Here is a 60,948-nt window from a genome sequence, read left to right as displayed (position 1 = left end):
CTAGACAGTCAGTAATGTCCTTCAAACTTTAAGTCTTTAAACGGGTTTGTTTGTTTGTACCGCTGAGGCTTGAGGGGTATTTTTTGTATTTATTTTTTTTGGGTGGGAGGGTGTGTTAGTCTGTTTCGTGGGTGGGTGTAGATGACATGCTGGGGCATGTAGCATGGCCTTGTTTAGAAATGTTTGTTTGAACAATCAGTTGGTTGTGAAGTTAAGCTTACCGTCACAGATGTTTTAGTGAGTTGTTTGTAATATCTACCGTTATTTTGATAGTTTAAGATGTATATAGATGTTTGTGATTGTATTTTAAAGTGTTTGGGTTGATTGTAAATGACTACATGTGTTCATTTTGTATTCTTTTCTTTTTTATGTTTGTTATTATTATTTTTTTAGATGGTGAAAATGCTCCTGAACCAGGAATCTCCGGGGTCAGACGACATTTAAACTTGGAAGGTTCGTTTAAAAGCTAAATGTTGTTAGTCGTCTATAAACCTGTGTTATGATAATATTAATATTACCGTTTTAAAGAATCGTTTATTATGACTTTATTTATGGTTTGTATTTTATGCAGTTTTTACATGGTTCATACGTTTTATAGCGAGTGTTTATATGTCTATTGTTTGTAAATAATAGCATCAATGTGTTTTGTTTGTTCCTAAGGCTAATTTTCAAAGGTCTAAAATGACCCTAGCATAGCGTTTAAATAATTTGATTTAAATGAAGAGTTTCATCGTCACTCAACCCGCCCTCGATCCTGTATCCAAGATACGGGAGCAGTACCCCGCCTATGCCAGATTACCCTCAAGTTCTTTTGGGTCACCACTCCCGAGTCTACGTTCGACCCCTTCAAATCCCGGACAGTATCCGCCGATGGGTGGAGATCTACTGAACCACCTATAGACCTGCATCGATAGACGAATGCCCGGATATAATCCCACAAGTGGCACGTGAGTTGTTATTGGATATCCTAGATTATCAAAAAATGATTATACATGCACAAAGCCTGGCTATAGAGGGTCAAAACATTATTATTAATACAGTTAATAACGCCATAGATCGAAATTAATATTTTAGTAGCGGTAAAACGACTCGAAAGTGTGGGATGTGGTGTTGTGTAAAATAAATAAATGAATGAATAAACAAAAATGTCTGGACATGGTAAAAGAGTTCACGATCCGAATGATTATGACCGAGTTCAGTCCCCATAAAGACCATCCAGAGAGAATGGACCCGTTCATGTCGAGAACTCAGCCAGCCATCCAATAAACCCGGAACTATTGCAAATGGTAAATGATTTAAATAACAGACCCTTACCCCCGATAGAGTTAAACACCCTGTTCCCTCCTGATTTGGTCGAATTGCCGCTGAATCCCGACCTGTTGCAAATTGTTAATGATATAAATATCCTACCCCTGCCAATGTCTCCTATAGAGCCCCGGCCCCCAATACATCCTGATTTACTAGAAATGGTTGATGCTTTGAATGTGATACCCTGTCCAAATTCTGTCCCTGTTACAAATTAATTGTGCCCATTAGAACACCGGGGTTCTGCTGAAGCAGCCGGTGCTATAGAGCAGGATCTTGACATTAACCGGTTTGATATCTTTGAAGGTCTTTTACAGACTTTAAATGAGACTCGTCAAAATGGTGGCTTTGTGGGTTGTTGGGGTGATGTGGAGGGTTGTGATACTGATAAAGTGGTAGGGGGCAGACTCGGTGAGAACAAGGGTAGTGAGGGTTTTGGGCAAACTGTGGACAATCCTAAGAGGTTCGTTGATCCAGTGATTATAGATAGACCGGCCTATAACAATTTTGAAATTATGCAGCGTTTTAATTTTGCAGAACTTTTCAATTGTGATAATTATGCTGAAATATTCGTCAACATACACGATGCCTTGCAAAGCATGATTGAGCGGGTGGCTGATAGGGTTAGACCTCGAGATGTTGTCCTGTTAGAACTGAGGGGTGATGATTTGTTTAGCAACCTGTCTGTAATGCCTTGTTACAGAGTAACGCATCCATCTTAGCCGATGAAAGTTTGACCCTGGTTCTAAATGTGGTGCGTGACCGTGAGGGAGGGGCTTGTAGAAGACAGTTGTCAAAATGTTTGAAGAATGACATAATCCGGATTAAGATCAGACACTTAGTGGTGAGCTCCGATGGGGACAACAAAATCTGTTGCCTTTTCAGACATCTTCAAGTTTGAGGAGAAATTGTCTTTAAAAATTGTGGTGTGTGTGATAAATGACGTGTTTGTGAAATTTCAGATGCATTCTGACCCCCACGAACAGACGCTGTTTCTCTTCCTTAATGATAGTCATTACATTGGAATAAAGAGTTTGACGGCTTTTTTGGGTTGTTCGTACGTTTGCCCCTTCTGTTATGCGGCATTCAACGATAAGCTTAAACACCGATGCGCCGGTTACTGCAATGTTTGTTTCAGCCCCCAGTGTCGTAAGGGGTTGTCCCCCACCATCCGCTGTAAAGATTGTTTATGGATCTGTCTCTCAGCGTTCTGTTTTTCTGAGCATAAGGTGCCGAGGGTTAACAGCGAGGGTGTTGAACTGAGCGCCTGTGATCAAACAAAATATTGCCCCAAATGTCGTTTCCAATACCGGTTTCATAAGGGCAAGACCCACAAATGTTCGAAACAGCGGTGTCGGCTGTGTAAGGCCGACCTGACCCTAGAGGCCGAACACCAATGTTTTATTCAGTCTGTTAAAAAGGAGCCACTGCATAAACTGTATGTCTTTTTTGATTTTGAATGTTGCCAGGAAAAAGGGATCCATGTGGCTAATTATATACACTGTATAGACATGATGGATCGCGAGTGGTCGGCCAGCGGTGAGGATTGTGTCAGTGCTTTCTTTATAAAATACCGTAGTCTGAAATACCTCAATTACACGTTTATTGCACACAATGATAAGGGTTATGATTCTTACCTTTTGATGAAGTATCTGGTGGAGAACGGGGTGACCCCTAAAATTATTGCTCAGGGGAGCAAGATAATGTGTTTCACCGATGAAACTTTCAACCAAAGGTACATAGATTCGCTGAATTTCCTACCCATGAAATTGAGCGCTTTGCCTAAAGCTCTGGGTTTCGCGTCTCAGAAGAAAGGTTGGTTCTGTCATTTTTTCAACACTCAGGCCACTCAAAATTATCGGGGACCCTATCCGCCCGCCTATTATTATGGGGTTGACACTATGATGTCTCATGAACGGGTAGATTTCTTTAAATGGTACAATGCTGTTAAGGGGGGTATTTTTTACTTCAGAGAGGAGATGGCTGCCTATTGCAAAAATGATGTGGTGATCCTTAAAGAAGCATGTGTACGTTTTCGAGCCAAGGTTATCAAGACCTCTGGGCTTGACCCTTTACAATGTGTGACTATAGCATCTCTCTGTATGAAAATGTATCGAGGCAATTTCTTGCAGAAAAATACTATAGCTGTCACCACTTCGGACAACTATCGGACTAGACAAAAAAAGTTTTGACTGTCTCCATACAGTGGTTGGAATACCTGACTACCCGGGATGACATCATGATCAGTCACGCTTTAAACCGCGGGGAAGTCAAAATGGGTCCCTACCACTACCCCAGGTGGCTGGGGTGCGTACCGCTTACGAGTTTGCCGGTTGTATTTTCCACGGGTGTCCGCAATGTTTTGATCCAAACATCTTTAATCCTGTAACTCAAAAACTCTGTGGTGATGTGCACTATAATTTTCAGCAACGAATTGAAACATTAAAAAAACACCTATGGTTTGAACGTGGTGGTGATTTGGGAACACTAGTGGACCACCCTGAAGCAGCAGGATGAGGGGGTGCGGGTCTTCATGGAAACCTTTGACTTTCCAGAACGTCTCCAACCCCAGGAAGCATTATTTGGGGGTTGGACCAACGCCATCTGTTTACATTATGAGGTAAAGTCAGGGGAGAGAGTAGATTACTATGACTTCACTAGCTTGTACCCGTTTGTCAACAAAACTAAAATGTATCCCTTGGGACATCCAAACATTATTTATCGCGACTTTCTCGACATCAGTCATTACTTTGGCTTGATCAAATTCACCGTATACCCGCCCCGAGGTCTAGTCTTGCCCGTGTTGCCTTACAGGTGCTCGGGAAAATTGATGTTACCTCTGTGTAGAACATGTGTGGAAACAATCGTCTAAATACAACCTTGATTAAAAACCCCGAACAGTTTATAGAATTCATGTTTTCCAAAGAACACGATGTATCCCACTTTCTAATTCATAAATGACCGAGTGGCCCAGGTGCAATGGCGGACCCCGAAAGATTTCCCCACCCACCAGGGTAACGTTAATGTGTTTATTGCAATTTTTTCCACGGCTTACGCCCAGCTTGAACTGTACAACTTAATGGACCAACTACAGGAGCGCACGCTCTATCACGATACTGACTCTGTGATCTTTGTCACCAGGCCGGGGGATTGGGTCCCGCCCCTCGGGGACTACTTTGGGGAGTTAACGAGCGAGCTAGATCCTCAGGACCACATAGTGGATTTTGTTTCAGGGGGCCAAAGACTTACGCATACAGAACAGCTGCTGGTAAGACATATATGAAAGTTAAGGGGATCACTCTGAACCATTGTAACAACAAAATCATTATGATGACCCTGGTCCACAGTTTTGTAACTGAAAAAGACGCGCCTTCTCGTGAGATTATTACTTCCAGAAACTGAATCTATCTGAATTAAAAGGGTTACATGTTGGAAAATAGATCACTAAACAAACGGTTCAGGGTGGGGTACAATAAAAGAGTGTTGATGCCCGACTATAACACTCTACCTTATGAATATTAGCGGTGGTTTTGATAACAGACTTCAACATCCTTTTTCATGTATTATAGCCGGTCCCTCCAACTCGGGTCAGAGCTATCTTATAAAGAATGTCATAGAAAATGTGGAAGCGACCGTGTCCCAAAATCTCGACAACATAGTGTGGTGCTACTCTTGCTGGCAGCCGCTCTACGATGCTTTGGCGGCGAAAATAAAAAATCTGAAATTTGTACAGGGAGTCCCCGACTCGCTGTGTGATGATGAGTTGTCAAAAAGTCTAACTAATCTAGTGGTCCTTGATGACCTGATGGAACTGGCCAGTGACAATAGCGAGGTGGAAAATGCCTTCACAAAGTACACTCATCATCGGAATTTAAGCATTATTTATTTAGTTCAAAATTTATTTTTTCAAGGTAAAAAAAGTCGCACTATTAATTTAAACACTAATTATATAATTATTTTTTTAAATCCCAGAGATAAACTACAGGTTACCGTCTTGGCTTGTCAAATGTACCCCAAACAGACAAAGTTCTTTTTGGAGGCTTTTGAGGACGCTACCAAAAAACCCTACGGGTACTTGCTCGCCGATTTTAAAGCACAAACCCCGGAAGACTTTCGTCTCGGAACAGGTTTGTGCCCTCCAGATTGGCCGGCCGTGTATGTGCTAAAGAAAAGGAAATAAATAAGCATGTCTGTTCGGATTAAAAGAAATCTACCACTTTTGCAGATGTTATTTGAGGGGAACCCGTGCCAGAGGAAAGCTGTGCTGGCCGCGGCCCCTTCGGATTTGATAGAGTCCCTGTGCGAAATAGCTTTAAACATCTTGCGTGGAAACATCCCCCTAACCCCTTCTCAACATTCTAAACTCAAAAAACAAAAAGCTGTTATCAAGATCATCGCTAATAAGAAGTATTCTATTAAAAGAAAAATAAAGAAGATTAATCAAACCGGGGGTTTTATTGAACCACTCTTGAGCATAGCTGTGCCTTTCTTTGCCAGTCTTCTGGCTTCGAGCTCGGTTTAGTAATGGAACATGCTCGGAAAATGTTTTTGGTCCCTCAGGATCAGCTTGAAAAACTGAAAAAAAATGTTGCCGGTCCAGAAACTCTCCAACAAACTGTCGAAAATAACTTGGACTCTGAAATGAAAGCTATATTAGCCAGGGTTGATTTAAATCAGCATTCCAAACCCCAATTGTATAGTGCCACAATACAACAATATACAGTATCTGGTTCGGCAGGGGGAAAAAGATTACAACACTTTAACTTTAAACATGGCCTCTCGAGAAAACGGGATTGCGGATGAGGGGACTGTGGCTGATAAGGGTTTTGATGCTCAGCCCTCTGTGATAGCGGATACCGAGCCTGTTGAGGGTTTTTCCTCCTCACCAGAGGTCGATGTTGTAACTGATGTTTTGAGAAACATGCCTTCCAGAAGCAAAAGAAATGCTGAATATATCCTGCACAAAATGGTTCAGAAACCACGTGTAAGGGCTTGGAATGAACAGGGTGAATTTGTTTTTAAAGGACAATTGATCAAAGGATCACATATGTTTGATCTGTTGAAGAGTGTCACTAGCACTAATAAGATCTCTGCTAGCTGCAGACCTGTAGGCTGGAATTCTTTCCTACATGCGATGGCCTGTCTGAACATCCCACAATCAACAGTGCCTAACCAGGAGACACGCCAAAAAATACACATGTGTAAAGAGGGGGGAGGCTGAATGGGAAGCTAAAACCCCAACTGCTCATTACTTACCCAGTGTTAAGCGAAGGATCTCAGGATCTAGTACACGTTGGTTTGCTTATTAATAGCCTGTTATTATTGTTTGTAAAACAGTGAATGAAGACCGACAACCGATTGTAATTATTTATTTTATGTTTTATTTTTCGAATGTTGTACAGATGTGTTCTTTATAACATGCCCCGTGTCTTCTATAATAAATGTGTTAAATAAATGATTTGCTTCAAAGACTGATTCCTGTTTTTCTCCTTAACATACGTGACATCTTTTAAAATCCTCACAAGAGCAGCCAGTCTGTATACAAGGGTTGTTAGCACCATACGTTACAGGTATATAAGGGTCCGTATACATTGTCCTGACAAACTGTCACTTTTTCATCATTCTGTTCTAAATCATCGCTGTACAGAGTCATAATGTCTGGATATGTTCGACCTTTAGCTCTATGATATAAGAAAAATGCACAATGTTGGCACAAGTGGTGGTCTGTAGACTCTGTACTTGACGCCCGTTTTAAAGGGTTTCTTGACAGTTGTTGAGCAAAAAGTTATGGATACTCCGGGGGAAAGGTCTGAAATCTGGGGGGTGACCGTAGGAATCAAAAAAATTCACCACGTTGATCCTCCCTTAGATAAATAGTGAACCAGTGTTCTCCAGGCATATTTTTAGGGTGAGTATTGATTATGTACATCGCTGGTAAATTCTTGATCTTAAATTTAGGCAGCTGGTCACAGGCATAGACCCCTTGAAACCGTTTGCGGGTACATGAGGTAGCCGTCATGATGGTGTTGAGCTCTATGGTATTCATTTTAATAATAATCATACAGAATGTTTCTTCTCTGATTCACCTCAATAATGTTGTGAAACACAGCGTACACGATCATATTTACAGTGCGGGGTAGAGGCTATTTAAAACGCATCTCCAGACGCATGTTACCCATTTTCACCAGTGAAAAATGTTGTCCACACTCTTCGTCGGGGGTCAGGTTGAATCTGTACAGCGTGTAGCTGCTGCAGTATTCCTGGCGATTGATCATCAGAGGTTGATCCTTGAGATGACGACCCGTAGCCAATACTAGACTGTAATATTCCCGAACAGCATTGCTGTTTTCAAAGTCCGGTTGAAAAGGCTTGGACGGCACCTGCACTCCGTCAACGTACAATGCTATAAATTCTGCGTTTAATGTTTAAAGTTAAAGGGGTTCTTGTTGTATACCATGGTAAAGGCATCATTATCCACTAGACCTATAATAACCTGTTTTGGGAGCTGCCCTAGAAAAAGATTTTCTTGGTTCATCACACGTGTCCCCGCGGGGATACTGTGGACTTTCATATAGACTCTTTCTTTCGGGTACTTGGCGTTTGCCGTCATTAATGCCTGGGCGTGTCCTAGTTTAACCGCTGGGGATACGGACACTTTTCACAAACAATGAGGTCGATAATATATTCAGTTTATATTTTTCAGTATCGGGAGTCATCAGACAGAAAGCATTTTTGCTCGGGATCATTTTAATTTTAATGTCTACCCTGTTGAGCATGAGATTTTATTGAAAAAATATGTCCACATGAATATGCCCTATTAGCTCAAAGGTCCGGCATTCGTCTGAAAAGGCTGCTCTTTTTTGCAAGCCCTCATTGAGTCCATCTGTATCCCTGTCGTCCATAGCTTCTGGGGTGTCTTTGAAGAACAGGCCAGGACTGAACTGCTTGCTTAGAGTCTCCTCACTATAATTAAGGATACACTCCATCATGGCTCTATAGGGGTAGGTATTGCTGCTTTGACTAATGAGTCGATCACCCAGGGTCACGTCCACTTGCAAAAACATGGTGGCCATAGGGTAATTGATGACACCAACGTTGGCTGCCTTCACTGTTGCATCCCCATCCTCCTCATCCACTCTGCAGTTGATTAAAATGACAGTGTTGTTCAAATCAATATAATCTTCCCCATTTCCCGCTATGAAAAACTCCAGAGGGGCCGTTTCTGAATTTGCGGAAAGAGGTAGTATCTCTACATAGATGCTTTTATCTATACTCGTTTGGGTGTACGGGACTGTAAACAGGTCCAGTTCTGATTTAATGCATTCTTCCGATAGGCTATGGAAAAAAGACATGTTTAAAAGATGTAACCTGAAGATCTATTGGGCTTTCTTTGAGACTTTCTTTTTGCAGGTTTTCTCTTCTGTTGCTTCCTTCTCCGAGGGATTCTGTGGTGTGTTGGAGAATGAGCGAGTCTTCGTTTTTTTGTTAGCTGGGGGTCTTCGCTGCCCTGGTGGGTGTCTGCTGCTTCTTCTTTTACCCCCGCCCCTCGACATCACCATGAGTCCCGAACCCTCCTGATGCTCATGGCTAGCTGAGCGGTTCATAACATTGGCGAACACATCACTAACAATGTTTTTAGCCGCTGATTTCAAGTGGGGTCTGGCTATAGCAAAGCCTCTCTTGAGCAGGGGTACGGCCATTCTAAAAAGACCACGAAAGAGTCCACCTAGCCCGGCCCCATACATAGTGGGGGATCCTACAAACCCGGGCAAGCCATTCCCGGCTTGCATTTTGTAATAATCAACATAGGCCAGAGGATCGACATAACCCCTCGAAAATGTAGTTTAACTATAATTTTACCGAAACGGAATGGTACGTTGATATTCTGATCTGATTTTACTTTGATCGTGATGTTGTCAAAGTGTGTCTTTGAGACTGGTATGTAGTGCGGCTTGTCATAAGTAATTGTGATCATGTCATTGCTTTTACCTTTAATAAGTACATTTCTCAAAAGAGGCACATAACTATCACCAACCCTCTGGTGGGCAATGATGTCCGTATAGATGTAAAGAGTGTAAAAACCACTCCTGATATCGGCCGGGAAGGGGGCCACCACGTCTGAGAATGAGTTCTCCGTGTCAGTATAGAAGCCTATTATACGTCCCAGGGCCCCGCTGGTTTGAATACTAAGGCCAGGTTTTGACACAATGTACACTCGGTTTTTAATAGGATTGTAATATAACTTGAGGCAGGGGTTCCCGTCTGAGAACTGCTTATTCATCTCATCTAATATTTTATCCACGCTGTCGTAATAACCCCCTTTGATCGTGAATGACCATTGACCCTTTTTAACATGATCAAAAACTGAGAAGTTGGCATCTTTATCTTGTAAAATAGACCAAGTGTAAGGATACTGTATTTCCGCCAAACCCACTTCCCACGAACCCCTTAGATATATAGATTTTCCAAATTGCACTGTGTAACTGGATATTTCATTTTTAGGATATATATCGAGAGAGGAGTTACTGGGTAGAGTCACGTAGAAGCCACCTAATTCCATCTTGAGAAACTAAAGTAATGCCCCCCACCACACCCGCGGACATCTTGTTATAAGGCTTGAATAACACAAACCTGTTGCTCCGGGACTCAACTATTGAACTTTTCAGGCCAACCTCTCCATTGCACTAACACATATTTTTTCCGGTTTTGGTTTTTTTCCGCTATAATCTTTTCAACTCTGAATACTCTATCTTTACCCACAATATTTTTTTGTAACTTGGCAGCTTAAAACGTCCCTTCTATTTCCTCCCCGTCATAGTCTTTTAACCGGTACACGGGGGGGTCTCTAGCCAACTGTTCGGTAACTGTAAAATATTCATCAGTAAATGTTTGTTTATAACCTTTGGCAAAAGGGTTGCGCAGCTTTGAAACTCTCACCACATCCCTGACATTGAACTTATAAGTAGTTTTTTCTGTCTTAAAAAAGGGACCGTATACATTTTTATATACCTTAAAAGAATTACTCTTGTTAACATCTATAGGCTTCATTTTAATACTGGTGTGATATCCTCGGTTGTAAACTTCGATAAAATCCTGAACTTTATCAACATACTTGAACGTGTTGACAGCTGTAAAATATCTCCACATTATTGTCGTTATGGTGCGGTTAAACCTCTCCACAACCGATGCCTTAAGCTCATTACCGGTGGTGAAATGATGTATATTGTGTCTCTTCAACAGATTCTGAAATTCTCTTTTGAGAAACTCTTTTCCTTTATCAGTCTGCAGTTTTTTAGGACACCGACCCTGGGACAATATATCCTCAAAGGCCCTTGTCACCACACTACCTGTTTTATTGTGCAGAATTCGGATCCATGAATATTTCGATAACACATCGATGCACATCAACATAAATTTGTGACCATTGTTATCTTTTGATAAATTTGACATATCGACTAGATCCATCTGCCATTGTGAGTCTATGTCAGTCACATAGACGCGATTTCTTTTAAAGTTAATTCTGAGCGGTTTATGTAGGGTATAGGCGTCTTGTGCCCTTAGCCATTCTGAAACAACCTCATCCTTAGCCTTAACCCTGGCTTCAGTTAGTCCTCTTTGAAAACCTTTCTTACCAGCCAAACCACCGGCCTTGGCCGGGTTGTAGTACAGATCCTTCATCTGGGGAGCTTGCAGAGTCATTCTGTCAGATCACACGACACAATGAGCAAAGTTTTTTATACATGGTTTTTTTATTCCATTTCAGGCGAACAAACACCTCTTTTTAGACAATTGAGAAAAGTATAACATACACAACAATTTTTTCTACGGTCCAAACAAAAAGAAATCAGATGATTGGTTACTTGTTCTATATCGACAACGACATGTTTTTTTATCACACACATCGATTACATACACAAATAAAACAACAATATGGGCTATTTTAAAAGTAAACAAAGGTTTGTTAAACATGATCAGTAAAAATTCATACAGATGATGATGAAAAGGACTAACATCCTTCTGGGCGCCCTCGACCATCTCACTCCAGTTTTCGTATCCCCCAGTCTCTGTTACGGCGGCCATGAACTTTTCCAGGTTTGAAAGTTGGTCATTATCTACGGTTAAATCTGTAGAGAAAAGGCTCGCATTGGCTACTTTTTTGTCAAGCACATGGTGTAATAGAGCTCTCAGGCTATCCACCGAGCATTGATGGCAGATCCAGTTGCAGAAGCAGTCCAGAACATTTCCCATCTTCCAGGTCCCTCAGTTCTTTATGGAAGAAATACTCTTTTAGCTTCCTGGCGGTTTTTCTACTCGGCTCATCCAGGTCATTGAACAGCTCAGTTTCTCATTTATATACTTCTCATTTTTCAACTCCAGCAAAATCTCATCTATGATTTTCTGGACTTGCCCGGAAGAGGCCCGCAGGTGGGAGTAAGATATCGCCTTGATTAGCGCCAGCTTCAGCCATGGTTTGTTCAGTCTTCTGTAAATCACATCGAAATAGTATCGGAAATAATAGGCATCTGGGTCAAACAGACAGCTGTGCCTCAACTGGCTGGGGTGATTCACTTCACAACCCTGACAGACTGATTTCAGAGTTTGGTCGATGAGAACCGGCAGAATATATACCAGGGTGCTTTTAACAATTCTGCTTACATCGACCCGCACACCGGGCATAAAGCCATCGTCTTCATCACGCCCCTGAGGCGGTTCGCTGCTCATTGGGTCGCTTGGTTGGCTGTGGGTTGTTTCTACAGCCGCTGGAATGCCCCCTTCCTGAGACGAGTCCGCGATAGACAGTGCAGCAAATGCAGAACCGTTCAGGACCTCCTGAGCCTGTACATCCCAGAGACTAGCTTCGATGTCTATCGCAAAGCATCCTGTTTTGTCTTGCGGAATCGGGTGTTGAGGTCCCGGAGGTTGGCCGCAGTCAGAGGTTTCAGGCATGTATACAAAATCGAGTGAATAGAACCAAGGTAGATCCCGGGATTGGAGAGGGGTGTAGAGCCTGTCGACATCCATAGCTTTCGGGTAAGACATTGTCTTTAAACATTGATCGGGGGGTGATGTATACCGTCTCTTCACTACGTCACGATAACCCGCCCTCTTAGAAGAGAGTGGCCCCTGCGGCTCCGTACCCACCACCAAAACCCTGAGCATTCATTTTAATCTCAGACTTCACGTTATGCGTTTCGTGAGAGAGAGAGAGAGAGAGAGAGAGAGAGAGAGAGAGAGAGGGAGAGCGAGAGAGAGCTAAAATAAATTTTAAAAAACTTTCCTCCTAAGCACTTTACTTAGAAGGCTAGAGTAATTTAAGGCGTTCTAAAGATTAAGAATGTAAGAAAATAATGTGGTATATCGTAACATTTGTAAGCCAGGATAAGGGACTGTTAAGAAATTGAACAATATCTTAAGTTTAAATCTTATGAACTTTTAAGACAGTAAGAAGGCCTTTACTAGAAGGTGTTTAACTAAAAAAAGAATGAATTCACTACAAGATAAAGAGAGAGAGATAGATAGATAGATAGATAACTATTACTGAAACAATGGAGCTATTCTAACTTAATAGGGGGGGGGGGGTCACAAACCCCCAGGACCTGAAACATTCACACTCTGAACATTCACACTCTCCGGCAAGAACAAAGGCCAGCAGAACTAAGCAGTGTGGGTGGAGGGAGGGGGGCTAGGGGCGAGAGAAGGACAGTTGGATAAGGGAGGTCATCGGGGTCATCAGGGTCATCGTGGGTGGTTAGGGCGCTATGGGTGTACACTTCCGTCCGGATATGACGTAGGTATAATAAACAAGTGACGTAACATGCCATAAAATATCTGGAAATGCCTATGGTGCCCCCCATTCTACTGATGTGGAATGATTAATGTACATTAAGAAATGAGAAACCAAAGCTAGCTATCTTAAAACATTTGTTAGAGAAAAGAAAGAAAAGACAAAAGCCATAATTCAATCTAACCTAAGCCGAATGCCCCGAAGAGAATTAAAAACAACAAAACATATTTTTTTCAGTATAAATGACAGTCCTCAAGATACTGAAGGAAAATTACTAGATAAGTAATAAATAAGGGTAGTTTGAGACACTGCAGGTCAATATAACATGCCAACCAAAACCATGGTATCTGAATTTACTTTGGATATAAATTAATATATATCTCTTTGTATGTTTGTACGTTTACAGTTTGCGCAAGGTAAATGTCCGTATGTCATGTCATTTTCATTTACTGTATAGTCCAGAATATGACTGAGAGTCATAAGTCACAAATAGTTACAGAATGATAGCTAAAAAACACCAGTTAAATATGTTGTAATAACAGACCTACAAGAAAAGTAAGCATTTAACTGTACACAGAATGCTATTGCAAACAGAAATAATAATACAAAATTAATTTATTTAAATAGGTCTTACGAATACAGAAGTTTAAACTAACATGTTAGAAATGGAATTAGAGCCAATTTTAGAAATGGGAATCCGAGGCAACCGCAAACATTCGGTGAAGGTTTCTTAGGTATTGATAAATAGATAACCAGATACTCCAGGAAATTAAAGACGTGGTAATTTGGTAGCTATGAGTTCCACAATGAAGAGTTTTTAAATCCCTAGAAATAGATCCCAAATACAATGTGTAGGTAAGAAATTAACTATTGATCAGTTCAATCTGGTTCGGGAACAGTTCTTCTGAACCTGTACCGGTGTAGACTGGACTTCAATAGGAGAAAGCTGACACAATAAAGACATGAGCCGCGCAGGCAGACAGTCTTAGTGCCCACGCAGGTTCTTAGTTGGGGAAATAATTTACTGGACACATTTTTTGAAAATGTGTTTTCCTGAAGTACCTGGACATCATTATTGAGATCAATGTAAAGGCTTATTTTCCAAAGATTAAAAGATGTAACATAACTAATTTAATGAAACATAGTCATGGCAAGTTATAAAACTGTTTGGAAATAGTCCTTTCACAAACAGAAATACCCTATCAATTAGGAAGAGGGGGGCAGGGGGCAAGGGCCGTGACACTGTTCCCCCTGTTCGCCTGAGCAGACAAGCAGCCTGAGATGACTGTGAGAGAGAGAGAGAGAGAGAGAGAGAGAGAAGGCAGAGACTGTAAGTACGTGTAAGGGTTCATAACTTACTACAAACAGAGGAAGAGTGTAATGACTGGTAATTTACACTGCTTGTATCAATAATGATAATAATATTGATGTTGATACAGACAAATACGTCACATACTAGATGACAACCGCATAAAACGAATAATAATGAAAATAGGAATAATAGGAGTTGTTCCTAATTAAACTATGTACATAATTTTAAATTATGGTTTATTGGGAAAAAGGTATTGAGAAACAAAGAGTAATAACTGCCATCATTTACACAACTACTATTAACTATGGTGTTGAAGGAACTGCTGTAATAATTATTGTAATGGTCTCAGGTATTTAAGTTAGATAAAAGGACAAAAATAAGCACATTGTTTTGACAACTCCACACAAAAGAGTATCTACACTAGGAAGTAAAGCTGATTCAGTAAACACAGGAGATATGATGCTGCTGACGACAGCTGAGTGCTGTACGTAAATAATTTGATAAATGAGATCAATTGGAATCAAGATTATTATTATTTTGAATTGTCCCTTTACTAGAAACCTTACAGATTGTGCGAATGTCAACTAATGTGATAGAGATGCCTTTTATAAGGAGGATCTCTGATGTTGTGTGACCCACACATTGTGTCTTCAGATGACTGATTTATTCCACATGGCAGATTATGAATCGTGTCCTGAAGGAACCGATGTTTGACCCATAGTGGCAGAGGTGCATATGGAGAAGACGCTGGTTTTCTCATTGAGACACAGTAGGCCGAGGGCCCGGCTTTAAAGACAGCCTTACGGCATCTTGAACAGACCGATGTTGAGGTCCACAACGCTGAAGTGATGGTTGACTGAAATAAGTTCAAATACTGAAATTAAAGGTTTTCCAGATTATAGGAATCTACAATATATTGTGAAACAGCTCAGATGATGTCCGCAGTAGCATATATTCTTGTATTGATATTTTAATTTATAATGTACTATTAGTGGAGATGTCACATTATTCAAATGAATAGAATGAAAGCCATGAAGTCAGAATCAGTCCATTGCCTCTCTTAAGATTTGTACAATGTACAATGTTTATAAATCAAAACGCAACAAATATATGTACAATACAGTTTTTCAAACTGAATTTGTAAAAAATAATGTTTTGCTGACTTTTGTATTCTCTTAGTAGAAACAAAATGTATGTGTTACGTAGGTAGTAACTAGGGTTTGACTTTTATGACCTGGGGCTGGATGAAATATAATTTGAGATGCACTGTAAAAGCTCCAGGAAATTGCAACTGGCCACTGCACCTTCCATAAGAGAGCTCAAACGTTTACTAATTCATTGGTTGCCTCACAGGCACTCTTTCCCTGGTTTGCCCATCTGGCGCATGGTGTTGGCCACACGGGCAAAGGGGGGATGTGTGCATCAGTCTTTTAAATTGGTTTGCCCCAGGTTTTATAGTAACAGCTTAGCAATATTGTAGAACTTGCCACATTTGTCAAGCTCATAATCCTGCAATATGCAAATATATTGTGTTCAAAAGCTTAAATGTTGTGGATATGAATATATACTTGTAATAATGTATAGGTGTTCTAAATGGGTTGAAGCCTATCCCATAGGAAGGCTGAAGTAGTAACAGTAGCAAAAATACTGTTAAGGGATGTTATATGTAGATTTCGCATTCCAGGGAAATTTCCAGCGATAGGAACACTCACTTCACTGGGACGATAGTGCAGGAACTATGCAAAGCCCTGCGAGGTAAACAACATTTTCACTGCCCCATCAGGCTCAGTCAGCTGGAGCCGTGGAGAAACAAAATGGAATGTTAAAGAATAAGCTGGTTAAAATATGCAAACAAACAGGACTCAAATGTCCAGATGCCCTTCCTATAGTCCTAATGACAATGAGATCGTCAGCAAATTGAAAAAAACAGGGCCTTTCTCCGTGTGAGATTATTATGGGATGACTTATGAGACTCTCCATCACTCCTCCATTGTCTATAAGGGAAATGGACATTCACTTGATGGATGATGCTATGTTGTCTTTTTGTATGGGACTAACACGTGCATTCGAAGCTGTCCATTCACAGGTGAAAGCCGCCCAGACTGAACCATCCCAGCAGGATTGCAAGGTGCAAGGTGCAAGGTGACTATGTGTATATTAAAGCACACAAGAGAAAGTCCTCCCAACAGCCCAGGTGGACAGGGCCCTACCAGGTGCTCCTGACCACCCACACAGCTGTGAAGTGCCAAGGAAAGACAACATGGATCCACTCCTCCCACTGCAAACTTGCCAATCGAGGTGATCAGCACAACCCTGGTGGAGAACAGAGGGATGCTCGCCTTCGCCTGGATCCTCTTCCTCATCGCCTGCGGGACCATCATCTGCGCCATAGCAGCCTTGGAAAAGGGCGCCTTCACCTCCAAGCTGACAGGATCATCACTGACTGAGGAAACCCGTCCAGAAGAAGCTGACATCAGCATCACCCTCCAGCTAACGGCACATGGCCAGAGCAGTGGCCCAAAAGGAGCGGCAGGACGCATGAGTCCACAAATACCAGGTGATGTGCTAGTAACCTCTCCCCTTTTGCATATCGACACCACAAACACTAACATATACACTGATAAAATACAACTGAGGATTTGACAGCGACGAGACAGCTACCTGACCAGAGGAAACGCCTACCTCCAACTGTCTTATCAGTTTACAAAAGACTTGAATCTGTCAAGGTGCTGGGTGTGTTCACATGTGCCCCATAACACTGAGGGAGGCATTCCCATGATCCCAGTTCCCTTGACTGTGGAAGATAACTGTGCTATATGGAAACATTATAGAATAGATATGAGTATTTACAATACTGTTAATGCATCTGCCTTTACTAAGTTTACTGAACAGATTAATGATCTTACGGATCACATTTGTAAAGAAGTAACTAAAATCCACCAGACCTCGGAGTGGTCTCTTGGGAGCTGGATAAGTGGCTCCCTCGGAAGTATTGGTGCTATCATAGCCCAAAGTCTGCTTTTTATCCTTGGCATACTCATTCTTCTCTATATTTGTTTTGGACTGATCAAGTGTTGCTGTGCTTGCACTGCTAGAGAAATGCAGAAAAGCCATACTCCTGTTGAAATAAAGGAGTCTGCTAAAATAATGTATGTGGAAATGCTGCAAGAACACAGTGATATAATGGATCTTATGAATATAACCTTATTACACTGAATGATGTCCACTATTCCCCCTGAGGTTAAGGTTTACAACTCCAGGGTCTCATCATAGGACAAAATGGGGGGAGTGTGGAAGGAAAGTTAGAAATTCTTTCTCTAATACCTGTTTATCTCTCTTGTATACTTAAGAAAGATAAGGTCAAGCTAGAAGGTCAGGCCAGAAGGTAGCTTGATTTCTGTTTGTTATTTACAGTGAGAATCTTGGAGACAATGTCAAACAGTATGATTTAAGTGCCTGCTCCCTAATCCATGTGTTGACCTATGAACTCTGTCCTATAATGATATATATTCTGCTTAGCTAACTTTTTAACCAGCTCTTTGTGTATAAAAGCTCTGACTGTTAAAATGAAGGCAGAGCGACATTGGGATCTTCTTGATTCACTGTTCCTCTCCACGCTGCGTGTATTAAAGGCATTGCAACTAACGTTCCAACCTGATTGAAGATGATTGTTCTTCCACACTACTGTGACATACAGTAACTCAATCTCTGTTTTGCAAATCACAATTGTGGATACTCCTCTCCAGATCTGTGAGCTATAAAGCACACATCATGCACATCCTGAGGACCCTGCCTCCTGGCATATTTGCGCCCACCTTGTGACCCACACCCTCCTGGACCATCTCACAACAGACCTTGTGGTCGAGCTCCCGTGCTTCGGCTCATTGGTGGCCATGGTGGTGGCGTAAAGTGAACTCTGGCTGTCCCAGGCCAACAGGGTGCCCAACATGGACATTTTACTGTTGTGCCAGTCTAACCCAGATTCACTTTTGGGCCAACCGTCAACTCTCTGCGGGCCAGAGAGCCCTTGGGCGTGCGTACCTCCTCTAAATACTGGTCACAAATTGACATCAATTCTTAGAGCATACCACAGGAACTATACTTCATTTTTTCTTTTACTTCCAATGAATTTGGAAGATATTCTATTCAACATATGTTGTTGATCAGATAAAAGATGACCACTAAGAGCCCCAAATTAATATGAATCCAGAATAGCTTATTGTTCATAAATCAACTGAATAGCCCATATAACATATAAGTATTAATGAGTGTCTCTTCAGTCTTGCTGGCATAAGATTGAGGAATTGAGATCTTCTCTTCCCTGAAAGTATGTTTAACTCTTCAGATGTTTGTTTTCTGTAGAAACGGAAATATAACACATACATATGTACTTACACAGATCTGTATTTATGCATCTGTACGTGTGTGTCTGTTATGTGCTTCAAATCCTATCTATACAGATACTGCTCTTCTTAAATCGAAGGTTGCGATCCTGCCCTATAGAATGGGAAGAAATACATTTTCCTGGACTGGAGGTGTTTACGTAATAGTTTAAGGTGGATTTAAGTTCTTGAATATCCATTCAATATATTTTGTCTTTGTTTATTGCTGGGAGGAATACTGAAGGATTGAAGTGATGCGTGTCATTATCAGTCTGTCGAGGAGCCTTATAGTTATGTGCATATGTTTAAGAGCTACAAACAAAATCAATACTATAGGCTACATACCAGCACAAGTCTGAAAAGTAATTTTGCTTTGTTTTTCTCACTATAGAAAAGCTATAACTTGAGTGCCTGTTGGGGAGGGACATCTGTCTATCTGCCCCTGGTGACAACTAAATGATATTCTAGCGTTCTCCATCAGGATTTATCTCCAGACACTCTGCCGTTGGTTAAGCCAGGTCTTCAGCGAGCGAGTGAGTGAGTGATTGGTCAGAGGGAAACAGACAGACAGGCCTCAGACAACTTAATCCAGTGATATTTTATTGCAGATTACCAAATGACATTAGTGGGCTATTGCTCAAACATTTTGGAACCTAACTGATTTACAAAAGAATCACTTGGAACATTTCCCATGCTAACCTGTATGTAATATGAAAACGCACAACCTCATGATAGTTTATTAATCAATAAAGTCTTTTAAAACTTGGATTAAGGATTCGGGTGACTGAATTTCCCTCAAGATTCAGATCAAGACTCCACAGAGGATTGTGGTACCAAAGTGGCTATTTTACAGGACATTTTAAGACCAAAGAGCTGAAAACACTCTGTATCTTGTACCTATCAGACATGCACAACTACAACGCAGCCACAAGTCTGGGTTCCCCAGAGAACCCACCATTAGTCAAACATTACAAGCAAAACACATCCAGTTGAATCTATGTGTGATAGGACCATAAGTTTGTGATAATTAGATTTCATATCCTTACCATATTCCACACATACATAACAGGACAAACTGTCAGGAGAGTCAGCCTGGTAGTTTTTAAATCTTTAACTGTGTAACACCTAGAATCACTGTCAAAATATTACCTGTTTAGAACTTATTAATTCAGGCTTAAAAATACTGGTACTCACTATCCACCATGCAATCTAATTACAGGGGAACACTAATTTTGCAAGTGCGAAACAGTATGGTGTACTTATTTAACTCCGCACTTGTGTCTGCATGCGAGTGGAAACATTCACAACATACGAAGCGAGGACTGCCACGCGAGGATCACAAACTACCGTTATCCTACGAGGAATGGATGTTTCTGATTTGGGTTGAATGACATGCATGCACTCTGAGGAAGAATGAAGGGTATTTGAATGACCTGTCTGGTTATAGGTCTTTGATTATACATCCCATTTAGGAAAATGGTAGCTGGCATCTTAATAAGAAAAAAAGTGTGTATATACACTCACCTAAAGGATTATTAGGAACACCATACTAATACTGTGTTTGACCCCCTTTCACCTTCAGAACTGCCTTAATTCTACGTGGCATTGATTCAACAAGGTGCTGAAAGCATTCTTCAGAAATGTTGGCCCATATTGATAGGATAGCATCTTGCAGTTGATGGAGATTTGTGGGATGCACATCCAGGGCACGAAGCTCCCGTTCCACCACATCCCAAAGATGCTCTATTGGGTTGAGATCTGGTGACTGTGGGGGCCAGTTTAGTACAGTGAACTCATTGTCATGTTCAAGAAACCAATTTGAAATGATTCGACCTTTGTGACATGGTGCATTATCCTGCTGGAAGTAGCCATCAGAGGATGGGTACATGGTGGTCATAAAGGGATGGACATGGTCAGAAACAATGCTCAGGTAGGCCGTGGCATTTAAACGATGCCCAATTGGCACTAAGGGGCCTAAAGTGTGCCAAGAAAACATCCCCCACACCATTACACCACCACCACCAGCCTGCACAGTGGTAACAAGGCATGATGGATCCATGTTCTCATTCTGTTTACGCCAAATTCTGACTCTACCATCTGAACGTCTCAACAGAAATCGAGACTCATCAGACCAGGCAACATTTTTCCAGTCTTCAACTGTCCAATTTTGGTGAGCTTGTGCAAATTGTAGCCTCTTTTTCCTATTTGTAGTAGAGATGAGTGGTACCCGGTGGGGTCTTCTGTTGTTGTAGCCCATCCGCCTCAAGGTTGTATGTGTTGTGGCTTCACAAATGCTTTGCTGCATACCTCGGTTGTAATGAGTGGTTATTTCAGTCAAAGTTGCTCTTCTATCAGCTTGAATCAGTCGGCCCATTCTCCTCTGACCTCTAGCATCAACAAGGCATTTTCGCCCACAGGACTGCCGCATACTGGATGTTTTTCCCTTTTCACACCATTCTTTGTAAACCCTAGAAATGGTTGTGCGTGAAAATCCAAGTAACTGAGCAGATTGTGAAATACTCAGAGCGGCCCGTCTGGCACCAACAACCATGCCACGCTCAAAATTGCTTAAATCACCTTTCTTTCCCATTCAGACATTCAGTTTGGAGTTCAGGAGATTGTCTTGACCAGGACCACACCCCTAAATGCATTGAAGCAACTGCCATGTGATTGGTTGGTTAGATAATTGCATTAATGAGAAATTGAACAGGTGTTCCTAATAATCCTTTAGGTGAGTGTATATATGACACACACACTATACAGAGCTGCATCTGAAAGGTACTAACAGAAACTTAAATGTTTAAAGCAAATGTTTTTTCCCTTTTGTGATCAAAGGTGTATATCATGTATTATTATATGGAAATGCACTGCCGTGTTAGTCTTTTGCACAGCAACATATCTATACACTGTGTGTGTGAAATATAATGACAATTTAGCAATGTGATCCATGCTAAAATTGAATTGGGCTGATTGCTGTGTCAGTGATGCATTAATTGTCATTTTCTTTTAGGAGAAAATCCAGAAGTCCTACAGACACACCGGGGCTGAAAGATAGTTACTGAAAGAAGTTAATACAATTATCAACCTTAGTTATATATATTTGTAATATTATGAGGATTTCAATTTTGCCTTTCACATTTAAGCTTTGTCAGTGTTACCTTAATTTTAACCACTGTTGAACCACCTTAACGTTATTTAGACATGACGGTTTTATGTATGTATGTATGTATGTATGTATTTATTTATTTACAGCAATTTAGTATTGTTATTACTCTAACTGATATTTCAAGGTTGGTACTTCTTATTCCTGTAAAAATAATAAAACTTTCTAATATTTGTATTTGTAATTTTTGTGTTAAAATTGTGAAATATGGCCCGTTATAAAAAATACAAATTTAAAGTGCTGTTATACATTAAACATTGTGCACCACTTTAGTTTAGGGGTTGCAAAATGATTTATAAATGGTTAAAGAACAGCTTATTACTTGTTACATTCATTTATAGCATATTTTGATTTAGGAGGGTCTATGCTTACAAAGCTGTTATAGATTAAAAATCTGCACCACTTTAGTTTAGGGGTTGCAAAACGATTTATAAATGATCAACAACAGCTTATCAACAGTTTCTAATTGTAAATGCCTTGTATTTTAGGCATAGGTCTATATAGTGCAGTTAGAATTTAAATGTGTGTTTACTATTATTAATTAAAGTAAGTAATTGCCAGTTGGCACCAGGCATTCTCTTTGAAGAGCTGCAGGTTGCAGGTTGAAGAGTTGAGTTTTCAAGTAGGGTATGTTTTTTAATGACATGGGCCAGAGAAGGTTTAGCTGTGCAGTGTATTCACCACACCCTAAATAGTAAAAAGATGCAGGATGTGATAAAGATCCAACAATGTAAAACATGTTTTGATGACTATAAGCAAGCAATAGCAGTTGTAATGGGTGTCTTTTGTTAAATAATTATGATGGTGACTTACCTGGGTTATGTATTACCTCTCAAAACACAGTGTTGTAGGATGTAGAAGAAACTACACTATTCAATAACAATGTAATTCATGTGGTTATCAAGTATCCACAGGTCTGGATGGAAGGTATGGACATCATCTATTTACTGGAATATGTAATGTCTTTACACTCGCTCCCTGGGCCCCCTCATTGCTTCCCACGGTTTCTCCTACCACTTCTACGCTGATGATGCCCAGATCTTCCTGTCTTTTCCCTCTTCTGACCCTCTCATCCCCTCTTGCATCTCTTCCTGCTTGTCTGCTATTTCCACCTGGATGCACTCGCACCACCTCAAGCTCAACCTCTCCAAATCGGATCTCCTCTTTTTCCGCCACTCTTCCTCACCTTCTGCTGACCTCCCCATCTCGATCCCCTTGGAATCCAACACACTCTCTCCTTCTTCTTCCGCTAAAAATCTAGGAGTCACCCTCGATCCTGCGCTCTCCTACACCCAGCACATCACCACACTGACGCGCACCTGTAGATTCTTCCTGAGCAACATACACCGGATCCGTCCCTTCCTCACCGACTACTCGACTCAGCTACTCGCCCAGTCAATGGTCCTCTCCTGCCTGGACTACTGCAACTCCCTCCTGGCCGGCCTGCCTGCATCCACTACACGCCCACTCCAGTTCATCCAGAACTCTGCGGCTCGTCTCGCATTCAGTTCAAGACTTTGACCCTCACCTACCGCTGTCTTGACCACACTACACAAAGCTACCTTCAGACACTTGTCTCTCCATACATCTGTATATAAGGACAGAAAGATGTCCATACGAACACGCAGAGGCGCGTCGGAACCCTGGTATAATTCCTTGCTCTTGCTGGGGTGACATCAGTTCACACACCTCTTTCTTTCATTCTGTTCCCAAGTCCTTTGTGCAGCCTTCCCACCCTAGGCGGGGGCAGCAAAACCACACAAGGAACCTCCCCGTCGGGGAATCGAACCCCGGTCTCCCGCGTGACAGGCGGGGATACTCACCACTATAAAAACGAGGAGCCGGGCTTGCCACCTCCCACCTTCTCCGCCCCCACATCTTTCACAACGCCACTTTCCGATTCTGAATGTCTCAGGGCAAGGCGATGGGAAGTATCGCTGCCTCCCCTGCCTGCTTTATTCGTAGTCGGCAGGATTGGAACCTGCACGGGGAGACCCCAATGGATTTCTAGTCCATCGCCTTAACCACTCGGCCACGACTACCCCGCCTCAGGTGCACTGGTGGCGCGGTTGGTCTTTGAGACCCTTTTTTTGGCTCACGTGCTGAAAGGACCAGGGAGGGCGCCATCCTTGACCCGTTTCAAACGGGGCAAAAAGGAGCACCCGCTGTTGTAAGAAGTGGGATTCGAACCCACGCCTCCAGGGGAGACTACGACCTGAACGCAGCGCCGCTCGGCCATCCTGACTGCCCGGTGGGGCCCTAGCGCAGCGGGTCGCGGTCCAGGACTGCTTTCCGGAGCCTGAGCTGACCGAAGGACACTAACAAGGTGGAATAAAGCAGGCAGGGGAGGCAGCGATGCTGCCCTCGCCTTGCCCTGAGACATTCAGAATCGGAAAGGGGCGTGGCGAAAGATGTGGGGGCAGAGAAGGTGGGAGGCGGCAAGCTGGGGCCGGGGCTGCTGTGCTGTGCTGTGCTGTGCTGTGCTGTGCTGTGCTGTGCTGTGCTGTGCTGTGCTGTGCTGTGCTGTGCTGTGCTGTTCCCTTACGGCCCCCTCCCCTGAGCCATTAACGATGACTCCATACCTGGTCTGCAGTCATTAGCTCACAATGTGGGCTGCACGACGTGCGTGAACTGCAGATTTCTCCTCTGCACCTGTCTTGAACACGTCACTGGCACTAAGCCTTGGTGGGAAATTTGATACCGAATTGCACCATTATAAAAATCTCTTGTGAGAAATGACAATCGGTCATCTGCACGCCTCCATCCCCCCCAAAAAAAAAAAAAAGAACAAAAACGGCGGAAAAATCCACCGACGCCGGAAGGGGTCGAGAGATCCGCTGCGACGCAGGAGTGCGAGAGGACTCGACGCCACCGAGCACGGGCGCGAGAGGGAGACACCGCCCGCGACGCAAGCACCAGATGCCCGCGAGGCCAAGGGGAACCGGCGCGCTGCGGAGAACCTGACCAAAATATGGAACGCTTCACGAATTTGCGTGTCATCCTTGCGCAGGTACTATTTTTATTGTAATTAGTATTTTCATTATACATAAATAAAAACAATTCAATTTTTAATGCTTATGATTAAAATCATTAAAATATCAATCCTTAAAATCACTTAAAAAAATTTAAAATCTTTGTGATTTTTAACAAGGAACAAAACAATTAACTTCAAAATAAACGTGCCCAAAACAACAAAACAAACGTGATAAAAGCAAAAACTGCTCACCAACATAAAGGTCAAATACATTGAAAATAACTGAAAATGCATTGGACAAAATAAAGAAACAATTCAAAAAGGTAAAAATAAAAAACAAACAAAAAAGGTCCAATGCATTTAAAATTAAATCCAAAACGGTCAATATATTTGACAAAAGAATATAACAAAACTTAAACCAAAAAACCCTAAACAATGTGGTTTAAAAACAAACTAAATCTTTAAAAACAATTAAGATTCATTTTTAAAATCTTTTTTTAAAAACAATCATCCGTAAAATCTTTAAAAGATCTTGGACTCGGGCTCCAGCAGGGGGAACTGACCGTCCCCGGAGGTGGGTCCCATCATGGGATCCTGAGCTCCCCCAGATCTTGTATGTGCCAGTTCTTATAGGCTTCCTCCTTGCCCCTCTGATGGACCTCCAGATTGACATAGTCTCTTACGAACACCATGCCCCTCCGCGCGATGACGATCGGGTCCAGCTCCTGCTTGTTGAACAAACAGATGTTCCGTCCCTCCCACAGTGCCTGCTTCACTGCGCAGACGACACGCCACCAGCACCTCAGGGTGGATGATGATATTCCCCTGGCCGGACCGTACAGGATCTGCTGGGCGGTCACCCGCGCAGGAACGGCAAACCTGTGGAGGAACAGAGAAAACAGGAGACAGACCCTGTGGGCGGAGAGGCACTCACTAAAGATGTGAGCCTCCGTCTCCTTCCCCAGGCAACCCTTATAGGGGCAGGTGTCATAAGGAGCTATGCCCCTTCTGTGCATGAACACTCGGGTGGGGAGACACCGACTCACAGCCATCCAGGAGACATCTTTCTGCGTATTCGTGAGGCAAACGTGCGTAGCGTTAGCCCAGATAAACCGGCAGGTTTCGGGAGGGAAATCTTCTATCCGGCTGGTCTCCTGGGTAGATCTCATCTGGCTACAGATGGTCTTGTAATCCCAGGAGGCCAGCACGACTTTATGGAGGCCTACTTCGAGCGCAAAGGCTCGGAGCGCCCTGTAGAACGGCGGGGGATCCCACGAGTGCGGCCTGGTGTTATCCATGGCACAGAGGCCGAATGGTCTCAGGCTGCTGGCAAAATAAAAGCGGTTCATAAAACTCACCTTCTTGCCAGCAGCCTGGATGTTCTTGACCACATAGGCCAGCCCCTGCGCCTTTATCAGCCGCACAACGTCCGGGACCCCCCTGCCTCCATCCAGGGTACCCTTCACCATCTGCACTCTTTTCAGCCTCTCCATTTTGCTCCCCCAGACAAACCGGAATATAATTCGGGTCACTAATTTTGCGATGACCTTGTCTTGGGGGAAGATCATTCCTACGTAGAGGAGTATCGGGAAGAGGATGGCCTTTACGACCAGCACCTTACCAGCCATCGTCAAGGTCCTTGTGCTCCAGCCGTGGATCTTCCTTTGGACCTTCGCTATAGCCTCCTCCCAGCTCCGGGTGCCCGTGTTGGTCCCGTCGATCGTGATCCCCAGAACCTTGATAGACGGCTTCACAGGGAACACGGTCGGCGGGCCCCGGCCGACAGGCCATGCCCTGGAGAGGTAGACCTCGCTCTTGGCCTTGTTCACAGCGGCCCCCGTTGCCCTGCAGAAGCCGTCCAGCAGTTCCTCGACCCTGGCCACGGACGGAGCGTCCGTGCAAACCACGGCCACGTCGTCCATATAGGCCAGGGCCTTCAGTTGCTCTCCGCCGGAACCCGGGAGATGGAAACCTGTCACCCGGACGTCCCGGCGGATCGCCTGCATGAACGGCTCCAAGCAGAGGACGTACAGCAGGGCCGACAGGGGACAACCCTGCCGGACCCCCGACCTGACCGTAAATGGTTCGGTCAGGTGGCGGTTCACAAGGACCCTGCTGCTTAGGCCGCTGTAGATGATCTTCACCCACTTCCTCAGACCAAGAGCGAGACCCATCCTCTCCATGACGAGCTGCAGGTATTCGTGGCCCACTTTGTCGAAGGCTTTCTCCTGGTCCAAGCTGATTAGGACCAGGGGAAGCCCTCTCTCGTTCGAGTAGGCCACGACATCCCTGAGCAGCATGGCGTTGTCGGCCGCCGATCTCCCCCGGGCACCACAGACCTGGTCGGGACCCACGACTTTAGGGAGTGGCCGCTGCAGCCGGAGCGTCAGTGCTTTGGCCAGTATCTTGTAGTCGGTGCACAGGAGGCTGACTGGCCACCAGTTCCTCAGATCTTTTTGGTCTCCCTTCTTATGAAGAAGGGAGAGGATACTCTTCTTCATAGAAGGGGCCAATCTGCCCTCTCTGTACATCGACCCCAAGACCTGGGCCAGATCTTTTTTAAGCACCTCCCAAAAGATCTTATAGAACTCAGCAGGGATCCCGTCGGGACCCGGTGTCCTTCCAGAGTTAAGACTCTTTATCACCTGGGAGAGTTCAGTGGTGGTGATCTCTGGATCCTCCTCCTCCTCCTCATCCCCCTCATTGCGGGACTCCAACAGGGACAGAAAGTGATGGATCAGATTTTGATCCACCACCTTCTGATCGTACAACTCCCTGTAGAAATCCCGCACCACTGTCTCAACAGCCTCTCTGCCCTCCACCTCTTGCCCCGAGGAGTCGATCATGGAGGACATTGCAGGCCGCCTCTCCTTCGTTTTCTTGAAGAAGAAGCGGCTGCATTTCTCATCGTCCTCCATGATACGGACCCTGGAAAGGACCTTGATCTTCTCTTGCTCCTCCCGATAGAGGGCGGAGAGACTCAGTTTGACCCATGGAGTTTGACCCATGGAGGACGAGATCTATCCTGGAGAAGGAGGAGCCAGAAGAACTCACCCAGGTGAACAAGGGGACCAGGTCCCGACCTGCGTCGCAGAGTTCAAAGTCCTCCACGAACGCAGCGAGGTCCCTGCTGGATCTATCGTTGCGGGGCTTACTCCGGTCTACATCCCTCAGAGCACAGTTGAAATCACCTGAAATGATAACTGGCAAGGTGCCGATCAGGAGCGGGCGTAGCTGAGGGAGAAAGAGGACTCTCTCTCTCTGGCTGGTGGGGGCATAGACATTGACCAGCCTCAATACAGCCCCCTTGTATTTAAAATCGAGGATGGCCAGTCTGCCCGCCTCTATAACCTTAAATGTTTTTGCTGTTATGAAGGGGTTTTTCAGGAGTACGGCAATCCCGTCCGCTCGGGACACATTGGACCCCGACCAGAAGGATTCTCCTAGGGTCCAAGTGTCCCGGAGATCTTTATATTCTTTTTGGAACGGGATGCCGCACTCCTGCAAACAAATAATATCTGCCTTCATTCCAGCCAGAGAGTTTAAAACATCGGTCCTCTTTTTCACCTCAGCAATGCTCCTCACATTTATTGAAATAATAGTTAATGCCATAATGGCTGTGAGGGCAATTACCCGCTCCGTAACAATCATGTAAAGAAACCTTTCTCTTCCCCACTCCTCTCTTCTCCCTCACCTAGCTTAGCGCTAGCACCCATCATTTCAATCATTTGCCTCACCGCTTGATCCTCTAGGAAGACTATGGGGGGGGCTCGGCTCCCGCCACCCGGTAAGGCTGGCGAAACTCCACTGGGCTCAGGGCCCGTGGTGCTGGAGGTTCTCCCTGGTTCCTTTGAGGCCGAGGCCCGACGAACAGATGGCAGGGCAGAGGCTTTATGTACAACTGGGGAGAAAACTGTGTAGACCCCGCTAGTTGTTCTTTTAACTAATGGTGGGGGAGGGGGTGGTCTCTCCCTTCCCGGCTGTCTGCCGCCGCAGGCCTCCTCCCCCAGCGCCAGTGACCTTGCCATTACTTCCCTGATGTCTTTCTGGGAAAGGACACTGGCGCCGACTCTCATCTCCTGAGGACCTGTGGCTCTCCCACTACTGCCGGGAGGGCATACCTGACCCCTCCCCTGGGAGATTCTCAGTTGTGGGGCAGGAGGAATGTTATTTCTAGGGGGCCTCTCATCCACCAGGCTGCCCACTCGGGGCAGTGGAGAAGGCCCACTGCTCTCCTCTCCGGAGTCAGAGTGGGGCGTGTAAAAATTGGAGGGAGAGGTCTCTGCAGCGGGGGAGGAGCCGGCAGGGGGGGGAGAATCTGCAGAATGGATCCTTTTTTTCATCATACCCCCCCTACCCATGCTCCTCTTCTCTGCCCTCCTCCTCTTCCCCGCTACCACTGTCCACTCCCCCTCTGCCTCCACTTCTGACCCAGAGTCAGAGAGGGAGCCTATGAGGCTCCTGAGGATTGTTTCCTCTCTACCCCCATCTTGGGGTATCACCTTTGGAGGAGCCTCCACTTGATTTTCTCTCTCTCCACCACCCCCGAGGGCCCGCGCCCTATTTGCATAGGAGGAGGGACAATTCCTGAAGAGATGCCCTCCCCCACCGCACAGGTTGCAGGCCCTCTCCTGCTTGCAGGCCCTGGTCTGATGTTCTCCGCCGCAGACCTTGCACTTGACAACAGTGCAGGCTGCGGCTAAATGACCCAGGGCCCCGCAGTTCCTGCATAATTTGGGCATGCCATGGTAGAAGACAAGCCCCCTATTTGCTCCTAATACCACGGTGCTCGGCAGATGGCGTACTCCGCCGATGGCGGCCACTTCCACCTGCAGGCGCACCTGCCACCGCCGAGCACCGGTCCAGACCCCATCCTCATCATTAACTCTCCTGCTTTCAGACAGGATCTCGCAGTGTCTCCTCAGCCATACTTCTACGTCATACTCTGCCACTGCTTCATTATAGAACTGAATAGTTACTATTTTGATCTCTCTATCTGTCAGGGCGTCGACCACAAAGTCACTCAGGGGCATACTGTCTTTTTTTTCCCTATACAAAATCCAAAAACTCTCCAGCACTTGAGGGTTCTTAAAGCTCACCTCAAACACGTCCCTAGGTCCAGGCAGTTTAACCACACAGTTCAGCTCAGAAGGGGCAAAGCTCAGGCCCCTCTGCAGCACGGACCTGCTGAACTCCAGCCGGGTGAGGGCCGCGGTCTCGGCTCCAGCCTCACGGCTGAAGCGCACCGCATTATGGCGCCTCACACCGGCGGTTCGCTGGGCCATGCTGCGCTTTCCTACCTGGGAGAAGGGTCGGGAGGCTCTCAATCCGGAGGTCGGGACAAGTCCACCTGGCTGGGGAGCAGCTTCCACCTCCGGGGCTCTTGCAGGGAGCGGGCCTTGCGGGGAGAAGTCCGGGCCCTGGCTGCAGGAGGCCTCCCTCAGGGACGTTGCCGATCGGCCTGGTCGGTCCCTGGAATCCGAGGCCTCTCCTGGATCCTGGCTGGTGACGTCAGCAGGGAGCAGTCCTGGTCAGGCCGGGCTCTGGGTAGATGGTCGGCCGGGCTTCTGGGTGGGACCCACTCCGTGAGGAGTCCGCCGACTCCTCTGGCTAGGTCCCCTGTCGCTCCCGGTCCGTCCCAATCTCCACTCGCCTCGGCCTCCGGACCGCTCCAAGGACCCAGGACTCTGCAGCTCTGTCAACCGGCACCTCCCCGTCTCGTCTGGTCTGGCCTGATGGATCAGCTCCCTGCAAGGAAAAGAAGAAAACTGTCAAATACAGCTCAAAGCCCCCTGCTGGACAAAGGTTTCTCTCACTATTGGAGGGAAACCCGAGTCCACCGACGCCGGAAGGGGTCGAGAGATCCGCTGCGACGCAGGAGTGCGAGAGGACGCGACGCCACCGAGCACAGGCGCGAGAGGGAGACACCGCCCGCGACGCTACCACCAGATGCCCGCGAGGCCAAGGGGAACCGGCGCGCTGCGGAGAACCTGACCAAAATATGGTTTCTCTCACTATTGGAGGGAAACCCGAATCCACCGACGCCGGAAGGGGTCGAGAGATCCGCTGCGACGCAGGAGTGCGAGAGGACTCGACGCCACCGAGCACGGGCGCGAGAGGGAGACACCGCCCACGACGCAAGCACCAGATGCCCGCGAGGCCAAGGGGAACCGGCGCGCTGCGGAGAACCTGACCAAAATATGGTTTCTCTCACTATTGGAGGGAAACCCGAATCCACCGACGCCAGAAGGGGTCGAGAGATCCGCTGCGACGCAGGAGTGCGAGAGGACTCGACGCCACCGAGCACGGGCGAACCAAGGGGAACCGGCGCGCTGCGGAGAACCTGACCAAAATATGGAACGCTTCACGAATTTGCATGTCATCCTTGCGCAGGGGCCATACTAATCTTCTCTGTATCGTTCCAATTTTATTATACGTGTTGCCATAGCGAACACAAGGGCTGGGGTGGAGAGCACCCGCCCTTTGTACCCGGGCGGGAAGGGGGAGCCAGGCGACTCGCGGTTTGGGACCGGGAAGCCTGTCCCACTCCCTGCCCGTTGGTGGTGAGGCTGGGGGCCTCCTCCGGAGAGACTCTAGCGCCTCTCTTACGCCAATCGTCCGTGCCACCATGGCAGACAGGGACACCTCACCCCATCCCCATGCCGGGCAGAGGCATGCTGGGGGAATGTGCAAATCCGGAGCGGTAATCAATCAACCGGAATCCCGAGTGTCATTGGAAAACGGAGCAGAAATCCACTACAATCCCCGAGACGCCGAAGTAGTGGGCAGAGATGCTTCCCCCTGCCAGCCGCCAGGCGGAGCGGCCGGGGCTGCGCTGGTGTGGTGTGCTGTGGTGTGGTGTGGTGTGGTGTATCTTGATGTTCCCTTACGGCCCCCTCCCCTGAGCCATTAACGATGACTCCATACCTGGTCTGCAGTCATTAGCTCACAATGTGGGCTGCAGGACATGCGTGAACTGTAGATTTCTCCTCTGCACCTGTCTTGAACACGTCACCGGCACTAAGCCTTGGTGGGTAATTTGATACCGAATTGCACCATTATAAAAATCTCTTGTGAGAAATGACAATCGGTCGTCTGCACGCCTCCCCCCCCCCCAAAAAAAAAGAACAAAAACGGCGGGAAAATCCGCCGACGCCGAAAGGGGTCGAGAGATCCGCTGCAACACAGGCACACTGTGTGTTTGTCTGTTTATCTGTGGCTGTCTTTGTATCTGTGGCTGTCTGTGTGTCTGTGGCAGTCTGTGCTTGTGGCTGTCTGTGTGTGTGTCTGTGGCTAAACCGATGGGGCTGGTTGGAAACATCATCGACCTGGGTTTCTCTTCATCACAAATACATCTTTCCCTGCCCACATGCCCGAATTGCTTTTCAGCTGGATCACAGCCTCGCCCCAGGTGGGCAAAACCTCCAAAAGTGGTACAAACTCATCCACGTATTGCAGTGTTTCTGGGAAAGCTGGCATAGTGAGTGAGAAAGTCAACCCTGACAGTGTGGCGAGAGACGTGAAGCCACGGAAGTTTTGAGCTCTGTGATGTCATAGATGTCAGCTGTGAGAGAGTTCTGAGATGTCATCGCTGAACTGGCAGTGAAGGGAGAGGGAGAGGAAGGCAAAGCATGTACGTGGCTTCTCTCACTGACTGGGCAAGATTGGATGAATGAGAGAGTGCAGGGATGGGAACGCAGTAAATATACAATGGTATTATGCAAATTCTGAATCGATTTATAATGTATATTCATGATTTCTTGATTGAGAGAGTTCTGTTTCTTAAGGCTAAACTTGTTTGCACATTGAATATTGAATTGCTCTGTGTGTGTGTGTGTGTGTGTGTGTGTGTGTGTGTGTGTGTGTGTGTGTGTGTGTGTGTGTGTGTGTGTGTGTGTGTGTGTGTGTCACTAGAAGTCCAGCACACTATCCATTGTGGCACAGAACCACAAAACTGTACGACGAAGACACTCTTCTGCATGCCTGCAGATGACCGGGCGTCTCAGCGTGATTTGACAAGTAGCATTTACAGCTGTGTTTTTTAAATGCTTGTCTCTCTGATATTGAGACGGATGGAAATGATGGGTTCTTCTATTTGGTAAAAGACTTGAGTCTTCAGCTTGCAAGCAAGTGCAATGGGTATGCTTTCCAGCCCGTCCCAGCAGGGTTAGGCAAGATCTTGCAGGCCCATCCCTCCCGACGAGCGTGGTGTATATTCTGTCCGATTCCACCGTCTTGATTTCTGTTGCAGCCACTTTCCATGCTTTGCTCACTCGAGAGGCAGCCAGGTTAAGCTGGCAATAATGCACAAGTAGCTCTGTCTTGCGAATCTTGGAACTGTCCATTGGACGTACACGGCGTCAGTCGTCAAGAAATGTCAAACAAGGAATGCCCACAACGAAGGTGGGATACTGTTTATTAGGTTAAGTATTTTACATTTACATTAATAAAAACAATTCAATTTTTTTTAATACTTATGATTAAAATCATTTAAAATATCAGTCCTTAAAATCACTTAAAATTTTTAAAATCTGTGATTTAACAAGGAACAAAACAATTAACTTTAAAATAAACGTGCTCAAATCAACAAAACAAACGTGATAAAAGCAAAAACTGCACACCAACAAAAGGGTCAAATACATTGAAAATAACTGAAAATGCATTGAACAAAATAAAGAAACAATTAGAAAGTAAAAATAAAAAACAAACAAAAAAAGTCCAATGCATTTTAACGAAGGTGGGATAGAAAGCCACGTGTGCAAAACACAACGGTTTAGTAGTCCATGGCCTTAAGTACAAGGCCACCTGATCCAGCTGTTCCCGGAGATGCAACTGACACGGAGGGGGACTGGTACAGTGACAGTGGCTAGGAAAAGAAGCAGCGTATGAGGTCTTGAGAGTCAGGCAAGGATTTGGGACAAAGTCAGCATTCCAGAAAAGTAAGAAGTGAAGGTCTCAGCGAGGCACTTGACTGCAAGATACCTCTGGCTGTCATGAGGCAGACTAGCAAGCACTAAGTTTAAGGGAATAAGTACAGACTCTGGTGGGACTTTTCACTATAAGTCCAACACACTATACATTGCACCACAGAGCCACATGAAAACTGGTGATGATGCTCTTCTGCACGCCTACTGATGACGGGGCATCCCAGCGTGCTTGTACAAGTAGCATTTTCAGATGTGTTTTTTAATCCCTGTCTCGCTGATATCGACACAAAAGGAAATGATGTGTTCTTCTTTTAGATAATGCGGCTCATGTTGACTTGACTGTGAGGGGAAGTATTTGTCAAGCACACTGTCTGTGTGTCTGTCTGTCTATCTGTGGCTGTCTGTGTGTGTCTGTGCTTGTGTGTGTGTGTCTCTGTGTGTGATGTGGGACAGTGCCCTTTCTGAGTGCCAAATATATAATATTCCCACCATTGTTGCAGCAAGATTCTGTAACCCACATATGAATTTAAGCTTTGTGTATGGCTCCGGAGAGGACAGGTACAGTAGTTCTGTGCAGGTGATTTTTAGAAAAACATTTTCATCCAAGGACATAGAAAGAACATAATGTAAGACACAGGAGACGTGTGTGTTAAAGTTTGAGGTACCTCATTACCATCATCTAGTTGCCCAGAAACCAAAGGGAGTCCTCTTATATATGATAGCAAGTTCTTTAGAAAAACTTTAGATGTGTCTTGCCCAGTGACCATCTCCGGAGCTTTTCGTTGTAGCTCAATAAACTTTTTTGGTATTATTTCAGTTAAATCAGGTCCTGATTATTCCTTGTCCGCCTGTTTATTGAGGGAGTAAAATTTGTCCCTATCAGTGCGTCTGTGTCTGTGTCTCTGTGTGTGTGTGTCTGTGGAGGGTTGACATTTTTGATATCCGTAACATCAGAGCAGATGAGCTGAACATGTTTCTCATTATGCACACTGGGCATACTATATTGAAAAGCGATAACACTACACACATATGAACACCAAACTATTGCTGAATCTTTAGTTATGCTAACTCTGAAAATGATAAAATGATCATCTGAAACACACAACAATAAAGCAAAAAACATCATTCCACAAAGCAAAGCGAGCACATACAAGGATACTGTAACATTGTAACTGTACGCATACACTTAAACTAGTTCAACTAATGTACAAGCACAATGACCATGAACTCAGACCCAATTCTTGGTGGGGGGGTTTAAGACTAGAAAAGTCACTGGTGCCATCACTGGTATACATTGATTACAGATCGGGCCCTGTGTTCAGTGTGGCCACTGCTACCTACCTACATACCAGAGGAGGCTGGTGCATAGAGGTGCGAGAGAGCAGTTCTGGATCAAACACACCTGCTGCTGCGCTCTGCTCTCCAATGCGCACTGCAGATCATTCTCAGGACCAGACAGTGTGCAGTAAGTTGACTATTGAAATACTCTTGCTGTGCTGGATTTTATTTCTGCTATGACACTGACAATTTGATGAATGGTGATAGCTAGTTTAGGGTTACCATACATCAGAGGAGGCTGGTCCACAGAGGCAGAGGAGGTTGCTCCTCCTCTATCTTTGAGTGTTTAGCTGTTACTGTTTCTTCAGTTATATTTGTACTATATTACCTTGTTATAGTGTTAAAATGTATTTTCATTTAATAGTGTGGTTTTTCAAAGTAAATACTTTTTATATACATTAATCATATTAACTAAAACAAATATGATATTCTTTTTAGTAAAAATAATACTAATCGTTAATGTTATTTATTGTTTGTTATTGATTGTTAAAAAAATATGTTTTAGCTCACAAGTTTTTGTGTTCTTTTCTTGGTAAAGCATTTTAGCACCTTTTTGCCATGTGTTCTTTTCTTGGTAAAGCATTTTAGCACCTTTTTGCCATGTGTTGAACAAATAAGTGCTGTTTTTTATTTGACCTATTTGTATTTATTTGCACAGTATACAATGTTACATAAGGGTCCAGGGATTGAATGTTACACTCATAACTTATTGTTCAGACATTAATACATAGATTTTGTTTTGCATGTAAATACTTGTTTGAGGTCATAACACTTTGTTGTAAAAGGTACTTCTTAACATACAGTGTTAAAGATGCATTCTAGTGATGTTGGGGGGAGTTGTGTACCCATTCTCTCCAGTCAGGCATTTTCTTTATTTTTGCATATTAAGGGGACCCTATTTTGTTCACTAATACCATTCCCTCTTGCACTGAACACATGCTCAAGGAATGTGTCCATATTGAAGCACTTTTGGGGGTGAGGCGGGTGGAAAAGTTGTCTGTATTGTCTTGTGTTCATGGCAAGAAGGCATCACCGTTGTCTATTATGTTCATTTTAAAATACATTTGTCACTAGCAAATGGTAGCAAATATGGTAGTACATTAATGCTGGATTGTTATGAATAGCCCAGCTTATCCTTGTAATTTGCTTCAATCTTGACTTACAAACTGAGTTTTTAAAACCAATTTTAAAAGCATGCCCCCAGACCCCCCTAGCAGACCTCTCTGTAATAATCGTGGCCTCTTTATGGCCCCCGCCCCATTTTAAAAATCCTAGAAATCACCCCTGTTCATCAGTGAAATGATTTTTGTCCTGTTTTTCATGTTGTACAGAATTGATTTCTTATTATCATGGTTGTACAGTAAACTGTCCAATTTATTAATTCGGGAACATTTAGCCTGGAGCTTAGGCTCACTCAAATCTTCCTCTTGAAAGTGGCGACTGCAGACGCTAGTATGAGGGATTATGCTGAACTGCTCACACCAAATATTTTGTATCCACTTTTTGAGAGTATCTTCCATGGTAGGGAAAGTATGAAAAGAAAGCTCAACACGCAGTTGAACTAGAGGAAGCCTCACGCAGCGGGACATCTGATACCCCACTCCCCCGCTGTTATTGTGAAAATGGTGCGGTCGAAACACTTGGCCAGTCAGATGTGCGGAACACACTGATGTGCATTTTGCAGCTCAGCAAAGCGGAAACTGACTAGCGAGTCAAAATGCCTCACCAAAGGCAAAAATCAGGGGACAGAGAGGAAAAGGAATCGAAAGAAGCAGAGAGGCAATGGCCACATTTCTTGCAAAGCATGAACACCAGGTATGATAGGCGAAGCTGAACATGGCAAAAGTGAGGAGCTGGTAGACTCGCAAATAAAACGTCAGCTAGAAAGCTTAACCTTTAAGTAACGTTAGCACATTCACTTCACTAGATAAGAAAGAAAAAAAACACTGCTTCATTGGCCATGAGAAGGGCTGTGTACCAACCCGGTATTAAACGGGCCCCGGTGCTAAATGATTAAAGACTGTAGTATTGATGAGCTCCGACGTTACGGTTCTGACACACACACACACACACACACACACACACTATGGCAGGGATGGCGAACCCGTAATGCAACTTCTGAATTTCAGTGTGAATACATACACAATAAAATAGCACCCTTCCCAGTAGCTAGAAATACCACGCATTAGGCTGCTATGGGTTAGATCATGGGTTTTCAAACCGGTCCTGGAGTACCCGCTGCCCTGCTGGTTTTTGTTCCAATTTAGGTTTTAATTACTTAATTGAATGGCATATTGCTTTGTTAGGTCAATTAAGGATTTAATTAAGCAATTTAAGACCTCAGTTGCAGTGAACATTTTGTCAGGGTTCACATCGTAATAAGTGAGACAAATTCACCTCCATTTGCGATGTATTTTCTTCATCGATTCGCTGATTCTGCGATGCATTAAAATACGTTTTTCCGACCCAAATCAAGCATCGAAAATGCGTATAAGCAATGCTGAGGTACCTCCCCTTTAAGAAACGCGTATTTTTTTTTTTTATTGTGACGCCCGAGAGGCCACCCGCAGTCCGTGCCCTGTTACCCGAATCCCGTCCCTCATTGGCCAGCGGGTCTGTCACTCATACAGGGCAGGGCTGTAGCTTTCCAATTACACCAGACACGCCCATATCCGAGTACTTGGCTGCGCTGCGTGTTTGTGTGAGAGGCACAGAGCGCACATGGGGAAGACGGGGCGCACACATAATATAGGCGATTCACAGACAGCAGAAAGACGCCATACAGCACGAAAAAACAAATACAAAGTAGAAAAAATGCAATCTGACAAAATAAATAAAACAAATCAGCTTTCAGAAACAAATCATACATGCGGAGTCTGTTAACAGCACTATGAAAGCCACTGACAGTGTGTTGTTTGCAAGAATAAAACGCCAGGGCGGCGTGGTAGCTGGGATGAGTTACTGCATCAACATAGATAGGAGCTCTTGTAAAGAATAGCCTGTGTCTATGTAAGGCCTGAAGTGACAATATTCAAAAGCCAGATGTTTGGAATTCTGTTTCCCTGTTTAGCATTCTTATGTACTTGTATATAGTTATTCCGGCTGGTGGTAGTCTAATATAAATGGCTGTAATTTCTGTTCTGGAGGTCAGATTTGAGTAGTTATTTTTACACAAGTTCATAAGACTTCGAAGTTTCACTGTCCAGTGTCAAAAGTCTACCTGGAGTACTAAAAAAGTGTTATATTTACAATAAATTCATTTTTTCTTATAAGCGCTTTTGATTTTCTTCACTTTTGTGAGTTCTGTATTAACTCTGGTGGGGCAAACACAATTATTTGTTATTTTCCAAATTTCCATTTTGTGCTGAGATATAAGATACTTGCCTCTAGCCCTTGTAGTTACAGAGTTATATGACAACAGTAAATTCAGGCAAAAATGGGGGGCCTCAGTGGGTTAAATAAAGAAGTTGTATTGAAAGTCAAGTGCATAACTGTATTAGTCAAGACAGATATTATGATCTGCATTCAGTCTGATGCTGAATGTTATGCATCTATAGAGTTTCAAACTTGTATTAGCACACCAGTTCCTCTCCTATGCAATGGTGAATGCAGGCATTATTTAATAAGTAGACAATGCAGTCAGAGTCTGTGAGCAGAGATGGATAGTACTGTGCAGGATTCTGGAAAGGCTTGACTACATACTACAGGAGAAGCATGGAAGTCTTGGTGGTATAACTTGGGTACAGGGATGAGCATAGGGCAGGATATTATCTACAGTCACACACCTGCAACATGCAATCATTAAACAACAATGCAAATATCTGTAAAATGCATTTCACAATCTAAAATGCATGCAAAGTAATGTAGATAAGAATGCACATATCATATGTCATGAGAACAAATAATCACCACTTTTGATAATTGGTAGACCAATTTAAGTTGCTAATCAAGCAACTCGTGTTGCTAAGCAAAATTATATTTGATTAGCATAACTGCTATGCAAATTTGAGACAACAAAATGTACACTGCAGTTGGAACAAAAACCAGCAGGGCAGGGGGTACTCCAGGACCGGTTTGAAAACCACTGGGTTAGACGATTGCACTGACTCCTTTTTTCACACGCAAAATTACATCGAGAGCAACAGACATGGACGGTCACAACTACTGAGTTCAGGCAATAATTACTATGCATAATATTTAAAGTCGTTCACATTGTCTGGCAAACCCAGCGGATTGTACATCACGCGTCACACTCCCCTCACACACACGCACACAAAGTAAGAGATAGAGAGACACAGAGAGAGACAGATAGAGAGAGAAAGCGCTACAGTAATTAACGGAGCACAAGAGGTGGCCGCCGAGGCCACACAAATCACGACAAAGTCAGCACAGTTTCCAAATCGACCCTATTATGTAAAAAATATTCAAACTCGACACTTACGTTTTCAAAGGAGCACAATCTGCCGGTTGTCGTGGTTGGATCGATCCATAATAATGCTAACAATGTTCCAATTTCCCAACTTACATAGCTAGCTAGCGTTAACTAATTTGACTCAGATCAGTGTAATGTGTGATGCGCTGCATCACTACACTGCATGCTAACGCCCGCAGTTTCACGCAGCAATGACGCAGTGACGCAAATGGAACTGGCTGGCACTTATTCTGCTCGGTGATATTCTTGGTTGTTCCATGGTGGTGCTAAGGTGGGGCTGTAGCCTAACCAAGCCATACCCCGCCGCCGCCCCTGACGCTGTGCAAGATTTCTATGAGGGCAATTATTGCTGTGAGTGACCTAGAGAGATGTCATCATGGGCAGACTCTCTCTATATATTTTTTTTTTCACAATAATGCATATTGTCTTGTGCATCATAATAATTGTAACCAGGTGGCTGATGTGTATAGTCTACACTTGGCTAAATTACTGACCATGCCACTCGTTTCGCCCAAATAGTTTTAGATATAATGCGCACAACTCAGGTTTCCCCCTACAAGATCTTTTTAATCAAATAAAAGTAAGCAGAGACTGGAATAAATTGTACAAAATGTTTAACAGTTTATTACAGTCAAAAATCCAAGAATAAAAGCAGGATATGCAATAAACGATTCAATAATTATTCATCTTAAATGCCACAGGCGAACTGGGGTTAGTAAAGTAAAATAAACAAATAAACCACACTACAAATCAAACTCTAAATGTGAAAACAAATCGTGATCATTGTAACAACTCAACTCCAAAAAAGAAACCATTCAAATAAGAAACCCCAACTACCCGTTCACCAAGTGGCAATTAGACAGATGACTCTTAAAACTATTGTACGTTACAAATTATAATAAAACAGTAGTTTATAGATGGATTAAAACAAAGCAAAAAATACATAAAATCCATTGTCAGCATGATTAAACAAAAGTTACCTAAAATGCAGTTTAAATCCAGTTACCTCGGGGAGGACAGGTATGCAGAGCAGCTTCCTTCATCCAAATCCTGTCACAGACAGTTAGATGAGTTGGGAGCTGTGAACACAGGTGGGACTTGATAGGGGTGGGACACTTTCCTGGTTTTCTTCTATTTTTACCCCTGTCAGAGGTCCCAGTTTAATACTAATGTCTAATCAGATTAATCTGTGTCCCAGTCTCCCTCTTTCATATGATATGCAAGTATTACTGATGTAACAAATATCATTTTATTTTCTAGAAAGGGGTGAGGTGACACATTAGCTGACTAAAGTAGGTAGAAACTTTTTTTTTTTAATCTGTGTACTATTTGTCAATAGTGAAGTCATGCTGGATTCCAAGACGTGTCTCAGGCAGCCCTCTGACAGAGAAGGAGCTTATTAAGGGCATGTGTTGTGTGCAGGGTATTGTTATTGTTGTATTGCTATGACCAGCAGTACATATTGTGATATTGTGGAGCAGTGTAGCACTCAGAGATGGCTCACACTCTGGGCCCTCATTCACCACAGCCCAACACTATAATGGGGATCCCAGACTGACGGGTAGTGACAAAATAAATCAGTTTTCTGTTGGTCTCAGTATAGGATGTTGTTAATATACACTGCACTGCTGGGTTTACAGGTCACAGTGAGTGTCTCTCCTGGCTGAACAGATTTCACTGATGGAGTCTGAGTCACAGTATACTGTCCGCTGGATTCTGGAAACGAAGAATAAAAATAATGCTTACATATATATGTAATATACATGAAAACAATCTGATTTGGTCTATGAGTTTGATGTGTGCCTGTTTAGATATTACAAAGAAATACATACAAAATGGAAATAATAAAATCAAAATAATTCCCACCCTGAGTGCAGAGTGTCCAGATGAACATGGTGATGAAAGTCATTGTTGATGTGTATTGTGTTGGCATGAAGGGCAGCTGTCGGTCATGAAGTGTTAAACTCACAGGCTATAAACACTCCCAGAGCACTGAAGCATGTGCTGCCGGTGCCAAGTGTCTCGTTGTCGGACCTGCTGCATGGATTCCCCAGATCACCGTTTGCTGTCACCCCTGTCTCAAGTTTTGTGGTTTCCCTTCTAATAATTTCATTATCAACTTCACCTGTCTACTGTCTCCCTGCCCTACTGAGAAAATCAGCTCAGACCAGCTTCAATTCCAAGATGGTCTAAGGTGGTTCATGATGGGCAATGCTGGTCTATTGTTGGTCCAAGTTGGTTTAGCTGGTTTGATGCTGGTAAAGCTGGTAAATGACAATATGATGCTGGGAGATGGTCATTTGAAAGACCAACTTGGTCAAGCTGGTTGGTTGACCATGTAACCTGGCTATGCTGGTAAAGTGACCAGCTAAACTGGCAATGAGATGATCTTTCTTTCAGCCTTGATCAAGATCTAAAGCAATGTATGCTCAAGGTGGTTATTAGTGATCAATTATGAAGTTGCATGCAGTTATCAATAATACACGAGAGTCAGGTTTATAATCCCAATTATTTTATAATCTGCTATTATTGTTCTCCACAATCTTAAATAGCCTTAATTCCCTGTGTTATAGCTCATGTTTTCTTGTGTATTTCATATGCAAATTCCCATAAATCTCCAGCATTGTTATTTAAAAATAATAATAAAATATATAAATACAAAATGTTATGTTTTTTAATTAAATTCCTTTATTGAGAGTTGAACACAGAAGAGTAAAACAGCACTCCTTGCTCTAAGCCTCTCCCAGCATGCATGGAGAGTAGCCTTTTCTACCCTGAGTCTACACTCTGAAATGTGCTGGGTAATAATTTGAACCCAATCATTGGGTTGTGTGTTGAGTCAAGTTTCTTACTGCTCTGAGATCTCAACCCAGCGTGTGGGTTATTTCTCTTAACTACTCGCCGTCACCTGCAGGTAACCTGCACGCGTTACAATAAAGAGTGTTTCAAATCTCTAAGAAGCAGGTAACGTTTCTGTAACGTACCGTGGGGCACAGGAACACGGGAACCAGTTGCAGTGCGTGGTAGAAGTGGTCAGACAGTCGTGGGTCAGATACGATCAGAACAGGGCAATCAAGGGCAAGGCAAAGACGTGGTCGTGGTCACAGGCAAGAGTCAGGCGATCAGGCAAACGGGAAGAGCAAGGTCGTGGTCGGGAAGTCAAGGAAGCAAGGCTGAGACAAGGCTAAACAAGAAAGAATGCTTGGAATTGTAGAAAGAGCTGACAGAACTTCACAATGTGTGAGAGACAGTGAGGGGTTTATAAGTGGAACAGAAAACCAGGTTGGGAGGTGCAAGGTGAATGGCAGCACAGGGGCATTGTGGAAGTGCACATGGGTTTCAGGAATGTGATTGAATGATTGAATGAAGGGAGCTGGGAGAGGTGACTGGGAATGGGTGAGTAGTACAGGTAAGTCATATTTTTATTTTATTTTTAAATGTAGGCTATTATATTTAAATATTATAGAATTAAATGATTATATAGGTTATAGGTTATAAGTTGCTGACTAGTGCTAATGTTTTTATATTTAACGTGTGTGTGTGTATATATATATATATATATATATATATATACACACACAAACACACACACACATATATATACACTGTATACAGTGGCTCTCAAAAGTATTCACTCCCCTTGGACTTTTCCACATTTCCTTGTGTTACAACAGGAAATCAATTTTTGTAGATTTTGCCACTGATCAACACAGAAAATGTCCATAATGTCAAAGTGAAAACTGCAAATTGTTCTAAATGAATTACAAATACAAAACAGAAAATAATTGAATGCATAAGTAATCACCCACTTCAGTCAATATTTGGTAGAGGCACCTTTGGCAGCAATTACAGCCATGAGTCTATGTGAATAAGTCTCTACCAGCTTTGCACATCTGGAAACAGCAATGTTTGCCCATTGTTTGTAAAATTGCTGAAGCTCCATCAAGTTGGATGGGGACCTTTGGTGAACAGCAATGTTCAAATCTTTCCACATATTCTCAATTGGATTGAGGCCCTGGCTTTGACTGGGCCACTCCAGGACATTCACCTTTTTGTTTTTAAGTCACTCCAGTGTGGCTTTGACTGTATGTTTGGGGTCATTGTCCTGCTGGAAGGTGAATCTTCTCCCAAGTCCCAGGTCTCTTGCAGACTCCAGCAGGTTTTCTTCCAGGGTTTCTCTGTACTTTGCTGCATCCATTTTGCCCTCTATTTGTCCTGATGCAGAGCATCCCCATATCATGATGCTGCCAGCACCATGCTTCATGGTAGGGATGGTGTTCTCAGGATGATGTGCAGTGTTAGGCTTGCGCTAAACATAGTGCTTGGCATTGAGGCCAAAAAGCTCTATGTTGGTCTTATCAGACTCATCTAGCCGAGATTTGATGTGAGTTTGTTTCAACAATGGCTTTCGTTTTGCCACTCTCCCATGAAGGCCACTTTTGTGAAGCACCCAGGCTATTGCTGCAGTCTGCACTGTGTCTCCCAGCTCAGCTGTGGAAGACTGTAACTCTTGGTGGCCTCTGTGACTAGTGCCCTTCTCGCCCAGATACTCAGTTTTTGAGGATGACCTGATCTAGGCAGATTCACAGTCTTGACATTTTATCTCCATTTCTTAATAATGGCCTTTACTGTGTTCCAGGGGATATTCAATGCCTTGGAAACGTTCTTATTTCCTACCCCTGATTGGTGCTTTTAAAGAACCTTATTCGGATTTGATTTAATGATGTAGTTTCTGATAGGAATTGTACTAACCAACTGTGGGACTACTAGAATTACATTTTTATATTTTAATCAGAAGAATTCAAATAGTTTAAATAAAACAAATTAACTGTGTAACATGATTGTCACCGAAAGTTACAAAATTCAACAAAACAATCTGTAATTTGTATACAATACATTCACAATTAAACAAAATATACAAATTACATTTAATTTTACTTTATTTTCTCAACTCTGTCTTATCTTACTTTTAATAGGAAATGTAATGTATTTTTTACCCCTCATAAAATAACACAGTACCTAACCAAAATATTAGGAAATGGTATAAGGCAAGGCAAGGGAAAACAAAAACAAACCATATGTATAGCTTGGTTATGTAACAGACAATCCAGAAAATATAGTTAAGTCATTAAAAGAAACTCTCTGCACTGGACACGTTCGAAGCAAACATATGCTGACTTCACCAATTGTGCCATCCTATACTAAAGCACCAGTGTCATTGGACTTCTTTTGGTTTAGTTTATTCAATCAATAATCACAGGGTAGCCACAGAGCGCTTTACAGAGTGGTAAACACAACAAATGTACAGCAAAATAAAATAATACATAAATACAATAAAGTAAAATAAATATAGACCTGTAAACAGTTTACATGATCTAAAATAAAAAAAGTGAACATTTAAATAAATAAACCATTTAGGCACGGAGGAGAGAAAAACTAAAAACTAATAATTAATTAATAATATTGTGTATTATGTGAATAATGAATGGCAGAGATTGTTTTAGCAGTTTAGTGGATATAGGGTCTAGTGCGTAGGTTGTAGTATTCATTTTAGTAATTAAGGAGACCAATTCCTTGTGATTTACTGCGTTAAATGAGTCCAAAGTAGGCAGGGGCTGTGAAGGACTGCAGAGATCGGCTATAGTATTTGTGTATGTTTCCATTTCTGTCTGTTTTCTAATGCCGTTAACTTTGCTATTGAAATGATCCATGAAGTCATTGCAGGTAATATTGGGGGGGATAACCTCTGAAGGCTTTAAATGCTGATTAGTAAGTGTCGATATTGTATTAAAAAGAAAACATGGGTTATTCTTATGCGTCTCTATTCAATTAGAGTAGTAGGCAGACCTAGCATAGGACAGGGCTTGCTTGTATCTTTTTATAATGCCATATGGAAGACCATATGGAAGTTTTGTTGCTCTCCATTTACGTTCATATCTACGGCATCCTGTTTAAAGTGAGCGAGTGTGTTCGTTAAACCATGGTGAGTGGTTTGTTGCTTTAATCTGTTGTGTCCTTAATGGAGCTACTGTATCTAAAGCAGTGCTTAGTGTATTGTTGAAATTATTTAATAATTCATCTACAGATCCTGTTTTGATAAAGCTAGCATTTGGCAACAGAGTAGTACACTTATGAATAGCAGTAGGATATAGGCAGCAAGTTTCTATGTTCCTCTCCTGTGTGTCTGATTCTACTCCAGGCAGCTCAAATGTAATAAGGCAGTGGTCAGAAATCATCTGGTTCTGGGGTGATATTATTAAGTTGTGAATCTGTACCCCATGGGTAATAACTAGATCCAGTGTGTGATTGTGATGATGTGTGGGTCCTGACACATGCTGAGTGAAGCCTACAGACTCCAATAGGGACAAGAAACTAACACTGAGGGGGTCGTCTTTAATGTCAATATGTATGTTAAAGTCCCCCAAAATAATGAGTTTACCATGGTGTATGGCTAAGTCAGATAAGAGATCGCTAAATTCGGTCATAATACAGGAATAGGGGCCTGATGGCCTATAAACAGCTATAAGCTGAAGGTGGATTAAGCCTAAACCTGGTGAATTTCAAAAGATGTGAAGCTGTCAAATGGCTTAGTAGATAGGCGTAGGTCTGTGTGGTAGATGGTGGCTAGGCCCCCCCACGGCCTGTTGTACGGGCCTTCTGGCATTAAGAGAAGTCAATAGGGGAGGCTTCTACTAATGGAATAGTGTCGACTGGTCTTAACCAGGTCTCTCCAAGCCAATGAAAAATTACTGTTTTAATAGGATAACTATTCATTTTGTTTGTATAAGATTTAATTTCAGGATTATGTGTTTTATTCGATGCCCCCAGGCATGGATCTAGGATTGGGTTCAGGTTATGGTGGAAGTTACAGGCAGACTGCAGTGTAAGACTGCGAGGCTGCAGCCCGACCGGTGCTCTGAAGAGTCACGTTTTTATATTCTAATGAAAGAACCATTTGTTTATTGATAATACATATTTGGTGATTATACATATGATATCCATCCAAGTCTTGGTCACCTGTTGCTCTTAGTACTTTCTTCAAATGTACTTAAACCAAGGAGTACAGTTTTTGAACCATTCAAGACGATTTTATTAATTTTCCTTTTTAAAAAAAAACTGGTGGTTCAGTTAATTTGCTACAGAAATTCGATACCCTCTCAGTAATGTTGTGTAGATTGCTAAATGGAGAGTCTTTGACAGCATAAACATATTAACTGTGTAGTGGTGCACCTCAACAGAGCTCTTCACAAGCTTAACAAGCTTTCCATTTCCATTTTCAAAATAAGAAGCAGAATGTGCTCACAGGGCTCCCCAATTATTGACATTTGAGGCCAGAGGAGTAAATTGATGCACATTGAATGTCATATTTTTTTCTCCATAAAGGATCTGAACACGAATTACAAATTCTACAAGGATAAGGGCAGCAAAATGAGTATCCCGCTTATCAATTTCACTTTCTAACAATATATGCATTGGTTGCACAAGCAGAGCAAATTGAGCATTATTTAAGAAGCATCTTTCAATCACAAAGGCAACATGTTCCCTATGACCCACTGGGCTTTGGAAAGCTGTTCCTCTGCTCTATATCGGACCTCCGGATCATTTGTTTGTTGCTAATTGATTGGTTTAAGCCGCAGGTGCGTACAATCCCCCAGGAAATGATATACTAGGCTGCAATTTAGTGCGTATCCTCCACTTGTGTTGCAATCTGACCCAAAGGGCAACACCTTTGAGTTACTAACTTAATCCTGTACCAATGTTTACATATTAGATAACTTTCACCATCTGCTGTCAGAGAAACAATGCACTATGTTTGGCAAAGCACTACGCTATGTACAGAACACACTTATTCCTGGGTAGCTGCTGCCATGCTGGAACAGGCTGGCACACAAAATCAGGCGCCTGCAAAACAGTTTATATGTTATTGCTCAACTGTCATAAATTGTAGAATACATGATCTCGATAAAAGCTCAGACATTTATCACACAGGGCAAGCCAGCTAAGTGATTAAAGGAACCATAACCATTTAATGTGCCTTTTCACAATTGCTGGCGCTCTGTGCCACGATCAGCCGTGTTCAGCCTGCATTAATGACACAGGCCGCTTGTCTAGAACGGCAACATGAATTGAGCACCATCAGAGTAAACAGACAGTCGCAGTGCGGGGGCTTCTGTAGACTTTCACAATTTTCCGAATTTACTTTTCTCACTTGAATTCTGTGCTCTCTATATTATCGCTGGATCCAGGGGACTGGGGACAGTGCTGGCTCAGTACCGGTACACTGTGTGTGTGTGTGTGTGTGTGTGTGTGTGTGGGGTGGCGGGAGGGGCGTGCTGGGCATCCCAGGTGCTGCTGTCTTAGACCGAGGTGGAGCCCGAGTGGTAGTCTGACGTCATCTTCTCTGTGGCACTCGTCACTTCCTTAGTTATTGTCATCATCGCCGCTGCTGGGGAAACTCTCCACTTGAAAAGCGTCATTGTCCTCACCATACCTGGAGAAATAAAATAAAACGGTTCAGAATGGTTACTGGAAATCAGGGTGTGTGCCCTGCGCTGAAACCAAACACAAGAAAGGACGAGAGTGAAAAGGAAGAAAGGGAAATAAGGAGAGAGAAACGCTCACCTGCATCACAGCTCTCCAAGGTCGACCCATAGTGAGCGCCCAACAAACCAAATGGCCCATCCCTAGCTCCATAATATCACTATCTATATCATATATGTTTGCTTATATATTGACTTAAATACGGTGTTGCTTATTTATGGTGTATGCAACTGTGTTAAAGGATTTATGTACAAGGTTTCTTCAGTTTAATCCAGTACCCCCCCCCAATACCAAATGGCCCATCCCTAACTGCACAATATCACTCTATACGTTTGCTTGTATTTTAACGTAGCTTATTTATGGTCTATGCAACTGTATTTAAGGATTGATACATACGTTTTCTTGTCTTTTTTTTTTTTTAAGATTATACTCACGTTTAATGATGCTCTGGTCACTCCACATTCGATTACATCTTGACGTGCGCTAGTAGCGATCGTTTCCAGTACATTTCTATATAAAATACTACCGGAGTAAGGCTGGAGGACACAAACCGAACGCAACCGCTGGCACATTGTCAGTAGCACGCATGCGCGAAACTAGCGCACCGAATAGCGCACCGAGGAAAAATCTGTAGATTTAAATCGTAACAGCTGTAAAACGTAAGATAATATGCACTAGCCACACGGACTAGTTCTAGAGAATCTGTACCGTCCCGCAGCGATCTGCACTAGCCATTGGCAAGCGGGCTCGAGTTAAGATCGACCCCTGTAGTAGAACAGTGTGTCTCTATGTTTACCTATGTAGAAGCCCCAGTATAGACCAGTGTGTCTCTGGTCTATTAGATGGACTGTATTATAGAGTTAGACTTATAATTGTCACATTGTGCCAAATGTTGTGTCAAACGTAGTGAGAAGTCTGTTAATTATACAGTAGTCAAGCTGGCTTGCATTAGTCAGTCACTAGTCAGTGGGAACTGTTTCTCTTTGGGTCTAGTCCAGTATGGTCCTGCCTATGACTAGTCTATTGTTGAATGGATTGTTGTTTTATAGAGGGCTCAGATTCTAGTCCAGTTGATGTTCTACTCTCAGACTTTTGATTTTAAAATTTACTTTTCACGTTGTGCCTCAGAATGCTCAGGAGTATATGAATCAGATGTGAATTGATAATGAAACAATGATTGGTAAAAATCGATGAAGATCGATGGTTCCATGTTTATGAAATGTTTTGATTCTTGAAGGCAATGTCACTCAATGCGTGTGACTTCTTAATTATAAGTATTACAGTTCAGGCCAAATGGCAGCTGGAATTTGAATACTCTGTATTTCATGTGTTTTAAGTAGTATTGTTCAAATACAGAACATTTAGAAGCCTGAATGATGCAGCAAATTGACAAAACATTGAGTGACAGTGAGTGCAAATTAAATAAGAAAAAACAAAGTTTGTTACAGTTTTAAATAATACAAATTGACAATATTTTCAACAATTTTCTTTTCCTGACATTAATTTAAAATCAGGACTGGATCCAAATTGGCGGGCTAGTGCAACTTGAGAGCCACTAGTCCTGTTGGCTAGTGGGAAAAATAGTTAAGATCTACCCCTGTACTACATACATACAGGTAACCATAGAGACACACTGGTCTATACTGGGTCTACTACATAGGTGACCATGGAGACACACTGGTCTATACTGGGGCTACTACATAGGTAAACATAGAGACACACTGGTCTATACTGGGGCTACTACATAGGTAACTATAGAGACACACTGGTCTATACTGGGGCTACTACATAGGTAACCATGGAGACACACTGGTCTATACTTGGGCCACTTCATAGGTAACCATAGAGACACACTGCTCTATATGGGGCTACTACATAGTTAACCATAGAGACACACTGGTCTTAACTGGGGCTACTACATAGGTAACCATAGAGACACACTGGTCTATATGGGGCTACTACATAGGTATCCCAGGGCTCTACAGTGCGAGCGTTATGCTCGAATTTGTGAGTGAAAATAATGTTGTGCGAGTGTGAAATACAATTTGGGCGCACAGTGCGTATACAATATTTGAACTCTATAAGTAAATACTACATTGACAGGATTTTGATAATATTTATATTTTACACTAATCATTATTACGTTAGAAAATGTGGGAAATGTAGTTCGGTTGTGGATTGTCGCAATTAACCGAGAAGGCAATGAAAACTACAAGAACCGTGAATGACGTTCATGACCCAGTGCTGCAGCGGTACATTTGGTACGACATCCAATCACCTACCATCTGGCGTTAGCCGCCTCGTCATTAAAACACACTTACGGATACAGTAGTACTCAGCGACAGCGGGGCTGCCAACGACTTAGCGATAAAGTTGATTAAAATCGAATAAAATCTTAAAATGTAATTTATCGTCGATTACTTGGGTCTACCTGGGGCGCAGCTACTAGAAAAAACCTTGAGAGAGGCAACAGCTACACCCGTGGAAAGTAAAGGAGCACTTTACATTTAATTTACACTGAAGAGTTTGCTGCAACATGTGCACAGGTGAACTCACACGGTGCGGGCACAATGACACAGAAAACTGAAGAGACGCACTGAAGCCGATGGCAGGATGGAGACATTCAGCTGGACCGAAAACTTGTCCATTAAGGATGGCACAGTGGACCCGTTTAAACCACACAAGTACTCAACCTTTCTGTTACTTGAGCTACACCTAGTTTGTTTCTTACGGTGGCCCTGAAGTGCAACTGCTGAAAAAATAAAACAGCAGCTGCGAGATTTGCAGTGGCTGTGAGATTTGGAAGTGCTGAAAAATAGAGCCGCTGCTGCAGCATTTTCAGAAGCAATTACAGAAAGGGAGGGTGTGTTTTAAAATATATTTGACTGATGCCATTGGACAGCAAACAAGTCACGTCGGCCGAGCTGCTTCTCCAGAAGAGTCAACAGAATCTGAGGAAGGGGCGCCAACTGCGCAGTGCGCGAAGTATTCATATTAATATTGTTGTGATCTTCTGCTCTCTCGAGGCTCCACTGTACAGCACTGTATTTAAATGTCTTGCACATTGTTACATTTGTTTTTCATTTTAGCATTAAATATGAACCATTTATGATGATGTACCACTAATTGTTTTTTCTTCTGAGTGTGACCCTAAATTTTGGACTGTGCCCCTACATTTTTTTCAATTTAGGGTAACAGTGCTCCTGAGGAAAAAAGTCAACGTAGAGCACTGTAACCATAGAGACATGTGGTTCTAAACTGGGATTAGGTTACCATAGAAACACACTGTCCTATACTGGGGCTACTACACAGGTAACCATAGAGACACACTATTGTATACTGGTCCTACTACATAGCTAACCATGGAGACACACTGGTCTATACTGGGCATACGAAAGAGGTAACCATAGAGACACACGGTTCTATACTGGGACCAGGTAACCATAGAGAGACACTGTCCTATACTGGGGTTACTATTTTATTTTGTAATAATTATCTGAATCTCAGCCAATGAGTTCCTCATCCACCTAACAGACACTCATACAAGACAGTGTCCTAGTCCTGCGCTCTTGTTGGGAAGGATATATCACAAGAACCATCTTAAATTACCCACTGTTCTAAAACTTACTATATAAGGACCTACCTCGCTCTCCTTGTTTGTTGGGTAGAAAGATTGTGGTGGTTTTGACTGTGTTAATATATATATATATATATTTTAAGGATTGCTTGTGTTTTTGATTTGGACTGTTACTGAGAACCCTGATTTTGTGATTGAACCTGGACTGGCTGAGGACCCACTGCCTACTGATTTGGACAAACACTTTCACAATGTCAGAGAAGCCTCTGGTGTTTTATCACTTTGTAAACTTAAGTGATGGTAACAAAGAAGGAAACCTGGACCCCACCGGACCTCACTTTCGCAGCCCCCCAGCTCCCCCGGACCTCACTTCATCAGCATCAGGTCTATACTGGGGCTACTACATAGGTAACCATAGAGAGACACCATTCTGTACTGGGGCTTCTACATAGGTAACCATATGTAACGAGGAGTTTGTAAATGTCCTGCTGTTGTAGGGGTTCTAAGCTAGATATCTTGGATGGATGAGAAACTAAAGGATCTAAGTCCGCACCCCCAACACAGTTCGTCCCTATACCCCCCAAATTTGAGGTATGTGCCCATCCTGCGTTATCTTTTTTTTACATACCAAAGTATAGCTGTGACCTAATTTGGCAAAGTAGGGTTCAAGATTTAAATTCACAATGGCTACCTGAACTAACAGTAATGGGGCACACAAAAAGTAAACAGAGAGGATAACTAAACTATTCCTACCCTCCCGAATCTTACAGGACAGGCAAGACACCCCTACACCAAGATACTTATACAATAGAAAAACTATGGTCATGCTATGCTTCAAAGAAAGAAAATGCTATTGCTGCTTACTTGCGTTTTTCCCTTTTTACCTTCTCTGATCACAATGCTTTTTGACAAAAACTCAGGTGCAGGTGCACCCTGCGCTATCCTTTGCCCGAGCTTTGTCCAGGAAATCTCACTGTAGTCATCTTAGTTCAACACGGGCTCTCCTTAACTGCGTGTCACACGGGTCCAGTTCACTTTGCACCTAGAACAGTCTCTTCTAAAAAAAAACTTGAAAAGAAACACAATTCCAGGCCAGTGTTCAAAAACAAAGTTCATTGTTTTCATATAAAAAACATGTTTATTTCCTCTGCACACTACACAGCTCCAATTAGCACACTCAACTAATCATGGCGACTACTCTTCCCGAACTACAGCCCACCCTTTTTCTCGAGAAAGCTACATTCCGATTGGACAGCAGGTTAGGCGATTCAGTAATTCAGTTGGTTTGCGAAGCCATCCATTACATTAGACCTCTCTGGTGTTCTTAATGTAACAATACCGTATTCTGAACAAAGTAGTATCCCTTACAGTATCCCCCCTGTTGAAAACCTGCTGAATTAATACAGGTTATATATCAAAACATTCAAGGCAATTTCAGGATACCTTTTAAGGGGTCTGTGATCTATAATGACAAAACACTGCATATTTTTTGTAAATACCCTTCTATTAAGCTTACTGGAAGTGTACCCTTGTTATGTCTCTAGGAGCATCTCACAACAGGGGAATCCTCCCTCTCTAGCTCTAGATCATCCAAGGGTTCTGGTTCCTGCCCATCTAGAATTCCCTCTGGTTCTAGAATATTTTCCATCTGTGTTTTTGTGACTCTACACACAGAGATGCACTGTTCTGTACTGGGGCTTCTATATAGCTAACCATAGAGACACACTGGTCTATACTGGGATTAGGTAACCATAGAGACACACTGTTCTATACTGGGGCTTCTACATAGGTAACCATAGAGACACTGTTCTATACTGGGGCTTCTACATAGGTAACCATTAGTAATATTACGTATTAGTCCTTTTATTCCCTGGAAGATAGCACTTCACAGCATTTGATCATGCTTCTTGTGTTACTAATACTTGTATTATTGATTGATTTCCCCCTTGCTCCCTTTCCCGTAACCCTTGACTGTGACCTTACATCTTGACAGCACTTAGCTTTTACGTTCCAGGATGTATGACCTCACTTACTGTACTTACCTGTGTAAATTGGAAGTTGTAAAATGTATTATATTTTGAATTGCTTTGTACAATGTAAATTTGTATTTGTAATATTTGATGCCTTAACTGTATTCTTGCAATTTGTATAGCACTGGATAAGGGCATCTGCCAAGAAATAATAATAATAATAATAATAATAATAATAATAATAATAATAATAATAATAATAATAATAATAATAGCCATAGAGACGCACTGGTCTGTACTGGGACAAGGTAACCATAGAGACACTGGTTTATACTGAACTGATGCTGGTCATGAAATGTACCCCATGATGAGGTGTGCGTGATGGTAAAGCAGTAGCTCTTTTGGAGTATCAGGGCTCATAGTGTTGCATTTTTGCGGAGTTCTTCAAGACAGGTTTGTATTTCACTATCATGTTTACTTTAAATAGCTCAGAGAAATGTCCTTTATTTAGAACTTCTCTGAGACCCCTGATTGGAATTCACTGCTTTGTGCAGTACATCAGATTGTCAATCACAATTCCTCTCAAATAAGCCTTCCTGGAATCCCGATTTAACCGATTAAAAATGTTTCTGTGTGGCTTTGTCTGTAACCTTCGGATGGACAGTACCAATTGCTTGCTTCATGTTTTGAACGGCTCTGATTCAAATGCTTAAAATCTTTAAAACCATTTTTAGTGAACGTTTCTTCGGTGTGGGAATCAGAACAAATGCCTGCATATCTACAGATAATTGCATTTCTGGCTATGCTGTATTCCATCCAGCGATACTTCTTATACCACCGCTGTGATGAAACACTTCAACAAATAATTTTGTTTCACCATTTGTTCAGTTGTCATGGTGTGTTGCACTACGTAAAAAAACATTTACCACAGCCAGTTATAACCTGCTTGTGCATAACTTATCCAAAATGTAACCATTAGACTTGAAAAGAACCAGCCCCCATGCTTTGGAATAAAGCCTGTGATTTGCCGAAACACGTTATTGCTTCAGAATCTTGTATTTATAATGTTTTTTTAACACGCGGGAGAAATTTTACACTCTCTGATTGGGTGGACCTGAGAGGTAAGTAGGTGGGCCAAGGCCCACCCAGGCCCACCCATGGCTACGCTCCTGTTGTGCCCCAGGTGCTTATTTGACACCCAGACTTACGGCCCACTGATTAATTTAGGTTAGCGTTGTAGCTCCCCCATCTGGGGATACAGTGGAATTGTTGCCTTTATTAAAGAGTCTAAAGACGGCTGTCCGGTTCTGAATGGGGTTTTAAATTTCCTAAACATTGACTGGGAAAGCCCAGTTGAGACTACAGAAGCAGAAGTAGAAATGCTTTAGAGGGCAAACGACTGCTTTCTACCTCAATTAGTCAGGGAACCAACCAGAGAGAGCACATGCTATTTGATATTTTCAAACGACCAATGGTGAACTGCGGTCACAATATGGTTAACTTTGAGGCATACTTTCACAAAACAAGGACCTACACTCAGTTGACCCTCTTACTAAAAATGAAGCCACATTTCTTCAAATCATAAATGTAACCGCTACACTGTAAAAATTATTTGTTGACGCAACGTGACTTAGTCAAGTCATCTTGTTGCTTTGACTCAGTTTAGCAAACATGAAGTGTTAAGTTCACTCACTGTTGAAATAACATGCAGTAAATTGAGCCAACGTACTCTATCAATTAATACGCATTTAGAATTTTTAGTTAAGTCAACTGAAAAACATATTAATTGAACTTAATTTTTCAAGTTTTCACAACTATAAACCAAGTCCAATTGACAAAATACTCATTCTTCCTCAACTTTTATTACTTACAGTGAGGGAAAAAAGTATTTGATCCCCTGCTGATTTTGTACGTTTGCCCACTGACAAAGAAATGATCAGTCTATAATTTTAATGGTAGGTGTATTTTTACAGTGAGAGACAGAACAACAACAAAAAAATCCAGAAAAACGCATTTCAAAAAAGTTATAAATTGATTTGCATGTTAATTAGGGAAATAAGTATTTGATGTCCTATCAATCAGCAAGATTTCTGGCTCCCAGGTGTCTTTTATACAGGTAACTAGCTGACATTAGGAGCGCTCCTAATCTCAGCTCGTTAGCTGTATAAAAGACACCTGTCCACAGAAGCAATCAATCAATCAGATTCCAAACTCTCCACCATGGCCAAGACCAAAGAGCTGTCCAAGGATGTCAGGGACAAGATTGTAGACCTACACAAGGCTGTAATGGGCTACAAGACCATCGCCAAGCAGCTTGGTGAGAAGGTGACAACAGTTGGTGCGATTATTCGCAAATGGAATAAACACAAAATAACTGTCAGTCTCCCTCGGTCTGGGGCTCCATGCAAGATCTCACCTCGTGGAGTTTCAATGATCATGAGAACGGTGAGGAATCAGCCCAGAACTACACGGGAGGATCTTGTTAATGATCTCAAGGCAGCTGGGACCATAGTCACCAAGAGAACAATTGGTAACACACTACGCCATGAAGGACTGAAATCCTGCAGCGCCCACAAGGTCCCCCTTCTCAAGAAAGCACATGTACAGGCCCGTCTAAAGTTTGCCATTGAACATCTGAATGATTCAGAGGAGAACTGGGTGAAAGTGTTGTGGTCAGATGAGACCAAAATCGAGCACTTTGGCATCAACTCAACTCGCCGTGTTTGGAGGAGGAGGAATGCTGCCTATGACCCCAAGAACACCATCCCCACCATCAAACATGGAGGTGGAAACATTATGCTTTGGGGGTGTTTTTCTGCTAAGGGGACAGGACAACTGCACCGCATCAAAGGGACAATGGACGGGGCCATGTACCGTCAAATCTTGGGTGAGAACCTCCTTCCCTCAGCCAGGGCATTGAAAATGGGTCGTGGATGGGTATTCCAGCATGACAATGACCCATAACACACAGGAGTGGCTCAAAAAGAAGCACATTAAGGTCCAGGAGTGGCCTAGCCAGTCTCCAGACCTTAATCCCATAGAAAATCTGTGGAGGGAGCTGAAGGTTCGAGTTGCCAAACGTCAGCCTCGAAACCTTAATGACTTGGAGAGGATCTGCAAAGAGAAGTGGGACAAAATCCCTCCTGAGATGTGTGCAAACCTGGTGGCCAACTACAAGAAACGTCTGACCTCTGTGATTGGCAACAAGGGTTTTGCCACGAAGTACTAAGTCGAAGGGGTCAAATACTTATTTCCCTCATTAACATGCAAATCAATTTATAACTTTTGAAATGCATTTTTCTGGATTTTTTTGTTGTTATTCTGTCTCTCACTGCTAAAATACACCTACCATTAAAACTATAGACTGATCATTTATTTGTCAGTGGGCAAACGTACAAAATCAGCAGGGGATCAAATACTTTTTTCCCCCACTGTACTTATTAATTTCATTATCTGCAATCCATAAAGTCCATCTATAATCATTCAAACGCGGGCTACTTCATCTTTTCTTGCATGATCAGCAACTTTATCCCATGCTAATTAAGACAAAAAATGTCTCAACTCCGGTAAAGTAGTATGTCATCATGACGTGATGGTTTTGGCACATGCGCATTACACAAAACGTTCATAGAACATATGTTTTGTGGTTACCTGAGCATGTTATTTAAAGTTTTACAATTCTGTTCAAGTTGAGGTTGTTGTAACTCATCTTATTGTGTGGTGAGACACTGCAATTTCACAGAACATGATTTTACTTGTCCAATTTCCAAAACGAGCTCTCTTCAATCTCCATTTCAAATCCATGTTGATTTGCGGGTAATCACTGTATCCACTCAATCTTACTACAGTTGTAAGAAAACACCTGTAACGCTGTACAATGCATGTGTTTTTCAAGCACATGAAAGATTGTAGACAGGTAGAGATCGCCACTTGAGTGCCAGACTGACTCTATTGTAAAGGGAAGGCAGGATTATGTGTTATATTTGATTAATTATGTATTTAAATGACCAGTCAAAATAACCCGATTTTGGCTATTCTAGGTAAATGTGTTTATAACTTATTTATTTTCGTGTTTATGCAGCTAAAACGCTGTAGGCATGTTTAATACATATAATTAGGAATAGTCACAAATGGGTATATGCGCAGTGTATTTTGGAACACAGTATAATTCAAATTTGAATAACCAAAACGGTCAAATTGACCGGCTCTGCGCTTGTAGTGTTAAATGTGGGTGTCATATCGTGGGCCACACTTCCATGTGTGATGGGCCGTAGGTCGAGAACCACTGCCCTATTCAGAACAGGTTGGTCAGATAGGACCAGAACCAGTGCAGACCCAAAGAACAGAGGACGAGCGTTAGGCAGACAAACCCCAGGGCCCCAGGGCCACAGGTTAGTGCTTTCCTGGAGGTCTTTAGCTCCCCTGTATAATGGACCATTCCAGAGAGATTCCCCTTTGCAGTCAATATCATCAGCTCAGCAGTTTGCCAATACAGATCCCTGGGGAGGTGGGGGCTCAAATCCAGGACCAGGGTTAGCCACCCCTAGCATAAAGCAAAACATTACATGTGTTTAAATGGTTGAAGTCAATACAATGATTAATGAATTGATGTATTTATTGAGGTGGCTGTGACAGAGCGGATATAGAGACTATTGCGCTCCTTCACAGCAGCGTATCTGTTGCTTATATTAAGTTATACTAAGGTATGCTGAGCTGACGATATTGAGGTTTTTACTAAAGAAAAAACAGATAACATGCCACAGGTTAACAACCAGTCCAGTCAAACCCTAAGAGAGATCAGGATAAATGAGGAGGAGGTAGTAAAGGGACTAGCAGAATTAAAAACAAACAAATCACCTGGGCCAGATGGTATATTTCCAACAGTATGTAAATAAATTATGGAAATTATTGTATTAATTATTTCTAAATAGCACTGGTTTCACTGTTTTTGAATGTTTTGATGGGTTTTTATATTTGTCAAATGCATTGACCGTTATTGTTCTTTTAAATGCATCAGATTGTTTTGATCGTTTTTTTTTGTTTGTTGTTTTTTACATTTCAGTTATTTTGACAATTTTTTCACCATTGCATAAATTAAATAGTCTAAAATGTGCTTTTTATTATTTTGTCTTGCTTTTCAAAGACAAAATCAATTACAAAACTACAATTAAAAAATATGTATTTAAGACTGAACATTAAACACTGTGCCAACAAAGCACAATAAATAAAATAAAATAAAATAGATAAATTTATATCTGGCCATCTTTGAGCCCCCCTTCTTGAATAGCCTACTGTGAAAGCCGGACACAAATAACGGGGAGAGAGAGAGGGAGAGTCTCCGGTTTCGGTTGTGTCCGGGCTTTATTTAGTTCAGGTATGTCAAAAAAGGGCGGAGATACAAAACAAAAACAAAAGCAAAAGCAAAAGCAAAAAGTGTCCACAATCGGGGTGCTCCAGGCAGACAGGGGTAATAGACTCAGTCCACCTTCTTGTCGGTTAGCTGCTTCCGTCGGGGAGGGAGAGGGATTAAATAAACAGGGCACAGCCCACTTTATAGCGAGACACTCCTTTTCAATGGTGCTATATTTACGCTCCTGGGCGATAATTGTTTGCTTAGATAGAGGACGGGGTGTTCCTGACCCCCAACACTCTGGGACAGGACCGCGCCCACTCCAACTTCTGAGGCGTCGGTCTGTAGAATGAAAGGGAGAGAGAAGTCAAGGCATTTAAAAAAAGGGTGTTGGCAGAGGCGGTCCTTAATCGCCTGGAAAGCCACCTGGCACTGCTCCGTCCACTGGACCGTATCTGGAGCACCTTTTCGCGTCAGTTCGGTCAGGGGGTAAGCCAGGGTGGCAAAGTCCGGCAGAAACTGGCGATAATACCCGGAAAACCCCAAAAACTGCCGAACTTCCTTTTTGGACTTAGGAGGCGGACAGGAGGCAATAGCGGTCACTTTGTCAACGACTGGCCATACCTGCCCCCCTCCTAAGAGGTACCCCAGATACTTGGTCTCCCTCCTCCCAACTGTTCACTTGCCCGGGTTTTCCGTGAGCAGCGCCCAGCCGATCCAGCAACTCATCCACACGGGGCATCGGATAGGCTTCAAACCTAGACACTGCATTGAGCTCCCTATAATCAACGCAGAATCTAGTGCTGCCGTCAGGCTTTGGCACCAAGACTATAGGGCTACACCATTCCGATTGTGACTTTTCAATGACTCCCAGCTCCAACATCTTCTGCACCTCTTCATTGACAGCCTACTTTTTGTAATAGGGGGTGCGATAGGGTTTGACACGCACGCAGGTGTCCAGTGCCGTGTGGATGTGGTGTTCAATGAGAGGTGTGAGCCCGGGTCGGTGAGAAAAGACATGCTGGAAGCGGCACAATAAAGAGCGAACCTGCTGTTTCTGGGCGTTTGTTAAATTGAGTTCAGTGCGAACCTCAGAAACAGTGGCTTCAGACTCTTTATTGTGGGGGGAACTAGAAGCACCCAATGCTTCCTCCTCTCGCCACTTCTTCAGCATGTTCAGATGATAGATCTGCTTTTTCCTCCGACGATCCGGGCGACACACCTCATAATCAACATCCCCTAAGCGGCGTGTGACCACAAAGGGTCCCTGCCACTTAGCCAGCAGTTTAGATGTTGAATTTGGGAATAACACCAGTACCTTGTCCTTGGGTGAACGATCGTAACCGGGCTCTCCTGTTGTACATGCGCTGTTGTCGCTCCTGGGCCTGTAAGAGATGCGACTGTGCAAGTTTCCCCAGTGCCGATAGCCGATCTCTCAGGTCCAGGATGTGCTGTACCATAGAGGTCTGGGAGGGGGCGGTCGCCTCCCAGTCCTCCTTTATTAAGTCGAGGATGCCCCTCAGCCGCCTCCCGTACAGCAGCTCGAAGGGAGAGAAGCCGGTGGACGTCTGGGGCACCTCGCGTACAGCGAACAGCAGGGGTGGCAATAACTTGTCCCAGTCCCATGCGTCTGTGCTCACAAACTTACAGATCATGTTCTTTAGGGTTTTATTAAAGAGCTCCACTAGGGCGTCTGTCTGGGGATGATAGATTGAGGTCCTGATGGACTTTATCCCCAGCAGCCTACAGAGGTCTCGCATCACGCGTGACATGAATGGAGAGCCCTGATCTGTCAGGATTTCCTTTGGGATCCCCACCCGAGTGAAGACCTTAAACAGCTCCTCGGCGATCCTAGTCGCTGACATTGTCCGTAGACGAATTGCCTCCAGGTA

At 43.3% G+C, this 60,948-nt stretch overlaps 2 non-coding genes across 2 annotated transcripts; both read right to left on the bottom strand.

Moving 5' to 3' along the window:
* Positions 1-23,907: 23,907 nt before the first annotated feature.
* Positions 23,908-23,989, bottom strand: trnas-aga (transfer RNA serine (anticodon AGA)). Its single transcript has one exon. It is a non-coding gene; the product is annotated as a tRNA-Ser (tRNA).
* Positions 23,990-31,269: 7,280 nt separating this feature from the next.
* Positions 31,270-31,376, bottom strand: LOC136765457 (U6 spliceosomal RNA). The gene has a single exon (XR_010821649.1). It is a non-coding gene; the product is annotated as a U6 spliceosomal RNA (small nuclear RNA).
* Between the last annotated feature and the right edge of the window lie 29,572 nt (positions 31,377-60,948).

The sequence above is a fragment of the Amia ocellicauda genome, chromosome 12, assembly GCF_036373705.1.
Source record: "Amia ocellicauda isolate fAmiCal2 chromosome 12, fAmiCal2.hap1, whole genome shotgun sequence".
Lineage (NCBI taxonomy): Eukaryota > Metazoa > Chordata > Actinopteri > Amiiformes > Amiidae > Amia > Amia ocellicauda.
This window is presented reverse-complemented; position numbering and strand designations above follow the sequence as displayed.